This window comes from Nothobranchius furzeri, unplaced genomic scaffold (genome assembly GCF_043380555.1).
Source record: "Nothobranchius furzeri strain GRZ-AD unplaced genomic scaffold, NfurGRZ-RIMD1 Scf031, whole genome shotgun sequence".
NCBI classification, from domain to species: Eukaryota; Metazoa; Chordata; class Actinopteri; order Cyprinodontiformes; family Nothobranchiidae; genus Nothobranchius; species Nothobranchius furzeri.
Window position 1 is genome coordinate 725,787 of NW_027223048.1, and position 71,733 is coordinate 797,519.

General features: G+C 47.4%; 2 protein-coding genes and 1 long non-coding RNA gene across 3 annotated transcripts; 1 reads left to right on the top strand and 2 right to left on the bottom strand.

The window, feature by feature from the left end:
• Nucleotides 1–10,521: 10,521 nt before the first annotated feature.
• LOC129156172 (uncharacterized) lies at nucleotides 10,522–13,356 on the bottom strand. The gene is made up of 3 exons (XM_070547811.1): nucleotides 13,111–13,356; nucleotides 10,814–11,687; nucleotides 10,522–10,712 (listed from the first exon to the last, which is right to left on the bottom strand). The coding sequence occupies exons 1-3, from the start codon at nucleotides 13,157–13,159 to the stop codon at nucleotides 10,685–10,687; spliced, it is 951 nt and encodes a 316-aa protein (XP_070403912.1). The 5' UTR covers nucleotides 13,160–13,356; the 3' UTR covers nucleotides 10,522–10,684.
• Nucleotides 13,357–17,155: 3,799 nt separating this feature from the next.
• Nucleotides 17,156–60,124, top strand: LOC139064489 (uncharacterized). Its single transcript, XM_070547813.1, has 2 exons — nucleotides 17,156–17,803; nucleotides 59,678–60,124. The coding sequence occupies exons 1-2, from the start codon at nucleotides 17,372–17,374 to the stop codon at nucleotides 59,909–59,911; spliced, it is 666 nt and encodes a 221-aa protein (XP_070403914.1). The 5' UTR covers nucleotides 17,156–17,371; the 3' UTR covers nucleotides 59,912–60,124.
• Nucleotides 23,820–27,124, bottom strand: LOC139064490 (uncharacterized). The gene is made up of 2 exons (XR_011517497.1): nucleotides 26,985–27,124; nucleotides 23,820–24,022 (listed from the first exon to the last, which is right to left on the bottom strand). It is a non-coding gene; the product is annotated as an uncharacterized lncRNA (long non-coding RNA).
• Nucleotides 60,125–71,733: the final 11,609 nt, after the last annotated feature.

Consider the following 71,733-nt stretch of genomic DNA (forward strand, 5'->3'; position numbering starts at 1 on the left):
CGCGTAACAGATTTAGGTGTTACACCTCTGAGCCAGAATCTTCTCCAGAACAGAGTGAATGCTGCCCAGAAACAAGCTGTTTCCTCTCTTACTGAAATGCACTCTGTCTGGGAGAAAAAGGGTGTTGTTGAAGAACCTGAGCTCAGGATGCTCGATGACCAGGCCCCCAAAGCTCCTAACGGCCTTCCTCAGTAATGAATTAACCTGTTTTCTGTTGCTGTTAATTCTTCCTGGTCGCCCGTATCGCCACGACTGCCGTTCGTTGATGGCAGAAAAGGCTATTCTCATTTCCGGAAAGTCCTTATGGAGGTGGGACAAATCCTTTTGGATCTGAGAAGCCAGTTCCACCGGGGAAACGAGACCCAGATCGTTTCCTCCGGCGTGGACGACCAGAATATCTGGAGGACCGTGTGTGGGAGCCTCGGAGTAAAACCTGGGAAGGACACCGCCCCAGCGCATGCCTCCTTTGCCAAACCATTGGACCTTAGCTCTGAGTCCAAAGTTTGTCCCAAACTGCCGCTGAGCCGCCTCTTCACCCCGTCTGATGTAACTGGATCCAATAATCCAGATTAATGGAGTTCGAGGCTGCTCAGACTTGATGGTAGATGCAGTTTTTGGGGGTTCGGAGACATTTTTGGGTCCTGAATCCGTCCCTTTCCTACGACCTTTGAGACGGATCATAGTGGGACGTTTCTGCTGAGGTGTGCCTTCTGACAGCCGCAGCCTTTTAGCAGCGCTGGGGAAGTCAGAGTTCTCGTGACCTCCGTCACTCAAACGCTTTCTTTTCCCCAACAGCTGAATGCGAGGAGTATCCTGGAGTTGGACAGAGGACGTCTGTCTTTTCTCCACTAAGGAAATTCCTCGGTACCTTGCCAGCGTTTTATATCTTTGGTCTTGTCGATTAGCCCGTAAAACAGAGGAGTTTTTGCTGGAGATGGATGTTAAACCTCCACTGGTGTCCACAGACGCGGCTGTCTTGAAAAAGACACTTGGTTCCTCAAAGGGCTGAATCTGACGAGACTTGTCAGGTTTTGATGCAGACAGACACAGGTTTTGTGTTTCTGCAAAGCTAGTTCCTCTGTAGCTAGCCAGAAGTTCATATCTGCGTCGTTTGTGAAGCGACTGTAGCTCAGAGGACCTTAGCCCTGACTGGAAAGCTGGTTGGCTGTTTGACAGAACAAAGACCATTTTGCACTCTAGGATTTCCGAGCAGTGAATAATTTAGCTATAAATATTCACCAAATGCACCAGATTTCTCTGAAGGAAGCTGTTAAAAGATGTTGTTTACACAAAACCAACAAGTTTTCTGAGAGCAACAATCCGTCCAACCTCCTTCTTCAAAGCAAGTCTGATACTGACTGACCACTGACTGCAGACCTTTATGTATATGTCCATGCTGCCAGCGTCAGTCATAAAGGCTTTGTGACGTCATCACGCCACCTGCGCTTCCGTGCGTGCAGACGATTACAATCGTACTGCTGCGCATGCGTGAACGCTGTGGCCGTCTTGTGTGTCGGGTTTCTGTCTCCAGAGGGTCCGGTCCGGTCCAGTTGGGACAGAAAGAACGTTTAGCTGCTTCTGCAGGTTCTAATGAAACACTTTTAAACACTAAAGACTAGAAATGTCAGTCCTACCTGTAAATACGAGCTCAATGAAGCACGTAAAAGTAAATACGTGAACTTTGCGCACATGCAGCAAAAACAGTAGAGGGAGAACAGCAGTTAACGTAGCACACGGCAGGTCTCCATGGCAACAAGGGCTCGCTTCCACGTTACGTAAAAGGGGTGGACAATGGTTTCTGGCGCTGAATCCAGGAAGTAGAGAAAACAAGACTGACCAAACAGAAAAACTGTCATTAGAAAATATCAGGAACATGAAATCAGGCAGATGAAGTCAGTTGTCTTAACCACGGTGTTTCAGGTAAATGTAAACCGTCTGTTGGACCAATGTCGCCCTCCTGTGCCTGTTTGCTGGTACTGCACCTAAAATATTGACATTATTCTAATGGTTCTGAAAGAAAATGAAACAACTGTAATAAAACCAGAAAATACACCCATGCACCTAACATCTTCATCACGCTGTTGTAAAAACCATCTCTGACATTTCCTCTCCCTGGCTCGCACTGGTCAGCGAGGCGCTGTCTGCATTTTCACTGCTCATTAATGGCGCCCAGTCAGACGCAAGCACGTGCAGCATGGAACAAGACATGTGTGTTAAAATGTATTTGTACAGGATTTAAAAAGCTGACATTGCTTCACAATAAATCTTAAGGCGCCATATATTAAATTGAGGACATAAATGCAAAAATAAAATAGATAAAACAAAAAGTCATACAGCCAAAATCTAGTTAAAACCATGATACATAAATCAGCTGCTGTTAAAAACAACATAGAGATGATTTTATTACCGGATGTAGTATGTTTGTGTCCCTGCTGCATAGTTCTGGATACCCAGTTTTGTTATCGGTTGTTTTTAGTGGTTGAAGGTTACTATAATAGCTTACTGCCTTTGTGTGTTTACCTCTAATCTTATTAATTTTCCTTTTTCTTTTCTGTAAGTGTTTGTGCTGCTCTAGCAAATGAATTTCCCCACTGACATTACTGTTCTATTCTATTCATCCACCTGGGACCAGTGCTCTAAAACATCTCCTGTTGTGTGAAAAACGGGTGTGGGAGTTTCTACACCAGCCCACGACTAGAAGATCTTAGACTGTCCCCGTGTCCCCGTGATGGACTGACTGATGGAGTTCTGTAGCAGCTCCCTGAGACCACACTGAGAAATAAGCATGGGAGAGAGATAGTGGGTGGGTGGGGCTTATTTTGATTGAATTTATTATTTATTCATTTTATTTATTTATTTACTTACTTTTTAATCTTCTGAGTCTTCTGAGTGACGTCAGCGTGACGCGTAACTTCATGTTTTGCTGCACATCTCGACATGTCATGGCAACATAATTGGGGTGGCTCGCTCTTGGTCTCTCAGTCTAAGTTGAATTACTGAAAAAGATGGACTTTTACACAATATTTACATTTTTCCAGTTTCACTTGCATGTCCTCCATCAGATTTCTAGATGACCTGGTGTGACTTTTCCAAAGTGATGATTTGTGCTGGTTATTGTTATAAAATTTAACCTCACGGTTATTGTGACCAAAATTATCACGGTTTTCGGTATTATCGCGGTATTTTTTTAAACGTGTTACATTTTCAGACAACTAAATAATCCCTGTATACCAGGAATTTATTGTCCTCAGTTTGTGTCTAAGTTTTGCCTAAAGTTTGTCATTTTGTAATTATGTTGTTTATTCCTTTACATTTTCCCCCTTTAGACTTTAAAATACCAATATTTGCCCATAACTTCTTAATGTTTGTCTGTTTGATGTCATCATTTTAAAAATATTAGATCAGATGATACTCAGGCCCTGTCCACACGTAGCCGGGGATCTGCCAAAACGTAGATATTTTTCTACGTTTTGGCCTGTCATCCACACGAAAACGGATCTTTTTAAAAACTCCGGCCAAAGTGAAGATCTGCGTTTTCTCCGTTTTCTCCGTGCGTGTGGACAGACAAAACCGGAGTTTTAAGGTCCGCAACGTCACTTTCCGTGACAAAAAAATGCTGACATCACGTGTGCGACCTGTGTTTACACTAGCCGACAGCATGGATGCCCTCAGAGCTGCGCTCGCTTTATCAATCGTCCAAGCGCTTTTTGCTTGTTTGTTTTTGCAAGCAGAATTACTGCTGCTTGCGGAAGACCACAGACGAAGGACGAGGTTAAGAACGGGGGAAGTACTGCCGCCTACATGTCTGGCATGTCCTTAACAACGTATTTATCCGGGTACGTGTGGACAGAGTTATTTTTAAAACGAGGTGGTGTGGACGCAAGTTTTTGGAGGGGCGGATATTCGTTTTAAAAAGACCCGGCTACGTGTGGACTAGGCCTCAGTACGCCTTCTAATCAGATACCTTTTTACCCTTACTGTCATGAGCTGGGGTGAGTACTCTCTTCCTCTTAACCATCTGTGAGTCTCTTGCCAGGAGAGGGAGTGGCCCAGCTGTTCCTGATCAGCGGGGTGTTTTCCTATTTAAGGTGGATGGAGGACACAATTCGACGCCGGAAGATTGCCTCAGTGTGGTAGTAGCCAGCCACTCGAGTTATCTCTAGTATTTCTTGGATTAATGTTATTCGTAGTGTTTAGCTCTAGTATTTTTGGATGTTGACCTTTCTTGCTTCGCCTGGAACTGATTTGGATTTTTACCCTTCGTCAGGATTTCTGTCGGGCTCTTTAGATACTTACCTCTACTCCAGGATTTGGATTTTCAGCACGCGGACCATATCACCAACCTCCATAACCCACCTCTCATCTCAACCCAGTGCCCCATCCACCAGGACGCCCCGCTTCTCTCCACCTATGCTCCCTCTCCTGCGCTTCCCCCCGGCTCTCTACCTCTCCCTCCTCCAGCCAACATCTACACGCCCCACAGGATGTTCTGCTGAACACCTCTGCCTAGACCCCTGCACGGACCTAAAATCTGAGCCCCAGCCCGACCCGGCCCGAAAAGGTTTTCAGGATTCTCTGGCCCGACCCGAGCCTGACTTTTTTTAACCAACTAAATGAAAACAAAGTGCGTCAATCCTGACCAATGTGTTAAAAGACGAGCAGGATCCGATCAATTTGTTTTTCCCTCGTTTACCGTCACGGAGATAACGGCGCACTGGCTCTGGTGGTAATCAAGTTAAATTTGATCTCTTTCCAACAATTTTCACAAGCAAACAAAACAGTCTAAAGCAGGGCTTGTGTCGACCGGATAGTTACCGTGTTTGGCCGTTTATTTTGACAGAGAAAGAATAGAAAGAATTATCCCGACGCATGCAGACAAACTGACATTTTATTCGTTACACACATCGCAGATGTAGCTAAATCACCCAAGAAAAGATTCCCATCTGAACATCTGAGCTGCTCAGCGCATACGTGCACAGCGAGCTGAAGTTGTGGAGAGGGGCTTGGAGCGCATCGCAGAACCAGAGCGCATGCGGGAAGGTTCCTCCCACTGAAGCGAGTGTTTTCCAAACCCTGTCTCTCAGAGAGACTTGTCCCTTAGAAAATGTTCCCTGATTATGAAACTTTGGCTGAATAGTGCTTGTTCCTGTCTCCAATGTGCGACACATCCAGGAGGAGAATCCCAGAATCTCTTCAGCCCAGGAAGCGCCTATGATTACGCACAAGCGTGACCCGTCAACCCGGTCTCGCAGTAAGACCGGGTTGGACCTGTTCAGGTTTACGCAGACAATCTTTACATAGAATTGACTTACAGATATAAAATTAATTCAGTAAAATATAAAACATTTTATTTAAATATCCATTCATTATTTTACAAGCACAGAGAGCCGCATCAGAAGGATGGGAGAGCCGCGGGTTGTGACATGTTTTCTCCAGGACCAGAGAGGACGCAAACTCAATACATCTCTTTTATTGTGAGGTAATAGGAGCGATTTGTGGCAGCGGCAGCACGAGTGGCACTTGCAGTGGCAGCTCTGACTCTTCCGGGTGGTGCCACGGCTTTTAGTGGCACCTGCCACTGCTGCCATGGCCGCTGCCACTGCTGCCACAGCTGCCACGGCCCATGCCACTGCTGCCAAGACACTTCCAGGTGGTGCCACGACTTTTAGTGGCACCTGCCACTGCTGCCACGGTACCTGCGGCTGCCACAGGCTGTAGTGACCTCAGTAATTGCAGCACTTATTGCATCATCGGCCTCATCATGCCAACGTTTTTATTTTTTACTTTATTAACAAAATCAAAACAAACAAGGCTGTCACCGAAAATATTTGAAATATTTCAAGCGGTTTACAAATGCATTTCCCAGTCACTCCAGGCATATACAGTGTAATGCAATCAGAAGCGTTAATGCATTTATTTTTTCCATCATTTTTATTGCTCCCCCAGACAAATCTGTGACAGCTCTAGTGGAAGATCCACAGACACTTCCGGGTTGAGGACCGGCGAGTCACCGGCCTCCGGTACGGAGTCAGGAAGCAGGGGATTACCAGAGGCAGATGGAGAGCGCCAGAGCAGTTCTCAATTTCTGAAATAATTTATGACAACTGCTACCAATGCGGATTGTGGAATAAAAAGAGATAAACTGTTAGTTTTCTCAATATTGTCATTGCAATCGCAGCAGATAACGCCATCTGCCGGCTTAAAATGGTTATTGCAGTACATTTTAAACAACTTTTTTGTAACTATTTCAATCTTCGTTTTCACATACATTCAGTTTAAAATGTAACCTACATTCAACGTACTGAAGAATAAAGCAAATACAAATGACCTCAGATGAGGAACATGAAAATTACATTTAGAACTTGCAACAATTACCACATGACACTACACCATAAAATAAATTATGATGCAAAATAATAATAAAATAAAAATAAAATATCATCAACAAACAAAAAATGTTCAGAGGTTGATATTTCAGCATTATATTTCAAACATGTTTGATTCATTGGACTGTAATTTAAAGAACAAGAAACTCAGACATTGTTTCGTACAACTCAGTTATAGATTGGTTATTTTCTGATACTACTTTTAGAGATGTTGTAAATTGTTTTATTTCATTTTTAAAATGGTTAATGTTAGGCTTGCTGTTTTTCCATTTAGTTTTATGTATATGGTATTTTCCCATGATGAAAATAATATTCACCATTTTGGATATCTTTTTTGGCAGAGCATCCATGTAGATCAACACTTTAGATTTGTTAAGCCATACATCATTTCTCTCAATATTTAATAATCGATAAACATCCTCCCAAAAACCAGTTGTTACTGAACACGAGAAGAAAAGGTGCTCAATAGTTTCACATTCTGTCATACAAAAGACACACCGGTTCACTTCAAAATTAAATCTTTTTCTTAATGTTTCGGCAGCTGGATTGATATTATGTATTATTTTGAATTGAATTTCGTTCAACTTGGGTGCAATTGGCCATTTAAGATAGCTGCATGGCTGTAGTTTCCTTTCCTGTGATTTTTATTTTCTTTGATTTGTCAATATCATAGAATAACTATTTTTAACATACTTCCAAGTACTTTGTTTTTACATTTTTGTTCACCTTACTTAAATTTGCCAATTTTCAACTCAGGAAGTTTAATCACCACATTTGAATTAAGCAAGGTATTTTAAATCATGAATTTAAGGGAAGTGGAATAGCTCTACTGATTTGATTAAACTCTCTAACAGAGCATTTAAAATTAAATTTTTCGACAAAACATTCAAATTGTAACAAATTGCCATTTTTATCCATCAAATCTGTCACATATAAAATCTGTTTGTCATACCATTCTTCTTTGAATTTAGTCTTCCTATGAATTACAATGGCTCTATTATTCCACAAGGTGGAGCTATGCGGTGTAAAGTTGTGGCTGAATATCATTTTCCAGTAGAGCAGAATTTGTTTATGGAAGTCAGATAGTTTGATTGGTAATTTATATATTTCAAAGTCACATTTTAACAGGAATTCTAATCCTCCAACCTTTTGGAAAATATATTTTGGTTTGTGGAACCATATAGAATACCATATAGAATGTGTCTGTGAAGGTTCTCAGTCATCCAGGTCATTGTAGTCTAAGGAGCTTTGAAAGAAAAGCGTCTGGACTTAAAGCACCGTCCCTGTTACTCTCTAAATATGTACAGTAAATACAAATACAAATTTATACAATATTACTAAAAGAAGAATTACTAAACAGAGATTTATTCTACAGGATAAGGTGTAAATTGGCCATGGTAAAATTTATAAATAATGTGTTATTGACAAGAACGTACATTGGAAGTTTTCAATGATACATTCAATGATACATTAATGAAATATTGGCCATTAAAAACAGTTGTAAGGACCAGTTCCTCTCCAAGAATGTTAAGTGTTTCCAGTGTTTTCTAGGACATCATTAAATTCAGATGTTAGGAATTCAGCCAAAAGCTATTGCTGTTGAAAGCAAATGCCATTTTTATTCAGATAAGTTTAACCATATGAAAAAAGATATTATTTGCCAGTGCAAATGTAAACAGAAGCAGAAAGCTTAAAATTAACGGCTTTCGTTTTACTTTATGCAAATAGAAATTAAAAGGTACATAACCTTAAACAACTGTTTCACAGTCTTGTGCAAAAACTTACACACTTCAAGTATCCAGAAACATTCAAATGCAGTTAATGTATCATTGAATGTCAATATTATCAATATACTGCACAACTATGCAGTCATGGAATTATGGTAACTGCAAAAATGTTTTTAAATTGATGACCTGAATTGAATCAATATCGGATCGGAATCGATCGGATTAGATATTGATAATCGATTTTGCTCCAGGAGCTACCTGCCATCATCTCCGCGGCTGCAGTCCGCAAGGGGCTAGCCGTGCCAGAACCGGCTCCGCCTGAAGCAGATGATTTGGCGGGAATTTTCGGGGCAACACAAACGCGCTGTCCAGACCCCATCTGGCCGCGCTTCCCCGCTGCCATGAGCTGCTGGTCCGCCGCATTCTCCGAACCTGCTAAGGTCAAAGTGCCAATTTCCACATATGCGCCCATTACCAAGGTCAAGTGCTTCTCCGACCAGGGCTGGCCATCCGTTCCTCCACTGGAGCCGGACTTGGCCTCGCTGTTTGGTGCCAAGAACTACCTCACTGGCCCGCGAGCAGTTCCCGCTTCTAAGCATGACCAGCTGCTGACGCAGCTCACTGATCGCGCACACCAGTGTGCCTTCCAGACCGGCGCTGCAGGAAATAACATTGCCCTTCTTGCCTTTGTCATTTCCAAAATGGTGGAAGAGCTTGACGTTCCTGACGAGTCGAAAACCATCATTACTAAAACTGCTGATTCCATTCTCAATCTGTGTGCTGCTGTACTCAGCGGTTCTGCTCACATTGCTGCCTGGCAGACCCTTATCCAGTGGGCCTTGTGTCTCACGGCCCTGCCCTCCATTCCTGAACACCTGCACAGAGAGATGCTGGAAGGCCCCATCAGCTCTGATGTTCTGTTTGGTCCCCATCTTAGGAGTGTCATCGAGAGGGCTCAGAAGACAGCTGAACTGTCAGCCACGGTGTGAGACCTGGTCCACCCTCGGTCCGCCTCTCACTCCGGCCGTTCCTCCAGAGGATTGGACGAATGGCGCGGAAACTTCAGACACCCAGCTGCTCCGCCCACCCCACCGAGCCGGCCTCCTGCTTAGGTTCCATCTCAGCGGGACCAGAGAGTTGGCAGCCAACAGTTTCGAAAGAGCCAGCAGATACCATCTTGGCCGTCACAGTCGCAAGAACCTCGCTGAAAGCAACCACGAAAATGACTCGTTGGGGGGGGAATGTGTGTGCTTCTGACTGTAATGTTAACTCTGTGAATGATTTTGGTTTTGAAAAAAAACCCAAAAAACGTCACATTGAGAGCACAATCCTACAGTCCTCTGCCGAATCCTCACACATGTTCCCCACACCAAGCACTGCGACACACCTGCATGTTCACGCAGTCAGTCATATTACACGAGCAGCTGTAAGGGTGCGCTCCATTTGCGCACTGGCCTTAGCTTCCAGCCAGGCCCAACACATACCGCTCCCCCCACAACGTAGGGTGGGACGGGATGTCATGGCGCTATCATGACCACACGCAGCGACACAGTGAGCGGCTCCATCTGCTGGCACTTTGTTGTCCCCATGCATGGGTCTGGCTCCCACTCGTCCTTTATCTTTGGAATCCACGCTCTACGGTCCGGTTTAGCCTCTTCCAGCTGTTTCACACTCGCCCTTTCGAGCGCAGCCCTTTGTGGGTCGCTCCCAGTTCTCTGGTGCGAGCGACGGCGATAAGGGCGCGAACCCAGTCCTCAGACGTTGTTCACGTGATTTCGAACACGCGTCCGCTGTCGGAACGCGCGCAAGAATGGCGCCGCTTTTGTCTCATGAGCAAATGGATATCGGACACCATTCAATGCAGTCACACACTCCATTTTCAGTCCGCTCCTCCTCCCTTCAACGGGATCGTGGAGACGACGTTCACATCACAGGAACAATCTCAGGCCCTGGAGCTGGAGCTACAGGATCTTCTGTCCATGAACGCCATTTCCCAAGTCCCTCGCGGACAAGAGCTCTCAGGCTTCTACTCCCGCTACTTTGTAGTACCGAAGAAGTCAGGAGGAATGAGACCAATTCTCGACCTTTCCCTGTTTCATAGCAGTGATGCATTTCCGCATGTTAACAATGAGGCAAGTCCTAGAATACGTGCGCTCCGGGGACTGGTTCAAGTCGATTGACCTGAAAGACCCATACTTTCACGTCCCAGTAATACCCAAACACCGGAAGTTCCAGTGCTTTTCAATCAAGGGAGTTCAATACCAGTTCAATCGTCTCCCTTTCGGCTACTCGCTAGCCCCGCGCACCTTCTCCAAATGTCTGGAGACCGCTCTGCAGCCATTGCGCACGGCGGGAATGAGGGTTTTATTTTACCTGGACGATCTGCTCCTATGCGCCCGGTCCAAGGACAAGGCGTCAGAGCAAACCAGGAAGTTAATAGAGCATCTGTCAACCCTGGGGTTTTCCATAAACTGGGAAAAGAGCTCCATCCTTCCATCCCAGTCGATTGTGTTTCTTGGGGTGGAGCCTCCCTAATGAGAGCACGTTTGTCTCCGACGAGAGCAGCAGATCTCACCACGGTGATCTCCCGCGTGCAACCCTGCAAGATTGGGAGAGCCCTGTTAGTCATGAAACTTCTGGGCATGATGGCTGCAGCCCACGCTGTGGTGCCGTTAGGTTTACTACACACGAGACACCTACAGCGTTGGTTCATCTGCCTCCGGGTACACCCGATACGTCAGAAGACACAGATGTTGAGGGTTCCCCAACTTCCTGTCCCTAATTACCTTCTTTTTTAAAGGGGCAACATCATCTAATGCCACACGTAAAGAGGAATTCACATGATGAACTAAGGCATCAATTTGTGAGGGGCTAGAACTGAAAATATTGCCCTCTGCTACATGCCTCTGAGATGCTGAGGACAGTAAAGATGGAACAGTTGATTTAAAAGACGCAACTGCGTTGTCAGACTGAGACCGACTATAATGAAATTTACTTTCATGTCTCGAGAACTCAGTTATAAAAAACTCAAAGGTTATCAGAAAGTGGTCCGAGAGGACTGGATTATGTGGAAAGATTGTTATTTCCTCACACTCAATGCCATAAGTCAGAACAAGATCCAATGTATGATGGCAGGAGTGGGTGGAGCTATGTATTCTTTGAGTAAAACCAATTGAGTCTAAGATATTACTAAAGGCTACATTGAGGCAATCATTTTCGATGTCCACATGAATGTTGAAATCCCCCACTACAATGACTTTATCAGTATTTAGCACCAAATCAGATAAAAAATCAGAGATCTGATCCAAAAACTCAGAGTAAGGGCCTGGTGGACGATATAAAACTACAAACAAGAGTGGTTTTACAGTTTTGCAATCTGGATTAGGAAAACTAAGAATAAGATGTTCAAACGAACTGTAGCTATTAATCTGTAAGGGACTGATTAATAAGTCCGAATGAAAAATGGTTGCCACTCCTCCTCCTCGCCCTGTACTTCGAGCAATGTGATGATTTAAATAATTTGAAGGAGTCGACTCGTTTAAGCTAACATAGTCCTCTTGCTGCAGCCAGGATTCTGTGAGAGAGAGCAAAGAGATCTGATTATCATAAATCAACTCATTAACTAACAAAGTCTTAGAAAAAATGGATCTAATGTTCAACAACCCACATTTAATTTTTCTAGTTTTCTGCTCAGTTGAATTTGTTCTAATATTTATGAGATTTCCATGATTTGCTTTATTAAGCCTGATATTTAATCTGTGTGATTTTGGCCGTGGGCAGGACACTGTCTCTATGGGGTAGTGGGTGGGTAACAGTACAGAAGCTGCAGAGGGGTGGGTTAAACTACGACTCTGCTTCCTGGTCTGGACCCTGGGTTGTCATGGAGATCTGATAAAACTGGCTATATTCCTAGAAAGAAGAGCTGCACCATCCAAAGAGGGATGGATGCCGTCTCTCCGCATCAGACCAGGTTTTCCCCAAAAAGTTTTCCAATTATCAATATAGCCCACGTTGTTTTCAGGACACCACCTAGACAACCAGCGGTTGAAGGACAGCATGCGGCTAAACATGTCGTCACTGGTCCGATCAGGCAGGGGGCCAGAGAAAATTATGGAGTCTGACATTGTTTTGGCAAACTTACACACCGAAGCAAATTTAATTTTAGTGACCTCCGATTGGCGTAACCGGGTGTCGTTACCGCCAGCGTGAATAACAATCTTACTGTATTTACGCTTATGCTTAGCCAGCAGTTTCAGATAAGATTTAATGTCGCCCGCTCTGGCCCCAGGTAAACATTTAACTATGGTTGCTGGAGTCTCTAATGCCACGTTTCTGACTATGGAGCTGCCAATGATCAGAGTCGGCTTGTCAGTGGGTGCGTCACTGAGCGGGGAAAATCTATTAGAAACGTGGACGGGTTGGTGGTGGCCCACGGGCTGGGTTCTATGCTTCCTGCGTACCGTCACCCAGCCGGCCTGAGGTCCCGGCTGCTCGGGTTCCACTGGAGGGTCGCTACGGGGTTGTTCTGAGCTAGTTAGCCCCGCGCTAGCTAAGTAACTACGGCTGTTTACAGGTTTTTCAACAGCGCGGAGCCGGGACTCCAATTCTGACACCCTCGCCTCCAAAGCTACAAAAATGCTACATTTATTACACGTACCATTATCACTAAAGGAGGCAGAGGAGTAACTAAACATCTGACACAGAGAGCAAGAGATAGGAGACGGAGAAGCAGAGACAGAAGTAGCCATAGCCGTGCTGAGGCTAAGCTAACTGGACGAGCAGCAAACTGTTCAGTACCAAATAAACTGTGTGCAGACTCAAATGGTTCCCTAAAAGCTAGGTGGAACAACAGAAAATGTGCGTTTTAGCGTGCTTTTGTGCTACAATAACTCAGAGATATCCAAGTACAGAGAAATTAAATCAGCTTTAGCGAGCCCCAAACACCAAACAGCTACACAGAGTGCAACACTGAAAACAGGAAACAGGAAACGCCTTACCGCCAGGTGCAGCCTGTAATCCCAACGAATGAGGTGTCCCAGCAGCCATGCCGGAACCACAGTCGTCCAAGGCCAACGAGCCGGAGCACCACCCAGGAGTAGTCGATGCAGATGACGAGTCACGGATCCACCCCCAGGAAGCAGGATCCACACAAGCTCAGCAGAGGAGAGAGAGCACAGTGTAGGCACTTCAATGTAGACACGACAAAAGTGCATTTCATGTCATCAAAGAAATAAAAAATAATAAAAACCTAACTCTATGAGTGCCTTTTGTACTATGTGTTAGTTTTATGTGTAATTTCCCATGAAGTGAAGAAATGGATGCAGCCCTGCCTGTGTATGATGCAAAAAGGAATGATGCGAGAAGCAGAAAAATGAAAGAAACCCTAACTGGTATCAGTGAATCCTCACTGTAAATACTTGTGTCAGGACAGGGGCAAAATTGGTTATAGCCCCGTAGGATAAATCAAAGAATTGATAATCACAAACATAATTTTCACTGTAAAAATCAACTGGTCAAAGGTACTATAAAAAAACAGAAATGTAAATCAGTACTAAAATGTAAATCAGTGGTTAGTAATCATGTTCATGTTAATGTACCCTTAAGGAATTGTGATTAGTAAAGATTAAAAAAAAAAAAAAATTTGGACAACAGTACTATGTGACCTAACCCACTCACTGTTACCTGGCCTTCTACCTGACTCCAGGAGCCCACAGCACGTCCGTCTCAACACACCTTAAGTCTGCACGTGACGTATAACAGGAAAGACAACCATGTACACTCACAAACAAACAAATTTGTGTAACCAGAGATAGAAATCTGTGGAACCAACGGGACGTATTTATCACCCCCCTTTTGAAGTCGGTGGATTGTTGTTGTTGGTATCGGCCAAATCTGTGGGACCCTTGTGCAGTTTGATATGGTCCCTGTGTACCCATTTGTAGACGGGCGCCTTGTTTTTGTCGGCGATCTTGATCTGATACACGACCGGAGAGATCTTATCTGTAATCAGGTATGGACCCGACCATCTGGGCAAAAGTTTCTTAGCCAGCTTCCCCGAGGTCGCATTGTTGTTACCCGTTTTGGGAGCGAAAATGTAGTACCAGGCCTGGTCACCTACATCGAGTTCGGAATGTGAGGCTTTCTTATCGTAATAAGTTTTTCTGCCTACAGATGACTTTTCCAGAGATGCCTGTGCGAACGAGAATGCTGCAAGCAGGGGAGTTTGCAGGTTCTGGTCGTAGAAGTGATGGTTTAGAAGAGTCTGAGGGGGCCTGGCTGGCGGGACTGACGCGATGGCGTCGTCCGAGCAATGTTGGCACGAAGCCAAACCCATGCCAAGAGGGCTACGTCGGTTCTGGGCGTAGCGCACCTCGATATCGAAGCTTTGAAGAGCCAGCAGCCACGAAGCAATTCGCGAATTGGTCACCACACCATCTCTGATGCGCTGACTGTTAAGGAAGGTCACCGGCTGGTGCTGTGTCTCAATGATGATTTTCTGTCCGCCAATGTAGTTCGCAAAGTACTTAACGGCCCACATGGTGGAAAGCAAAGCCTTTTCACAGTCCGAGTATTTCAACTCAGGTCCAGTCAAGAGCTTACTAGCATAGGCCACGACACGCCTGTCGCAGTCATGAATCTGGTAGAGACCAGCACTCAAACAGTGAGCTGAGAAACCAACCTCAAGATGGAACTCCTTGTCACAGTCGGGGAGCGCCAAGCACGGAGCCGAGCACATGGCGGCCTTCAGGTCATCCATGGCCTGCTGGTGCTGCTCCGCCCACTCGAACGCCACATCCTTCTTCAACAGATTAGTCAGAGGTCGTGCCAACTCAGCGTAATGTTCCACGAACTGACGCGAGTAGTTGCAGACCCCCAAGAAGCTGCGAAGTTCGGAGACGTTTGTCGGAGGTGTGATGGTGGCAACACCCTGAATCCTGCCAAGCTGAGGCTGCACTCCCTGTGGTCCCACAAGGAGGCCAACGTACTGAACTTGTGACCTGCACCACTGTCCCTTGGCGAGAGAGATCTTAGCACCCGCCGCCGCGAGCTGACCCATGACATGGTCCAGTTCGGCCAGGTGGTCATCCAACTTACGCCGACGAATAAGAATGTCGTCGACATAGATGAGTGTCCCACGCTCTCGAGCATCGGGGCAGGCCTTGTTCAAGAAGATGTTGAACTCAGCTGGCGAGTTGGAATAACCAAAAGGACACCGGGTGAAGGTGTACTGCCGGTTGGCGAAGGAGAAAGCAAGTTTGTGTTGGTCCGATTCGTGGAGGGGAATCGTCCAGAATCCAGACGCAATGTCAAGGGTGGAAAAGTACTTAACATCTTTCACTTTTGGAAGCTCCTGCTCCAGGCGTGCCATAGGCCACCTAGATAAGGGGACCTGTTTGTTGAGTTGCCGGTAGTCAATGGTAAGTCGCCACTTACCATTAGGCTTCAGTACCGGCCACAACGGAGCCGAGTAGGTGCTGTTGCAGGGTCGAATGACCCCGTTAGCCAAGAGGCTGTCTAGTCTTGGCCCTTAAGCTAGCTGCTATTGGAAGGATGATCTCAGCATCAGCCAATCATGAAGAGCTTAAATGTACGCCCACCAATGGTGGGCACCCCTTGTGGGTATATAAGTGGAGCAACTCCACTGGTAGCCTCCGTTATCTCTTCAAGCCAAGCTTAAGAGCTTTCTTTAAAGAGCAAATTATCTAGAAACAACATTCAACTCACCAGCCATGTCCAGCAATGCAAGGACCTGCCCGGCCTGCCAGACGGGCTCCATCTCCAGCGGCGACCTGCACGTCAAATGTGAGGTCTGTCTCGGGCTCATCACGCTGGCCTGGCCTTGACCCCCCAGGCCTCGTGCCCGTTTTGTGCTGCTCTGCCCATGGCTGAAAAGATCCGCCGGGTCGAGTACTTCACCCCCGCCGCTGACGAGGAATTTATGGTGGCTAACACATACTCGCTGGATAAGGCCTTACAGTTCTTCAATGTCGGCCAGGAGCCGGCTGGCTCCTGCCGACAAAACGATGTCATCGACAGTGAGGAGTACGGCGAGGTTGGCTGCCATAGCCCCTCTTCCCTCCTGGACAACACAGAGGTTGATGAGCTTCCCTCAGCGGGCTCCTCTGCTCCAGTTCCTTCTCGCTCCTCCCTGCCAGCAGTTAGAGCACTGCTCCAGGAGCTACCTGCCATCATTTTTGCGGCTGCAGTCCGCAAGGGGCTAGCCGTGGCAGAACCGTCTATGCCTGAAGCAGATGATTTGGCGGGAATTTTCGGGGCAACACAAATGCGCTGTCCAGACCACATCTGGCCCCGCTTCCCCGCTGCCATGAGCTGCTGGTCCGCCGCCTTCTCCGAATCTGCTAAGGTCAAAGCGCCAATTTCCACATATGCGCCCATTACCAAGGTCAAGTGCTTCTCCGACCAGGGCTGGCCATCCATTCCTCCACTGGAGCCCTTCTTGCCTTTGGCATTTCCAAAATGGTGGAAGAGCTTGACGTTCCTGACGAGTCGAAAACCATCATTACTAAAACTGCTGATGCCATTCTCAATCTGTGCGCTGCTGTGCTCACCGATTCTGCTCACATTGCTGCCTGGCAGACCCTTATCCAGCGGGCCTTGTGGCTCAAGGCCCTGCCCTCCATTCCTGAACACCTGCATGGAGAGATGCAGGAAGGCCCCATCACCTCTGACGTTCTGTTTGACCCCATCTTAGGAGCGTCATCGAGAGGGCTCAGAAGACAGCTGAACTGTCAGCCACGGTGCGAGACCTGGGCCACCCTCGATCCGCCTCTCACTCTGGCCATTCCTCCAGAGGATGGGACGAACGGTGTTGAAACTTCAGACGCCCAGCTTCTCCGCCCGCCCCACAGAGCCGGCCTCCCTCTGAGGTGGAACCGAAGCAGACACCGTCTTGGCCGTCACAGTCGCAAGAACCTCGCCGAAAGCAACCACGAAAATGACTCGTTGGGGGGAATGTGTGTGCTTCTGACTGTAATGTTAACTCTGTGAATGATTTTGGTTTTGAAATAAAACCCAAAAAACGTCACATTGAGAGCACAATCCTACAGTCCTCTGCAGAATCCTCTGCCGAATCCTCACACATGTTCCCCACACCAAGCACTGCGACACACCTGCATGTTCACACAGTCAGTCATATTACACGAGCAGCTGTAAGGGTGCGCTCCATTTGCGCACCGGCCTTAGCTTCCAGCCAGGCCCAACACATCCCGCTCCCCCCACAACGTAGGGTGGGACGGGATGTCATGGCGCTATCACGACCACACGCGGCGACACAGTGAGCGGCTCCATCTGCTGGCACTTTGTCGTTCCCATGCGCGGGTCTGGCTCCCACTCATCCTTTATCTTTGGACTCCACGCTCTGCGGTGCGGATCGGCCTCTTCCAGCTGTTTCACACTCGCCCTTTCGACCGCAGCCCTCCGTGGGTCGCTCCCAGTTCTCTGGTGCGAGCGACGGCGGTAATGGCGCGAACCCAGTCCTCAGACGTTGTTCACGTGACCTCGAACACGCGTCCGCTGTCGGAACGCGCGCAAGAATGGTGCCGCTTTTGTCTCATGAGCAAATGGATATCGGACACCATTCAATGCGGTCACACACTCCATTTTCAGTCCGCTCCTCCTCCCTTCAACGGGATCGTGGAGACAACGTTCACGTCACAGGAACAGTCTCAGGCCCTGGAGCTGGAGCTACAGGAACTTCTGTCCATGGACGCCATTTCCCAAGTCCCTCGCGGACAAGAGCTCTCAGGCTTCTACTCCCACTACTTTGTAGTACCAAAGAAGTCAGGAGGAATGAGACCAATTCTCGACTGTTACGACCCCAACCTGTTCTAGAATCCAGGGAGGTCTGACACAGAAATGTGAGAATAAAAAGAAAATGATCTGACACCAAGTCACAACCAAAGAAGAAGTTTTATTAACAAAAATTCACTTATATTCAATTCAAGTTTATTTATAAAGCGCCAAATCACGACAAGAGTCGTCTCAAGGCACTTCACATAATAAACATTCCAATACAGGAAAGTTCATTAAGCCAATCAGAAATAATGTTTCCTATATAAGGAACCCAGCAAATTGCATCAAGTCACTGACTGGTGTCAGTGACTATACAGCAAAGAAGCAGGACTTAAGGGGAAAATGTTTGACGACACATCTTTATCATCTTAATTCGTTTCCGGAAGAGTAGAAGAGGGTGATTTAACGGGACTAGAAATGTCACTCTGAGAACCAAATAAACTGGAGATATCCAAAACCTCATGTGTTCTCTTAGCTTGAGATCGTGTACACACACACAAGTGGGGAGCACTCCTGCGGGAGCCTCCTCACATTCTCCAGATGAGATGCCCTCATTGTTCACCACTGGGGGAGGAATGACCGCACCTCCAGCCAAGTCATTCCCTAAAAGAAGAGCTACACCTTCCACAGGAAAGGAAGGGCAGACTGCTACTTCACATGATGCAGTAAAAAGTCCACTCCGTGAGTAAAGTCCCGAGAAGGGGCAGCCAGAAACTCCTTCAAATTAAACATTCTCACGTTAACCCACAAAACCAGAAACAAAACACGGGTTCTCAAAGTAACACCACTAAACAAAATTAACCTGGACGAGCCCCCAATATGTTACGACCCCAACCTGGTCTAGGATCCAGGGAGGTCTAACACAGAAACGTGAGAATAAAAAGAAAATGATCTGACACCAAGTCACAACCAAAGAAGAAGTTTTATTAACAAAACGCGTCCCTAAGGGAGAAGCCCTGGTTAATAAACGAAGGGGAGTTTAACGTATGCTGCAGAGACTTAAAACTGAGGATTTAAGAAACTTAAAGAGCACTAAAATGAGAACTAAAACTCACTGGTTCCAAAAGTGAAACCAGGAACAACAGAAGCTTGCCCGGCGGCCTTACCAAAAAGTCCACTGGTGACTAACTCACCCACACAACCGACAGCTCTGTTAAGAGCAAAAGGAAAACGAATATCAGCCAGAATGTTTTCCCAAGCAGGTGGAAATTAACCATCCGGGGGCAACTATGACTTCTACAAGTTCTCAAACACAAGTCTCTTTAATCCTCTCCTCTCCAGTCCTCTCAAACTGTCCTTCTCCTTCCTCTCCCTGTCTCAAACTGTCCTTCTCCTTCCTCTCCCTGTCTCAATCTGCCACTCTGTCTGTCTGTCTGTCTGTCTGTCTGTCTGTCTGTCTGTCTGTCTGTCACTCTGTCTGTCTGTCACTCTGTCTGTCTGTCACTCTGTCTGTCTGTCACTCTGTCTCTCTCTCTCTCTCTCTCTCTCTCTCTCTCTCTCTCTCTCTCTCTCTCTCTCTCTCTCTCTCTCTCTCTCTCCCCCCTTTCCTCTCAAACTGTCCTTCTCCGTCCTCTCCGTGTCTCAATCTCTCCCTGTCTCAATCTGTCTCTCTCTCTCAGTCCTCTCTCTGTTCTCTCCTTCAGTCCTTCAGTGCAGCGCTGATTTTAGCTGCTCCAGCCGGGGATTTCCTGATGCGCATCAGCTGCGTGAGTGTGGCTGGGCGCTCTCCAGGGTGCTGACCATGGTGCTGCAACAGAGCGGAGTAGAAGCCGGGCGCTGGGGAACTCAGGGATCGTAACATCGACCTTTCCCTGTTCAACTGCTCCATAGCAGTGATGCATTTCCGTATGTTAACAATGAGGCAAGTTCTAGAATACGTGCGCTCCAGGGACTGGTTCACGTCAATAGACCTGAAAGATGCATACATTCACACCCCAGTAATTCCCAAACACCGGAAGTTCCTGCGCTTTTCATTCAAGGGAGTTCAATACCAGTTCAATCGTCTCCCTTTCGGCTACTCACTAGCCCCGCGCACCTTCTCCAAATGTCTGGAGACCGCTCTGCAGCCATTGCGCACGGCGGGAATGAGGGTTTTATTTTACCTAGACGATCTGCTCCTATGCGCCCGGTCCAAGGACGAGGTGTCAGAGCAAACCAGGAAGTTAACAGAGCATCTGTCAACCCTGGGGTTTTCCATAAACTGGGAAAAGAGCTCCATCCTTCCATCCCAGTCAATTGTGTTTCTTGGGGTGGAGCTGAACGCCTCCCTAATGAGAGCACGTTTGTCTCCGGCAAGAGCAGCAGATCTCACCACGGTGATCTCCCGCTTGCAACCCCGCAAGATCGGGAGAGCCCTGTTAGTCATGAAACTTCTGGGCATGATGGCTGCAGCCCATGCTGTGGTGCCATTAGGTTTACTGCACACGAGACACCTACAGCGTTGGTTCATCTGCCTCCGGGTACACCCGATACGTCAGAAGAGACGTATGAGGGTTCCCCCCTTCAGTGGGCAGAGACCTCGCTCACTGAGGGAATCCCTGCATCCTCTCACACGGGGTCCCCATCGGACGTCCTACGTCACACGTATCTGTTTTTACGGATGCGTCACTGTTGGGATGGGGGGGGGGGGCACGTGCTTGTCCCATATGGTGGCAGATCGCTGGCCCTCCCACATGCACGAACACATAAATGTGTTGGAGCTTATGACAGTGAGAAATGTGATCAGACACTTCGCTGCCCTTCTCGAGGGCCGTCATGTCGAAGTTCACACAGACAACCGGGTGGCGGCAGCCTACATAAATCTCCAAGGGGGAATTCGATCCCTCCCACTATTGCTCGTAGCCACAGATTTACTGTGTTGGACACATGTCCACCTGTTGTCCATCAAAGCCACCTACATTCCAGGGGTCCTGAATGTGGCAGGAGATATCCTGTCGAGAGGGGGACCCCGCGACTCCGACTGGCGTCTTAATCCCGCACTGATATCACAGATTTGGATCAAGTTCGGGGAACCCTCTGTGGATCTGTTCGCGGCTCGCGAAAATGCTCAGTGTCGCCTGTAGTTTTCCCTGAGTCCCCGGGACCAGCCCCTGCTTAGATCGGACGCCTTCTCACGCCAGCCCTGGCCTCAGACGCTCCTGTATGCGTTTCCTCCGGTCCCACTGATTCCCCGTCTCCTGGACCGAGTTCGGTCGGAACAGCTCTCGGTAATTCTGGTAGCTCCCAGACGCTTGTCCGCGTCATGGTTTCCGGACCTGCAAGCGCTAGTGTCCGGCTCCCCGTGGAGGCCCCCATGGAGGGCGGACACCCTTCTCCAGGCGGATGGGATAATCAAACATCCTCCAGAAATAGGCCAACGGCTGTGGGTCTGGCCGCTGAGCGGTCACTCTTAGAGGCTTCTGGGCTGCCGCATGATGTGGTCGCCACGATTCAGAGTGCGCGGGCGCCCTCTACCATCGCATCCTATGCTGCTAAATGGGCAGCTTTCCAAAAATGGTGTACAGAGCGGAATGTTCAAGCGCTTTCCTGCCAGCTGGTGGATGTCCTATCGTTTCTGCAGATACTGGTGGACAGGGGCCTCGCATTCAGCACTATTAAAACATATGCTGCAGCTATCTCATCCTGTCACCAAGGTTTTGGAGATCAATCAATCAATCAATCAATCAATCAAAGTTTTATTTATAAAGCGCCTTCCGCAACCCTGTCAGGAAGCCCAAAGCGCTAAACATGGTACAGTTGTATGTAAATATATTGAATAAATCAACAATAAAAGAAATTCAAATTACAAAATACAAATTACAAAATACAAAATGGAAATTACAAGATAGATGAAACATTCTGGTAAAGGACAAATGTGTCCTGGAAGTGGTGCCACGACTTTTAGTGGCACCTGCCACTGCTGCCACGGTACCTGCGGCTGCCATAGGCTGTAGTGACCTCAGTAATTGCAGCACTTATTGCATCATCGGCCTCATCATGCCAACGTTTTTATTTTTTACTTTATTAACAAAATCAAAACAAACAAGGCTGTCACCGAAAATATTTGAAATATTTCAAGCGGTTTACAAATGCATTTCCCAGTCACTCCAGGCATATACAGTGTAATGCAATCAGAAGCATTAATGCATTTATTTTTTCCATCATTTTTATTGCTCCCACAGACGAATCTGTGACAGCTCTAGTGGAAGATCCACAGACACTTCCGGGTTGAGGACCGGCGAGTCACCGGCCTCCGGTACGGAGTCAGGAAGCAGGGGATTACCAGAGGCAGATGGAGAGCGCCAGAGCAGTTCTCAATTTCTGAAATAATTTATGACAACTGCTACCAATGTGGATTGTGGAATAAAAAGAGATAAACTGTTAGTTTTCTCAATATTGTCATTGCAATCGCAGCAGATAACGCCATCTGCCGGCTTAAAATGGTTCTACAGGATAAGGTGTAAATTGGCCATGGTAAAATTTATAAATAATGTGTTATTGACAAGAACGTACATTGGAAGTTATACAGAACTAAAGAATTTAATGACTTTCTCTCCAACCTCCCAATTAATTTTATAATTTTATTGTTCATTTATTATATTTATTACTTCCTGTTCCAGACTGAAACAATCATCCAGCGTTTGGAAAGAGTCCTGTCACTTTCAGGAACTACATCTGTGGATCCTCATTTCATAACAGATGTTATTCTGCCCGAGGTATGTTTATATGACACTTATAAATATAAAAAAACACAACTTACTAGTATTTGTAATGTTTTGTAACACAAGCAGGAAGAAGTTGGATGCTAAAATTACATTTTCACCAACAGAAAATAGTGCCTTCACAATAATAATGTGGTCAAAGATCTGCATAATGTAGATTCTAACTTTTTCCAAATTAATTTGATGTAAAATTGTTTTATAGGCTCTGATTCAGTGGGTGCAGACTACAAATGTCATCTGCCGTTTTCAAGCAGAAGACTTGCTTATGAAGACCAAGCCATTCATTGACAATGAAGGGTATAGTAACATTTGGGTGCTGACTCCTGTTAGGAGCATGTATAATAAGCTGAAATTTTGAAACGCCATGATTTCTCTGACCTCACAGAAAAGCAGAACTGGCCATTAATGATGACACTCCAAAGGTAAAGCACACATAACAAGTATAGTATATAGTACATATGTATATATTTACAGTGAGGGCGGAGGGTGTTTGATGTCCCGGGAATTTTGCAACTTCTACTTCGAAATCAAAGAGGGGTTTTCAGCATACATGCATAAACATTGCATGTATATATATAAATATGTGTGTGTGTGTGTGTGTGTGTGTGTGTGTGTGTGTCCGTCATTTTCACAGGAAAGCAGTATTTTGGCAGACACGCTGGCAGCAGCCGAGTGGGTAAAGGGAACACTGTTCGAGGGAATGGTTAAAGTGCCATCCGTTCTGTCCATGGATGAGGAAGAACAGCAGGAAGTCCTTGAGGCAGTTCAAAGCTGGAACGAGGAACATGATTATGACTCTCCAGCAGAACATTTGACTTTTGCTTTTGAAAATAAAAATGACTATGACAAGTTCTGTTCCTTTATCATAGATGAGAAGAACCTCAAAGTTTTCTCCAGATTTGAGGTACAAGACTAAACAGCATAGGTCTTGGTTTTAATAAAGTTTTATTGTGTTCTAAGTCTTCTTTATTGGAGTCCCTTCACATTACAGAGAGTGATAAATCTATATACACAATACAAAACTTTATTGTTGTAAAATCACAATATCTATTAACAATAAACTACATTCCCAAATCTGTTGTAGTGACAAACAGCCTTTTCACTTCCAAGTTGTTTAAAATGTACTGCAATAACCATTTTAAGCCGGCAGATGGCGTTATCTGCTGCGATTGCAATGACAGTATTGAGAAAACTAACAGTTTATCTCTTTTTATTCCACAATCCACATTGGTAGCAGTTGTCATAAATTATTTCAGAAATTGAGAACTGCTCTGGAAGCTCTTCATCTGCCTCTGGTGCTCCCCTGCTTCCTGACTCCGTACCGGAGGCCGCTGACCCGCCGGTCTTCAACCCGGAAGTGTCTGTGGATCTTCCACTAGAGCTGTCACGGATTCGTCTGTGGGAGCAATAAAAATGATGGAAAAAATAAATGCATTAACGCTTCTGATTGCATTACACTGTATATGCATGGAGTGACTGGGAAATGCATTTGTAAACCGCTTGAAATATTTCAAATATTTTTGGTGACAGCCTTGTTTGTTTTGATTTTGTTAATAAAGTAAAAAATAAAAACGTTGGCATGATGAGGCCGATGATGCAATAAGTGCTGCAATTACTGAGGTCACTACAGCCTGTGGCAGCTGCAGGTACTGTGGCAGCAGTGGCAGGTGCCACTAAAAGTCGTGGCACCACCACTTCCGGGTGGTGCCACGACTTTTAGAGGCAGGGGGCGTGGCTAGTGCCACTAAAAGCCGTGGCACCACCCGGAAGTGTCTTGGCAGCAGTGGCATGGGCTGTGGCAGCAGTGACAGCGGCCATGGCAGCAGTGGCAGGTGCCACTAAAAGCCGTGGCACCACCCGGAAGTGTCTTGGCAGCAGTGGCATGGGCCGTGGCAGCTGTGGCAGCAGTGACAGCGGCCATGGCAGCAGTGGCAGGTGCCACTAAAAGCCGTGGCACCACCCGGAAGAGTCAGAGCTGCCAACGCAAGTGCCACTCGCGCTGCCGCTGCCACAAATTGCGCTCGGTCCAGCTGCGTAATTTCTCCGAGTTTTGCGGTTGCGGGCGGGAGTAGATATGCACACTACGGGTGCGGGCGGGAGTAGATATGCACACTACGGGTGCGGGCGGGAGTAGATATGCACACTACGGGTGCGGGCGGGAGTAGATATGCACACTACGGGTGCAGGCGGGAGTAGATATGCACACCACGGGTGCGGGCGGGAGTAGATATGCACACTACGGGTGCGGGCGTGAGTAGATATGCACACTACGGGTGCGGGCGGGAGTAGATATGCACACTACGGGTGCGGGCGGGAGTAGATATGCACACTACGGGTGTGGGCGGGAGTTTAATGCAGGGGCGGCATTAGGCCTGGCTACTTGGGCTGAAGCCCCGGATCTAAATCGCATAAGTAACATGCAGTACCAAAGTCCAACAGAGAGGGAGCAGCTGGCAGTAGTTTGTATACAGCCTGCCTGAGCCTCCACCACTGAAGAAGAAGCCCTTCAGCAGCCGGCTTCTTCTGCACTCTCTGCCTGAAACGCATGAGTGAAGATGGACATAAGGACGTTTTTTAGACCAAAAGTACGGCGACAGAACCCCAGCTTTGATGAGACTAGTGTTGACTCAGGTTTGTGAGTCTTATTTGAAAATATTTGTTGTGCTGCTGGTTTGCCTAAAGCTAGCTTACTATCAGGTAAATTTGTTGGAGAAAGAAAGGGAATATTTACTATCATCTCACACTAAACACTAACAGGAACAATACTCTGACCTGAAAATGCTTAATATGTAGCTTCAGATTAAAAATTATGTGGTACAAGACAAATATGATGTTGACCAGTGCGTGTCACGTGTGTGTGTGTGTGTGTGTGTGTGTGTGTGAGCGTGTGTGTGTGCGTGTGTTAAGCCCCGGATGTTCTTCAGTCCTTTATCCGCCCCTGGTTTAACGCTGCAGTTGCAGGCGTTAATGGTCAGAAATTCAGCGGGAGCGGGATGAAGAAAACAGTCCTGCGCAGGGCTCTACTATGTTGCGTTTGTGTTTCGTTTTTTTAATGAATTCGATTAAAAATAAAGGCGCCCGGCCCGACAGCCCTCGGGCCGGGCCGACACGAGGGCCTAGGGCTTCAGTGCAGGGCTCTACCTCTGCCTACATTGGACTTCTGAATCAGAACCTATGCTCACCTGTGTTCTCCCTCCTCCAGACGCTGAGCTGTCGTAGCAGTTCCAACCACAGACTTATCTGTGCATCCTAAGTCCCTCCTTTATAAATAAATCATTTTACCATCCGTTTTTGGTCTGTGTTGCATTCTGCATGTCGTGGGTTAGGTACCTTCCTCCAAACATGACACTTACTTGAGTAATAAACCCTATATCAGGAAAATATTGTCCTCGGTTTGTGTCCTTCCAGTGAGCTTTGCAGATGTGGGAAAATGTCATCAGGCAGTAATCATTGTTAAATTCATAATTATTCTCGGAGAGAGACCAACTCTTATCTGCCCCTGGGAGCCCCGTAATGCATAGTGTTGGGGTTATTAGGAGCGAACAATTAGTAAGCTTCAACTTACTTTTGGATTCTTCAATAAATTCTGTAAATATGGGAATATTTACTGATTTATTAATTAATTAAGATATTCTTAGATATACGGGGCACCATTCCCCTTTAACCGGGGAAAAATTGAATCCAAAACTCTTATCAGTCTTTCTTGAAGTTCGTAGAATCCTTGGAGCAGAGACTTCTCTTCGACACAACAAAGCTACTGGAGACGAAAATCTGAATTTTATAACGTTTAATTAACAATTTGTCAAATGAATAAACAGTGGCATAAATGAATAATAACCATGTGATAAAATAAAAGGATGTATATTCAAAATAATGTTCAAGGTGTTTGTGTGGTGTGTGTGAGTGAGTGTGTGTGTGTGTGTGAGATGAATGGGTCTTTGTTTCCCCAGAGTAGGTGGGGGGGAGTGAGCTGTGAGTGTGTGTGGGGCTCTTCCCCTCCCCTCGCATTCAACAGGAGACCTGGATGTGTAAAGTTTTCTACTTTCCCGAACACTTAGTGGCTTAGAATCACAGTAAAACTTAATTCAAACACTTCAAAAGTTAACAAACAACAAAAGGGTCACTTGTAAATTATTTAATCTAAAAGGAGTCGGCAGCCTGGCCAGAGCTGACGACTAAAGATATTAGCGATGATCAATAAGCAGTTTATTCTTTCAAAATGACCCGAAGGACAAATTGGGAGCGAAAGAGGAAAACACGAAGCTACTTTTTAAGCAATAGCGCGGTTTTATTGCTTATTCTGGACTATAGAGGAAACGGGAGAAGAAAAGGAGAGAGAAAATGAGTTTTCTGATCACCAGATGAGCAGCAAGGCGTCCCCGCTGTTATGATTTGACGGTTCTCCGTTTTTCTCCGCAGTTTTCAGCGTCATCCGTCGGTTTGATGCTTTCTCCGTTGTTTGGCTCCACGTGTGTTTCTCCACGAGCTGGACACAAAGAGGACGAAGTTTCTTTTGTGCTGAGTTTGACAACTTACAGCGTCTCTGAGAGCTGAATGGAGCTCCGCTCGTTCCCAGTCAGGTCCCGATGGAGTTAAGAGTGGTTTCCAGCGGTTGCGTGGCTCAACTTGGCACTTAGAGCTTCCGCGTGCTCAAGTTGTCGGAGCGTTCGACAAGCGTGTCCTTACCGCCAGGTATCCTGGGCAAAAGAACGAGGTTTCTTTGTCTCTGCTGAAGATTTATGGTCTTAGTTCGCGGGAAAAGCTCCACGGCTTCCCGCACATGCGCAGAACGTGTTTCTGGTACTAGGCAGTGACATCACCCAATGCTTCCGTGTGCAAAGCATCATGGGAAATGAAGTTTCTTGGCGCTGATGTGATTATTTGCTTTTCAGAGCAATTTAAGCACAGTCATTTTGGAGAAAATCACTGCATAGTAATTTCCTCATGAGGTCAGACCCTCAACAATAGCGTCATTTCAACATGGGGGTGTCTGCGACACGGTTTATATGCAGGTAGCGGCGCTGCGGCTGCTTTATATAGCGACTCGTTGCTTTCTCCCTCAACCCAAATCCTCGGATCACGCATTTTAGCTAAAACGCTAACGTTAGCTTGCCTTGCGTTGACTGTAGAGTTGTGGGTGATGGTCACGCAGATGTGTCATGAGATTTGAAGCGTTGCTGCCTTTCACAGACACTTTTTCTGCACGTGCTGCAAACAGGATAGCCGTCTTCTATCAACTGTCCCTCGGCATTCTTCAAATATCAAAAAAAAATGCCCGTACTTCCCACTTTGTCTTCTTTGAGGGATAATAAATGTCCTGAGCGCTGCTGTCTCCTCCTTTGGTCATTATTTCAGCTTTAGCCTCAAGAAAGTTTTGGTCGTAAACAAAGCGCACATGTGCCGCCGGCAACTTCAGCAGATGATACGGTGGCTGGTAAGGGTCACCGCGCCTACACCGCAGCCACGGTAACCCACCAAGATAATATATATATTTTAAAACAAGACGGTTATTATTTTTGTCAACTTTTTTACCGGGGTTTACCGCTACACCGGTTACCGTGACAACCCTAATCAGAACCCAAATCTACATTTCATCAAGACTGATCTTTTGCTTTCTGATAATTTGCTGCTCATGTTTACACACACACACACACACACACACACACACACACACACACACACACACACACACACACACACCTACCTGCAGTATCTATCACTTACAGTTCAAGCACTTTGTTTAAATTTCAAACACTTGAAACCTTGAAAACATGAAGAATAAAGATATTCATCAACATGAATTGGAATATATTGCTGTAAACAGTAGCAGTTTTAGACCTGGACAATGGGGGCGGCAAAATGGGTATTAGGTATTGAAAAATCCTTTTTATTTTCGGTAGTGCTGTGTGTCTTTTGGAGAACATATGTTACAGCGGCGACGGCTACTTGCTTTTTTGCTCTTGCCTTCTTTATGCCTTGGGGTATAAATGCATCACATATTGTAATAAGTTGGTCAAGTAAATCACGCATAAGGAAGTGTGATCGCCCAGGGCACCAAACGAGCTAGGACTGCCCCTGGTTGTAGATCTTAGCTCATGTATTGTTTTCTTTTGACATTTATATACTTTTAACATCTTAATACTTATAATTATTTTACAGTGTCTGTTTCGTACCTTGCTTCTAACCTTTTTTTCCGTTGGTTTGGCATGGACCTTGTTCATTTCGTTCAGAATTGCCATCAGCACCATGAGCGTTTTTAGCCTATGTTGGGGAGTGCTGAAGCACCCCTAAATCATCTCCCAGCACCCCTAAAATGTGAGAATTTAAAATGTTTATTTTTACTAAATGTTTTAATCACACTTGTAAAATGTAAAAAGCATACAGTGCTTGGTTGAAACGTCTTATTTCAGTAGCAAAAATGCAGCAAAGCTCTCCCTCCTCAAAAGTAGTTTGATCCTGTTCACCTTTGCCAGAGTCCAGCTCCGAGCCTCCGTAGGCCAGCAGCCTCCATAGCTGAGTGGCTGCTGTAGTAAAGGGAGACCAGAATTACCCGCAAATTGAAACTCTGTCCCACGTTGCTGAAGGGTTTCCGTTTCATGTTTAAATCTTAAATTAAACTGTTTGTGAAGAGAAAGCAGTGGCTGTTAATCCAGCAAGGACGCGGGATTTTATGCAGGAGCGCGCTCCGCGCATGAACCACACCAACAAAAGGAAAGACAGAGCGTGCGGAGGTAAGACTGTCATGACCCTGCCATGCCCTGACCTGCATGCACCATCATTCATCTCATCAGCCTTCATTCATCACACCTGGTCCCCTCATCAAGTGCTGTAAGCAAACTCCAGGGGCAGCATGTTGATATGTGACATTACCAGGGGGGCTGCCAGAGATTTTGGGCCCCATGAAAAAACATCAAGTTGGGCCCCCTGGGGGCTTGTCCATAGCTGGAGCTGGGGTTCCACCCTCCCAGATTTCAAAGGGAGAAAAAAATATAATATATATACTTCATATTAGTGTTTCAGTTTTGCTTAATTATGTAGGTCTACATGCATTCTTACTTATTTACATATCATTTTCACCAGCTGTCTCTCATTAAACAGTGAATTTCCTTCAACAGAATTAGCAATATCACTGCTGAAAAAAGCAGGAAATGCTGAAAGGTGTTAATCTCCTTTTCCCTATTACTCCCTTAAAATGTGTTTATTCTAAAATGTTATTTGATGATCAAATTCAAATTTGGATATCTAATTAAATGTCCATGTTGTGTCAAAGCTTTACATAACTACATTTTCAGCTGTCTTCTGTCACGACGTGCTGGTGAGTGGAGCGGATGTAAGGATCCAAACGCTGGGAAGCAATCAGGCAGAAAGACAACCTGGGACAGGTAAAGTCTTTTAATGATAAACACGCGCAGGACATGGGAACAACGAACCAACCAGAGACACAGAACTGGAGGGGTTTAAATACAAGCGGGGTGGGAGCTTGGGTGATTGGAAAACGAGAGGCAGGTGGGAGCAATTAACAGAGACGCAGGTTGAACACAATGGGGAGACAGGACAGGGTGTGACATCTTTCCTCTTGAAATCAAGTATTTCTGTATGACTGACAAAAATTAAGGATTCACTGCTCACAAGATGACTTCTTTATTAAGTCTCGATGCCTTCATCACAGACACAAAATGAATAAGCACACAGTTCAAGCCGAAGTCAGTTAGGGTTACATAAAATTTTAAAGTTGGTTAACTTTGCATGAATTTGTTTATAAGTCTCTAGAAACCCCATTTTTCTCAACAACAAAAAAACAGCTAAAAATATATTCAGCCTGATTGTACACAGCAAGATTTATTATTTACAGTGATATAATTAATAATGCTCCTGAGAGACATACTTAGTGACGGACTAAATAACAATGCTTCAACCTGCCAGTGTTGCCAACTGTTTTTGACTGAAAGTAGCTGAAGTTCCCCCCAAAAGTCACTAGATGTCGCCAGATGATGTCACGTGCTAATTTACATATTGATGACATCATCACGCCACATTAGCGTTCGTTTTCCCCATAGCATCTAATATATATATATAGGACTAAAAGGGAGGAAAATAAAAACTATGTTATATGTTAAAGTTATTAATTAGTATGATTAAAATGGGCCCAAATTGCTTTGAAATGTACAATAAATTCCAAAACTACCAATAAAGGGGCATTAAGACAGATATGGTGTGGTGATCCAAACAGTTCTGTTGTAGGATATAACTCAGACCTCCTGCTCTCCTCATTCTCACAGACATTTTCCTAAAAAGCTGTTTTTTACACCTCATAGGTTCTCAACTTCTCTGTTGTGCATTCTCTCCATCGTGATAATAACGGTGCACCGAGCAAAAGGGAGCGGGTGTCTCATAGTATAACCATCCCTGTGTCACTGAAGGAAATTCAGATGAGCCACAGAGCTGCGTGTGTAAACGGGACGGTAGTTGAAACTCCCGATGACTTCATTTGCCAAATGCAGGAAAAGCCAAAGTGTCTGACGGCTGCAGAACCAGAGATGGCCCCCGCGCCGTCTCTAGTAGAAGCGTGAGCCTGCAGTAATATGAAAGCAGCAGACGTAAATCGGCGGTCTCCAGCTCTGCAGCTGTACTCTGTCTTCAGCGAATCAGACCGGCCGAAAACGGTTTATGATTGGTCAGTCCTCGTGCACATGTGCAGAGTATCGTTCTCTTTCCTTACTCCCGGAAGAACGGTTCAGAGTGCAAATGGTTTCTTTGTTGCTAATCTGTGGGGAATATCTACATGAAAGTTCTACAGAAAGTAGCAACGGGTCCTGAGAAATGTCGCTAACTTTGTCGCTAGGCGCTTTTTGGAAAAAAAGTCGTTGAGGGGGGTCAAAAAGTTGTTAGGAACAGTGACAAAGTCGCTGAGTTGGCAACACTGCAACCTGCCCAGCATCCAAAACAATCTATACATTTTTACTGATTTTTATATATAATTATCATTATGTGGAAAAACAATGTGTTTATCACCAAAAATAGCCTTTTTATATTCCTTTGTAATATAACTGATAGAGAAGAGAGCCTTAAGTGATTCCCAGAGAACCCCTTAAATGAGGCTGCTAGCTAACATGCAACATTGCTCACCTTCTTGAGGTTCATTGGGTTGTGAGGGGACACCTGCTGACATATCATCAGCTGCTGATTCTGGTAGGGACTAGGACAACAACCCATTTACCATAATTAGATGAAACACAGTTCTATTTCATCTAGTCTTAGCCCTTAAGCTAGCTGCTATTGGAAGGATGATCTCAGTATCAGCCAATCATAAAGAGCTTAAATGTATGCCCACCAATGGTGGGCACCCCTTGTGGGTATATAAGTGGAGCAACTCCACTGTTCGCCTCCGTTATCTCTTCAAGCCAAGCTTAAGAGCTTTCTTTAAAGAGCAAATTATCTAGAAACAACATTCAACTCACCAGTCATGTCCAGCAACGCAAGGACCTGCCCGGCCTGCCAGACGGGCTCCATCTCCAGTGGCGACCTGCACATCAAATGTGAGGTCTGTCTCGGGGCTCATCACGTTGGCCTGGCCTTGACCCCCCAGGCCTCGTGCCCATTTTGTGCTGCTCTGCCCGTGGCTGAAAAGATCGCTGCCCTTCTCGAGGGCCGTCATGTCGAAGTTCACACAGACAACCAGGTGGCGGCAGCCTACATAAATCGCCATGGGGGAGTTCAATCGGTAGCCACAGATTTACTGTGTTGGGCACATGTCCACCTGCTGTCCATCAAAGCCACCTACATTCCTGGGTTCCTGAATGTGGCAGCAGACATCCTGTCGAGAGGGGGACCCCGCGACTCCGACTGGCGTCTGCATCCCGCACTGATATCACAGATCTGGATCAAGTTCGGGGAACCCTCTGTGGATCTGTTCGCAGCTCGCGAAAACGCTCAGTGTCGCCTGTGGTTTTCCCTGAGTCCCCGGGACCACCCCCCGCTTGGAGCGGACACCTTCTCACGCCAGCCCTGGCCTCAGACGCTCCTGTATGCGTTTCCGCCGGTCCCACTGATTCCCCGTCTCCTGGACCGAGTTCGGTCTGAACAGCTCTCGGTAATTCTGGTAGCTCCCAGACGCTTGTCCGCGTCATGGTTTCCGGACCTGCAAGCGCTAGTGTCCGACTCCCCGTGGAGGCTCCCGTGGAGGGCGGACGCCCTTCTCCAGGCGGATGGGATAATCAAACATCCTCCAGAAATAGGCCAATGGCTGTGGGTCTGGCCGCTGAGCGGTCACGCTTAGAGGCTTCTGGGCTGCCGCATGATGTGGTCGCCACGATTCGGAGTGCGCAGGCGCCTTCTACCGTCGCATCCTATGCTGCTAAATGGGCAGCTTTCCAAAAATGGTGCACAGAGCGGAATGTTAAAGCGCTCTCCTGCCAGCTGGCGGATGTCCTATCATTTCTGCAGATACTGGTGGACAGGGGCCTCGCATTCAGCACTATTAAAACATATGCTGCAGCTATCTCATCCTGTCACCAAGGTTTTGGAGATAGATCTGTTTTCAATCATCCCCTGACAAAACGTTTTCTAAAAGAAGAAGAAGAAGAAAATATAATTTCTATAGCGCCTCTCAAGATAAAAATCATGAGGCGTTTCACAAAAACAAAGAATATAAAAATTGTAAAAATAGAAAAAAGCATTTTGAAAATGTTTAAAAATATATTTAAAATGAGCAATAAGCAATTGCGATTTAAAAGAAAAAATGTTAAGGAAGAGAGAGAGTGAATAGGAAAGAGGGAAATCAGTGGATCCTGAGGAAGGTGGAATAGGTGGGGAGAGTCGAATAAAGAGAGAGTGGTGAAGAAGGTCATACAAAAGCCAGCTTGAACAAGTGAGTCTTCAGCTGCTTTTTGAAGGAGACCACTGAGTCCACTGATCTCAGGCTCAGGGGGAGAGAGGTCCAGAGTCTGGGAGCCACAGCAGCAAATGATCTGTCACCTTTGGTCTTTAGCCTGGTGCGCTGCACAACCAGTAGGCTTTGATCACTGGACCTCAGGGACCTGCTGGGGGTGTAGGGACTAAGAAGATCACCAATGTAAGATGGTGCTTGTCCATGTAAGGCCCTATAGACCAGAACCAGGATCTTGAAATGAACCCTGAAGTTCACTGGCAGCCAGTGAAGCTGGAGGAGAAGCGGGGTGATGTGGGTGTGTTAGGAGGACTTGGTCAGAAGCCGAGCACAGGCGTTCTGAACCACCTGTAGACGGTTCAGGGAGGTTCTGCTCAGACACGTGAAAAGAGAGTTACAGTAGTCTAAGCGTGAGGAGATGAAGGTGCAGAGAACAGTCTCAAGTTCAGAGCGAGACAGAATGGGACTCAGCTTAGCAATGTTCCTGAGATGGAAGAAGGAAGAGCCAACAAGAGAACTGACATGAGAATCCAGGGTGAGAGCTGGGTCAAAGGTCACGCCAGGATTCCTGACGGAAGGTTTGGTGTGAGAAGCAAGCTAACCAAGAGAGTCTCTAAAAGGTGTCAGAAGGTACAGACTTGTGTCCCGCCCGCTATTTCCAATGTGGGACCTAACGGTGGTTCTGCGCGGCTTATCTGAAGCCTCATTTGAACCCTTGGACCAGGCCTCACTCAAGTTTCTGTCACTCAAAACTGCCTTGCTGCTGGCGCTGGCATCAGTCAAGAGAGTGAACGACCTAACTGCCCTCTCAGTGGCTCCCGCATGCCTCAGGATCCGGGAAGATGGCGGGTCTGCTGTTTTCTGCCCCAACCCAGCCTTTGTGCCCAAAAACATTAATACTTCCTTCAAATCCAGGTCAATTTCATTGGCTGGACTTTTTCCTCCTCCCCATAATTCTGATGAGGAGGCGGCTTCCCATCTTCTCTGCCCGGTGCACGCGCTCACACGATATGTGTCACGCACTTCAGGGATTTGCCGCTCACAAAGCCTGTTTGTGCACTACAGAGACTCTTCCCTTGGACAAGCGCTGTCAACCCAGCATCTTTCACACTGGCTGTGTGACGCCATTTCACTCGCTTACACATCATCAGGGCGGGATCCTCCTGAGACACTCCGGGCTCACTCAGCCAGAGGGATTTCCTTTTCTATGGCGCTCCACAGTGGTGTGTCGATGGAAGACATTTTTCAGGCTGCTTCATGGGCTTCCCCATGTCCCTTTACTCGTTATTATTTATGAGATGTGTCTTCAGGTTCCATCAATCGTTCAGTGCTTGGACCTCAGGCAGGCTGAGTGAAAGCATTATGGCACCACATCAGCCCTACTTGAATGAATTTCATCCTCTTGTGGATGATGATTTTAGTGGGGGCCCCACTCTTATCTCTGGCTGCCTCATCCTTTTAAGCCCTCGGCTGAGGCTGAGCGGCCCTCTCTAAAATGAGACATGTTGGGTGTGTCCATTTGGTTGACCTAACCAGTGTGGCGTAAACCCATCCAGCTGCGCATTATTCCAATAGCAGTTAGCTTAAGGGCTAAGACTATACGACATAGAACGTTGGTTACGTATTGTAACCCCAGATTCTATGAGTCTAATCGCAGCCCTTAAGCAAATGGCCCCACTGGTTCTGTTAGGACCAAGAGCCATTGGAGGCAAACAGTGGAGTCGCTCTACTTATATACCCACAAGGGGTGCCCACCATTGGTGGGCGTACATTTAAGCTCTTCATGATTGGCTGATGCTGAGATCATCCTTCCAATAGCAGCTAGCTTAAGGGTTGCGACTAGACTCATAAAATCTGGGGTTACAATACGTAACCAACATTCCTCTCACTATGGATATCAAAGCCAACAAACAGGTTGAATTTAACCACTCACTAACTAAACCCACTTTTCTTTGAGAAAAACTGTGTGACATACTGACGCCCTCTCTTCTGCCTGTCCTCTTTCTCCTTTCTTTCTTTCCTTTTCCGTGACTCAGACATATTTTTACTGCAGCCTCTGCTGTCTGACTGCTGCGTGAAGCTGGCCTCGCCTGCTACGCGACCCTCGGCCAGGTGAACTGTACCATTTTATGCCGTTGGGGGGGGGGGGGGGGGTCAAATTAATTAGTCAAAATAAAGTAGGGACCTCTGAACAAATTTACATTTCATAAAGACTAAAAGATTGTTTGTTTAATGTCTTAAATGAGCAAAAATACTGCAAAGTAAAGTACTTGTGATTTTTAAATTGTATTTATTTTTTATTCAACTTTGAAACTTTTTTTGGCCCCTGATGTCAGACTGGTCGGCTGGATACGGGAGTTGAGCTTGTGGAGAGCATTGTCTCACAGACGCGGAAGTGATAGCGTCCGTGAAATGCCGGCTCTCGGTTTAATCTAAGAATCTCAGAGCGTTCGAGCGTCAATGAAGTGATGCGGAAATGCTGGGTTTTCCCGAAGTAAGTAAGAACACTTACTGTGAGCTGAGAGTTCGTACGATGGATCGGTTGCTTGGAAACTCTGATCATAGATCCGAAGAAACGATGACTGTGGTGAGCTGGGGAGGCGACTTCCGTATATAGTCACAGTTCGTGACGTAGGTGCGACGTGGAGGGAATCCCCGCGAGGGGCATGCTGGGAGTTGTGGTCCATGGTGGAGGCCGGCTAGCTGGGAGAGGCTGGTTTGGGGACTTGGGTTCTGACAGGACCCCCCCCACCCCCCACCCACCCCGTCGAGGGACTGCTCCTGAAGTCCCAGGGTGGCCCCGGCGGTTCTAGAAGTCAGAGATCAGGTCAGGGTCCAGGATGGAGTGGGCCGGTTCCCAGGAGCGTTCCTCTGGGCCGTAGTCCGCCCAGTCCACGAGGTACTGACATCCCTGACCCCTGCGACGGGCGTCCAGGATGCATCGGATGGTGTAGATGGGCTCACCGTCGAGGAAGCGGGCAGGCGGAGGCGCCGGAGCCAGAAGCAGGGAGGATTCCACATGGGGCTTGAGTCGGGAGATGTGGAAGGTGGGATGAATGCGGAGAGTCGCCGGTAACCGCAGCCGGTACGAGACTGGGTTGATGACCTTCTGTATTGTGTAAGGCCTGAGGAACCAGGGAGCAAGCTTTTTGGACCCTGCACGGAAGCGGAGGTCCGCAGTGGACACCCAGACCTTATCCCCAGGGACATAAGAGGGACAAGGACAAGACGGCGGAGATGTTGGCGAGCGTAATGGCCATTGGCTCGGGTGATGGAAGCTCGTGCCTTGATCCAGGCATTCTTGCAGTACCTCACTAGGGATTGTGCGGCAGGTACAGCAACTTTGGGCTGCTGGTGGGCGAAGACCGGGGGTTGGTAGCCATAGCAGACCTCGAAAGGGGACAAATGAGTCGTTGAAGAGGTGTGAAGGTTGTGGGACAGCTCTGCCCACAGGAGGTATTTAGGCCATTGCGAGGGTTGGGCCGAGACAAAGCACCGGAGGTACCGACCCAGCTGTTGGTTAGCCCGCTCCGTCTGACCATTGGTCTGCGGGTGATAGCCTGAGGATAGGCTGACTGATGCTCCCATTAGGTGGCAAAAGGCTTTCCAGAATTGGGCCGTAAACTGGGGACCCCGGCCGGAGACCACATCAACAGGGAAGCCGTGCAGGCGCACCACGTTCTCCAGGAATATTTCCGCCGTGCGTCGGGCCAAAGGGAGACCCGGAAGGGCGATGAAGTGGACCGCCTTAGAAAACCAGTCAGTGACTGTGAGGACCGTGTTGAGGTTGTTGACCGGGGGGAGTCCTGTCACGAAATCCAGACCCACGTGGGACCACGGACGGCAGGGCACTGGAAGAGGTCTGAGGACACCAACAGGGGCCTGGCTGGGTGCTTTGGAGCAGGCGCAGATGTCACAGGCGGTAGTGTATTCCTTAACATCTCTTGCCATGCAAGGCCACCAGAGTGCTCGCTGGAGGAACCTCAGAGTTCGAGAGAACCCCGCGTGGCCAGACAGGCGTGAGGAGTGGGTCCAGGAGAGCGCCTCACTGCGACATGATGTAGGCGCATAGAGACGAACCGCGGGGGTCTCTGGAGGTGCGGGGTCGTTCCGGAGGGCGTTCTGGATAGCCTCCTCCAACGGCCACCTTAGGTGGGCCAGGAAACGGTGCTCTGGGAGAATTGGTGCAGGCTCGGACGTGGGCGTGGAGTGTGTGAACTGGCAGGAGAGGGCATCAGCCTTCTGGTTCTTAGTCCCAGGGCGGTAGGCAAGATGGAACTCATAGGGCTCGAAGAAGAGGGCCCAGCGGGCCTGGCGAGGATTGAGCTGCTTGACTGATCGGATGTGAGTCAGGTTCTGGTGGACCGTCCAGATAGTGAAAGGCTGGGTGGTGCCTAGAAGCCACTGTCTCCACTCCTCCAGCACCCATTTTATGGCCAGCAGTTCCCGATCACCCATGCTATACTTCTGCTGGGTGGCGGAAAACTTCCTAGCGAAGTAGGTGCAGGGATGGAGTCTGTCATCGGGATGGCACCGGCACCGACGTCCGAGGCATCGACTTCGACCACGAAGGGCTCCGTAGTCTCTGGATGGCGGAGGATAGGGGCCGACGTGAACCGGGTGACCAGGTGGCGGAAGCCCGAATGACGTCTGGTGTCAGACGGAACGGTTGGCCGGGAGGGCTTGGTCGGGGGAGGAAGGTGAGTGGTGCCACAATGGTGCTGAAGTTCTTAATAAAACGGTGGTAAAAATAGCAGAAGCACAGAAAACTCTATAGCTGTTTTAGGCTCGTAGGAAGGGGCCAGTCAGCGTATGCCTGGACCTTCTGAGGGTCCATGGTTATGACCTGGTCCGAGATCATGAAGCCCAGGAATGAGATAGCCCGCTGGTGGAAAGAGCATTTCTCGGGCTTGCAGTATAGGTTGTTGCTCAGAAGCCGGGTCAGGACGGCACGAACATGGTGGAGGTGTTCGGCCTCGGACTTGGAGTAAATCAAGATGTCATCCAGGTAGGCAAACACCCACCGGCCCAGCATGTAGCGGAGAACATCGTTAATGAGGCGTTGGAATACGGCGGGGCTATTGCACAACCCGAAGGGCGTGACCTGGTACTCCCAATGACCGGTGGGGGTGATGAATGTGGTCTTCCACTCATCCCCAGCTTTGATGCGGACCAGATTGTAGGCGCTCCGGAGGTCCAATTTTGTGAACATCCACGCCTAGGAGATGGAGTCCAGAGCAGTCGTGAGGAGTGGCAGGGGATGGCGGCCCCGATAGTGATTTTGTTTAGACCCCGGTAGTCTATACAGGGACGAAGGTCGCCTTCCTTTTTCTTCACAAAGAAGAAGCCTGCAGCACCCAGGGAAGAGGAGTGAAACCCTGCTGGAGGGCCTGGTTGATATACTCCTCCATAGCTCTGGTTTCGGAGGGAGAGAGAGAGAAAAGGCGCCCACGGGGAGGACTGGTACCTGGTTGTAGCCTGATCTCCATGTCATATGGGCGGTGAGGCGGCAGTGTGGTGGCGCATCGCTTATCGAAGACTGCAGCCAGGTCTCGATAGGGTAGTGGCGGATTGGGCGGTAGAGGACCAAGACCACCAGCCGGGCGGTCTGCCATGGATGGAGGAGGAGAGAGGTGGGCCTGACACTGGGTCCCCCAGCCTAAAAGGTGGTTCTGGGACCAGGAAATCTGGGGGTCGTGGAGACTGAGCCAGGGGAACCCCAAGATGGTGGTCGTGGAGACGGAGCCAGGGGAACCCCAAGATTAGAGGAGAGGAGGGAGCAGAGATGATGAGAAAGTGGAGCGTTTCCCAGTGGCCTTGGAGGACCATCTGGAGTGACTGGGTTCGTTCTTGGACAGGATAGGGCTGGAGAGGTCTGCCGTTCACCGAGGTCACCAAAACAACTCATTCCAGGGGAGTCAGGGGGATCCGTAGGCATTTAGCCAGATCCACATCCATGAAGTTGTCGGCGGCCCCTGAGTCCATCAGAGCATGCACCTGATGTGAGGTCTCATCGTGTAGGAGGGTGACAGGAAGGAGGAGTCAGTGGGAAGAGGTAGAGGCAGAGGGTGACCCAGGCTGAGCTACCCCGATACTCAGTGGGTTCCTCCTTTTCCCGGCCGTAATGGGCAGTCCAGGCTCCGGTGGTCGGGAGAGCCACAATAGGCACAGAGACCCTCGCGCCACCGTCGCTGTCTCTCCTCCGGGGAAAGGTGGCCTAGCTGCCTAGGCTCCTCAGTAGAAGTGGGTCTGGAAGCTGGCGTTGGTGAACAAGGAAGAGGTCCGGGCGCTCTGAGTGGGCGAGTGGATTATCTGGGTCGAACCAGAACCTGCTGGTCGATGCGCAACGCCAGGTCGGCAACCTCATCCAGGGTCTGGGGTAGTTCTCTTCCCGCCATCTCGTCTCGGATGTAGGGCGCCAACCCCTCCAAAAAAACAGCTCGAAGGGCAGAGTCATCCCACTGTAGTTTGGCCGCGATGGTGCAAAACTCTGACGCATAGGCGCACACAGAGCATTCACGTTGGCGGAGCTTTAAGAGACGTGCTTCAGCCCCCACTTCGCTACTGGGTGGAACGAAGGTCTTCCTGAGGGTGGCCACAAAAGCAGCATAGTCATTGCAGGTAGGGGATTTAGAATTATAAAGAGCAGCGGCCCACTCCTGAGCGCGTCCAGAAAGCAGGGAGGTGAGGTGCGCAACCCGAGAGCGGGCAGTGGGGAAGCGTCCCGGTTGGCACTCGAATTGCATATCGAGGGAGGCGAGCAGACCATCTGGGCTCCCAACCTCTCCATTCCACCTCTCCGGTAGGCTGAACTGCAGCTCCTCCTTAGGTGGAGCGAGGGCTTGCTGCCGGAGAGCATTGAGGGATGTGGTCAACTGAAGGGTGAGGTCGGTCAGGGAGTTCACCTTGGTTTTGAGCCGATCAACCAAGGCGTGGAACTGAACTATCTCCTTCTTCATTTGCTCAAACTCCGCTGGGTTAACGGACTTAGTCATCCTGTCAGACTGGTCGGCTGGATACAGGAGTTGAGCTTTTAGAGAGCGTTGTCTCACAGACGCGGAAGCGATAGCGTCGGTGAAACGCCGGCTCTCGGTTTAATCTAGGAATCCCCGAGCGTTCGAGCGTCAATGAAGTGACACGGAAATGCTGGGTTTTCCCGAAGTAAATAAGAACACTTACTGTGAGCTGAGAGTTCGTACGATGGATCGGTTGCTTGGAAACTCTGATCATAGATCCGAAGAAACGATGACTGAGTGGTGAGCTGGGGAGGCGACTTCCGTATATAGTCGCGGTTCGTGACGTAGGTGCGACGTGGAGGGAATCCCCGCGAGGGGCATGCTGGGAGTTGTGGTCCATGGTGGAGGCCGGCTAGCTGGGAGAGGCTGGTTTGGGGACTTGGGTTCTGACACCTGACAGCTGTGGGCCCTTAGAATCTTCCTAATCTTTCACCGCTTTACGGCGCCCCTGGACGTTACTATTGTCTAACATCATTTTTTTGAAAAATAACCGTGTGACCAACACAGAAGGAAGACACTGAGAGAAAAGCTGTGTTGTGACCACAGGTAAACATCTGTTGAATGTCAGCAAAAACAAGCCCTGAAGTCCTATGAATCCGTGATAACAGACATGCACGTTACTCAAACTTTGTTGTGGCCTTATATGATGCTTGGAAGTGTTCTTTTTGTTTTTAAGGGATAGTGAAAATGATGTTGAAAAAATCAAAAAGTTAATTATTGTGCATTTAATGGAGGTGTAAGAAACCCTAGTCCTGGAGAGCTGCTACCCAGCATGTTTAGAGACTACACAGCATTAACACACCTGATGATAATCAGCAGGTGATTAACATGCCTCTGTAGAGCCTCATGAGCTGCTGAACATGGAATCAAATGTGTTGAAGCAAGGAAACCTCTAAAATGTGCTAGATAGTGGCTCTCCAGGACCAGGGTTCCCTACCCCTGCTTTTATGTGTGAGTGACTGGATGAGTGACCAGCGGTTCACAACTTTTTCCCACAAGCACCCTCTTGTTTGTTTCCAACATGAGCCAAGCACCTTACAACCACAATCCCTACGCACACACGCACATCAAAAGTGAATGATTCTACATTTTATATATCCATAAGGGTTGTAACTCTAATACACAGTGTTAATTGTACAATTGTTTGTGTCCTGAGCAGTTTATAAATTTAATTTTGAAAAATATCATCTTTAGAACCTCACAACTTCATCACAGACACAAGTGTGTGGACCCCCTGCAATCTTGTGGACAACCCATTAGGGTGCCAGGTACCCAGGATTGGGAAACACTGCTATATATGGTTTAATGAAAATAGAAGCCGTTTACTGTTTGCCCCTCTACTCATTTATTTGGTAGTACCTATGTAAAAAAAGATCCATTCCATCGGTATGTGACATGAAAAGATCTAAACACGTGTACTGATAATACCAATAATGTAGATTTTAACTGATCATTTGTAGTAAAGATTAACAGTTATGGCATGAAATTGATCACAAATATTGATCAAACAGCAGCATGTAAACAACATGTAGGTGTTTGGTTGGAAGTGTGAACATGGAGTTGTACTGGACAAGACAGCACAGCTTCAAATTTATGAGCCGAGGACTTGATTGTCCTTTGTTTACATAAGAATGATGATGCACATTAAGGAAAGCAGCACAAACTTTTCTTTCATATGCAAAGTACTTGTATTTTGGAATGGATAATTTATTATTTACAATTAGTGTCATTGTTCTCTATGTCACTTTTTTTACTCATATCTGTCAAGTACTTGTATGTGTGTGAGGGAGGCCTATATGCGGGTCTTTGTTTTGTAAGTCTTAACACTGAGGTGTACTCTACTCCACAGCATGACTGAAATGTTGTGAGACTATTACTTTACTCTGTCTACATCATCTGTTTACATAAGCATGATGATGGATATACTGACTGTCCCACAAACTAGGTACAGGTCTAGAGGTGATCGGGCTTTCTCGGTCTTGGCTCCTTCTCTCTGGAATGAGCTTCCACTTGATATTAAACTGTCACCGTTGCTGCATGTTTTTAAGAGTCGTTCGAAAACTCATTTTTATCGTTTAGCTTTTATGTGACTTGTATGCTTTTATGCTCCCTGTTTACATTTTGTATGGTGCTTTTATGTCTGTATGTTGTTTTTATCTCTTTTTTATTCTATCTGTGTTTTTATTGTATTTTATGTTCAGCGCCTTGGACTCCTGCAAAGGCAGTGGAAGGTGTTGTACAAATAAAGATTGATTGATGATGCACATTATGGAAAACAGTTTTCACTTTTGATTCATAAGCAACGTATTACTATTTTGGGAGAGTTGAGTTTGTATTTTAAATCTTTTTCATTGTTCAGTCAACTATTTGTGTGTGTGTGTGTGTGTGTGTGTGTGTAGTACATTTTAGTGTATGGTGCCTTTTCAGTTGACATATTTGATTTGTGATTTGTTTTTGGAGAAGCAGAGATGAGCAGGTGCATTGTTTTGATCAAATTATTTAACCTCGTAAAAACGTTCATATGCAAATGACCAAGTGTTAATGATCCAAAAATAAAAACTTTGACTGTTAAATTTTGAAAGTATTGATAAAGAGTACTAGGAAATTGGTTATCAGCAGGGGCCATTTGTGTGTCACTACAGTTTACAGTAAAATAAATGAAAAATCAGAGATGTATTTTTTTCACAAACGTGCTTGTTGGAGTATGTAGAGCCGGTTACTGTTGACCAGCAGGCATGATTTTGTGACAACAACTTTTACAGTGTAGGAGCTACAAACATTTCAATGATTTAAAAATTCAACAAAAATCAGACAAGTATGTTTTCTAAAAAGTAAATGCTGTAAATGCACAGTTAGAGATTATTTTTTAAATATTCTGCTGAAAAAATACCGAGGTCCAGACCTCAATGTCCTCAATGGTAGATACGGCCATGGTGGTGTCTAGTAGTGGGTAAATGTTTTGTTTTTACTCACGCAGCTCTACACAGATTTCCATGGGATCAGAAATCAAACCTGCAACACTCCTTTTCTTGACTGGACCTGTAGGGTACAGGGTAGGGTACAGGGTCCTAACAGCCCTTACCCTCTGGGGGTACTTCAGGAGTATGGGGTACCAGGCCCTCTGATACGGGCTGTTAGGACCCTGTACGACTGGTGTCAGAGCTCGGTCCGCATTGCCGGCAGTTAGTCGAGCTCATTTCTGGTGAGAGTTGGCTGCCCTGATGCCACTGGGTTTGTACTAGGGATGTGACAAAATATCGTTTGGCCAAAACTCGCGATACAAAATGTGACGAAATGCATCGAGGTAAAAAAATATGGACCACGAAATTAGGCTAGTCGGCACTGCTGCATGATTTGTGTAGTAGTAGGGCAGGCCCACAGTCTATGGTGACAGGCTGATAGCACCATCTCTGCTGATAAAGCAGGGTAAAACTAAACAAAATAAAATAAATTAAAAAAACATCCGGGGAACGGTGCAGTGCGTCATGACGTTAAGTCACAGCGCATGTTGTAACAACAACACTGCAGGCTACAGCGAGCAAACAAATATTAGCATTAGCACCAAGTTGGTGCCACCAACTGCCTTGCCCCGAAAGAGCAGAACAATGGAGTCAAATGAGGTCAAAATTGAGGATGCTCCTCCTGGATACAGGTCATCTGTCTGGCAGTATTTTGGCTTTCCGGTTAAAAAAGACAATAACGGCAACAGAGTAACGGAAAAGACCAAGGCTGTGTGTAAGCTATGCTATGCTGTCATTCCGTACACCACCTCCAACACAACAAACATGAACCACCACCTTCAACGTTACCATAAAAATGTGAAGACGGCCTTGGCGAAAACAAGCCTACCGAAAGGACAGCTGACCATGAAACAAGCACTGACACCAACTCTACCTCCGTCAAGTCCACGTGCAAAACAGATAACCCGGCTCATTGGTGAGTTCATAGCGGACTACATGGCTCCATTTAACATAGTAGCGAACAGAAAATTCATCCAAATGTTCAAGGTGCTGGAGCCCAAGTTTAAGATGCCATGCCGGGGACATTTTTCAGAGAAGGTAATCCCGGGAATTTACAATGAAACGAAACAAAGCGTGAAAGAGTGTCTAAAACATGCCGACCGCGTCGCTCTGACCACCGACAGCTGGACCTCGCGTGCAACACAGAGTTATGTCACCATTACGGCACAAGTCATCATCGAAAAATGGGAGAGTAAAAGCTTTGTGTTGCAAACTCGTGAGCTAAGTGAAAGTCATACTGGTGTTAACATAGCTCAAGTGTTGAGAAATTCACTGAGTGAGTGGGAGCTAACAAGGCGACACACAACCATTGCTTGTGTCACAGACAACGCGAGCAACATGGACATTGCTGTGAGAGAGAGCGGTCTCCACCCTCACATCAAGTGCTTGGCGCATGTTGTGAATCTGGCCAGTAAGAGAGGCTTGGCTGTATCCCGCGTTGCGCGCCTTCTTGGTCGTGTGCGAAGAATAACTACATTTTTTCACAAGAGCACCACGGCCACCGCAGTCCTGTGTCATGTTCTGCGGGTGGAGGTGGCAGACCATGTGTGGTGGTGGGTTCCGGAGGCAGATGAGCAGGCAGACGGATGTAAAAAATAAAAAGATGTTTATTGTAGGACAGGAGCACAGGACGAACGAACATGGACAACGACAATGAACCGACAAAGACAACAACCAGGAGGGAGGTATAAATACACAAGGGAATCAGGAACACATGGGCAGAGTAATCAGGGGCAGGAGAGAACAATTAGGCTAATCAGGGCAGGAGAGACACATTCAGGGAGGCTGGGGCAGATCATGACAGTACCGCCCCCCTCAAGGGGCGGATACCAGACGCCCACAAGCCACAAAACACAGGAGACACGAACGAAGAACAGACCAGGGCACACATGACAAGGGAACACAGAAGACGAGACCAGGGAACAAGGAACACCATCCAGGCTGCGGAGCAGAGGCCTCTTGGTTCAGGCGGCACTCCGTCTTACGACCACTCAGACATGTCCAAGAACTCAGTCCAGGGAAACTCGGACTCGTAGACTTGGGCACAGGGGACTCGTAGACTTGGGCACAGGGGACACGTAGACTTGACTAGACTGGACACGTAGACTTGACTAGACTGGACACGTAGACTTGACTAGACTGGACACGTAGACTTGACTAGACTGGACACGATGGCTTGACTAGACTGGACACGATGACTTGACTAGACTGGACACGATGACTTGACTAGACTGGACACGATGACTTGACTAGACTGGACACGATGACTTGACTAGACTGGACACGATGACTTGACTAGACTGGACACGATGACTTGACTAGACTGGACACGATGACTTGACTTGACACGATGACTTGACTGGAACACTTGACTCCAGGAACACAGGACACCAGGAACACAGAGACGAACTGCAGCAGCAGGCATGGGACCCAGCAGGAACTGCAGCAGCAGGCATAGGCCCCAGCAGGAACTGCTGCGTGGAGAACCTGCAGGCGTGGACCAGGAAGTGGTTGAGTAGCGGGAGCGACGCGTGGAAGCCCAGCTCGGCGGCAGGTACTCGACATCCCAATCAGAGCAGGTGCACATCCGATCTGCTGGGTCCATCAGCGGAGGCTCGGGTGAAGGGAAGCCGGAGAAGAGCGGGGAGACCAGCCCTACCACACCGGAGAATAATGGCGTGCGTAGGCGGTGTAGCTCCCTTGAGGCTCCAGGATCCGCGGCTTCAGGAGACGAATGGGACGGGGCTAAAACAGCTGGAGGAGAACGACCCTGGCCACCCCGAAGATAAATAGGATGCGCCAGGATCTCCCAGAGGAACTTCGACCACCCCGAGAACAGGTAGGATGCGCCGAACACAAACTCCAGGCCAGAAATCTCCCACAACTGAAAGGGACAAAAAGAAAAAATAATCCTCCAGGAACAGGTGTGTTAGCTCACCACAGGTCCAGGTTTGGTCGGTTCATTCTGTCATGTTCTGCGGGTGGAGGTGGCAGACCATGTGTGGTGGTGGGTTCCAGAGGCAGATGAGCAGGCAGACGGATGTAAAAAATAAAAAGATGTTTATTGTAGGACAGGAGCACAGGACGAACGAACATGGACAACGACAATGAACCGACAAAGACAACAACCAGGAGGGAGGTATAAATACACAAGGGAATCAGGAACACATGGGCAGAGTAATCAGGGGCAGGAGAGAACAATTTGGCTAATCAGGGCAGGAGAGACACATTCAGGGAGGCTGGGGCAGATCATGACATCCTGACCAACAAGCAAACCCAGTTGTAACTGCCTCGGCATAAACTCATCACCGATGTCCAGACCAGGTGGAACAGCACGTAGGAAATGCTGGCGCGCTACCTGGAGCAGCAAGCAGCTGTCTCAGCAGCGTTGAGCTGCCCAGAAATCCGAAGGAATGCGAGAGAAATCGACACTCTGGATCACACTGATATATCAGATGTAGAAGACATAGTGAAACTGCTTAAGCCACTGAAGACAGCCACAACTGTTGTCTGTGATGAAAAAGAGCCCACTGTTTCACTGATAATGCCACTGAAGTACATGATCGAGCAAAGCATGTCACCAAACGAAAATGACACACAGACCATCGCCAACATGAAATCTTACTCGACATCTCGGACCGATGCACCGGGGACTGTAATGACGTGCTGCAGGAGTGCACAGCGCTTGACCCACGATTCAGAAGCCTGTCCCATCTGAATGATGAACAACGTGAGTCCATCTATGCCAGAATATGTGAAAAAGCTTCAGCACTTCATGAGCAGCGCAACCAGGTAGGCTAACTTTTATTGGGGGAAAAGAGGTTTCCTGCTGCATGTGTGTAACTGTATGTATGTGCAGGCCAGAGTCTGAAAACTTATTTCTCATGTTTTTTTATTAGTCCATCAGAGAGAGAGTGAATGAGAGTGAAGGACAGAAATGTTTAACTAGTTTTTCTATTTTATTTATTTTCAGACCAGTTACACTGATGAAAGAACCACTAGGGCCAGTGCTTCAACATCAGAGGCAGCAGCAGAGCAGGCCAGGGTCATGGTTGAGGCAGCACAGGGAGCAGAGCAGAGCCAGGAAGAGCCAGTAGAAGGAGAAAGGCAGATGCAGGATGCAACACAGCCTCCCCCACCAAAGAAGACAGCGTTGGAAGATCTCCTTGGGAGCTCCTACACTACTGTTGAGACAGTGCAGACCAGCAGAGGGATTGAAATGGAGATACTCTCCTACAGGAGTGGGATTCCCGTCCCACTCAACAGAAGTCCACTTGAGTGGTGGAAAGTTAATGCTTATGCTTACCCCATACTTGCCTCCCTTGCCAAAGCCTACCTTTGCATTCCTGCTACATCAGTGCCCAGTGAGCGTCTTTTCCACAGCAGGAGACATTGTGTCTGCTCAGAGATCACTGATTACACCAGAACATGTTGATATGTTAGTTTTTTTGAAGAAGAACCAGTCCTGAGATAAGATAACCAAGGCCTATAGCAGCACTAGGGATGGGTACCTTTGACATTTGAATCGATCCGGTACTAATTCCCGGTACCTACGAGTCGATACCGGTACTTAACGGTACCAATTTTCGATACTTTTGAGTGTTTATTATTTTAATTCTCTTTTATAATTAAATATATATTTTTCTCAATATATAACCATATTTGATAAATATCATGATAAATAACATACAAGTTTGTATTTTAACTTCGTCCTTGTAGTTTTATAAGCTGATAATTAAACTGAAGCAAACATCTTTACTGTGAACTAAATTTACTGTGTATCTTCATTCCTTTTGCCGTCCTTTTTCATATGATTTTTCCTACTGGGAAGTTAGAATTTCCGAGGAGAAAGCGAACGCACCATTAGCTGATAACGGTGGCAATGGAAGCTAAAATATCAAGCTAACGTTATCTTTAACAGTTTATTTAGCTGCTGGAGCAGATTAAAACGATGATGGATCAAACTTAGATCGTTGTCGCTGGTTTTACCTTCACCCATTCACCCGTCGCATTTAGTAAAGTAAAGCCAAACTTTAGAGCGCGTTCATGTTCTTCTAGTCGGAAATTCGGAGTTCCGAGGAGAAAGCGAACGCACCATTAGCGAAACGGAAGCTAACAAATCAAGGTAACGTTATCTTAAACATTTTATTTACCTACTGGAGCAGATTAAGATGAGGATGTCTCACTTAGATCGTTGTCTGTCGCTAGTTTCATCACCCAGTTACCCATCACATTTAGTGAAGTGGACCCAAGCTTTAGCGTGCGTTCTTCTTTCTACCATGCTTGCTCTGTTTACAACTGGCTCGCAGGGACCGGCGACATAATGCTCTTGCGCATGCGCACCTGTCTTGGCAGTACCGAAACGTGGCACCGTTTGAAATGACGTGAATCGGTGTTCGGTCGGTACTGTGGAATTCGGTCGGTACCTTAAAAAGTACCGAATTCGGTACTCATCCCTAAGCAGCACTAAGGGTGTTCCTGTTTGTGTTTGGCCTGTTAGGCCTTGTGTTTCCCTGTGTGCAACTGGAAAAAAAATAAACAAGTTGTTATTATACAGTAATATTTTTTTTCTTTTTTTTCTTATCTGATATCGTATCGTGACGTATCGTTTCGTGCCTCAGACATATCGAGGTGCATCGTATCGTGAGTTTAGGTAGATCATCCCATTCCTAGTTTGTACTGTATTGTATAATAAATAGTTTTATATTTGACGTGTTTGATTAGAAACTATAAATGTTTACTAAATATATTTGTATATGTCATAACCTGCCTTCATTTTATTTCTTAAGAGTAAAATCCCTCTACTGTGGATTTAGTTCTGTGTTATAATCCAACCCCTCCTCTTTAATCCGGGCTTGGGACCGGCAGAAGTGACCCAAAAGGGAAACTCTGGCAGAGTTAGTTGGATTTTTTTTTTTTTATTTTTTTTTTTGGTGCTGGACGAGAAGCTCGTCCATTTGCCCTTTTCTGTCAGCTGTTATCTTTTTAAGGCGTAACACATTCAGGTGTTACACCTCTGAGCCAGAATCTTCTCCAGAACAGAGTGAATGCTGCCCAGAAACAAGCTGTTTCCTCTCTTACTGAAATGCACTCTGTCTGGGAGAAAAAGGGTGTTGTTGAAGAACCTGAGCTCAGGATGCTCGATGACCAGGCCCCCAAAGCTCCTAACGGCCCTCCTCAGTAAAGAATTAACCTGTTTTCTGTTGCTGTTAATTCTTCCTGGTCGCCCGTATCGCCACGACTGCCGTTCGTTGATGGCGGAAAAGGCTATTCTCATTTCCGGAAAGTCCTTATGGAGGTGGGACAAATCCTTTTGGATCTGAGAAGCCAGTTCCACCGGGGAAACGAGACCCAGATCGTTTCCTCCGGCGTGGATGACCAGAATATCTGGAGGACCGTGTGTGGGAGCCTCGGAGTAAAACCTGGGAAGGACACCGCCCCAGCGCATGCCTCCTTTGCCAAACCATTGGACCTTAGCTCTGAGTCCAAAGTTTGTCCCAAACTGCCGCTGAGCCGCCTCTTCACCCCGTCTGATGTAACTGGATCCAATAATCCAGATTACTGGAGTTCGAGGCTGCTCAGACTTGATGGTAGATGCAGTTTTTGGGGGTTCGGAGACACTTTTGGGTCCTGAATCCGTCCCTTTCCTACGACCTTTGAGGCGGATCATAGTGGGACGTTTCTGCTGAGGTGTGCCTTCTGACAGCCGCAGCCTTTTAGCAGCGCTGGGGAAGTCAGAGTTCTCGTGACCTCCGTCACTCAAACGCTTTCTTTTCCCCAACAGCTGAAAGTGAGGAGTATCCTGGAGTTGGACAGAGGACGTCTGTCTTTTCTCCACTACGGAAATTCCTCGGTACCTTGCCAGCATTTTATATCTTTGGTCTTGTCGATTAGCCCGTAAAACAGAGGAGTTTTTGCTGGAGATGGATGTTAAACCTCCACTGGTGTCCACAGACACGACTGTCTTGAAAAAGACACTTGGTTCCTCAAAGGGCTGAATCTGACGAGACTTGTCAGGTTTTGATGCAGACAGACACAGGTTTTGTGTTTCTGCGAAGCTAGTTCCTCTGTAGCTAGCCAGAAGTTCATATCTGCGTCGTTTGTGAAGCGACTGTAGCTCAGAGGACCTTAGCCCTGACTGGAAAGCTGGTTGGCTGTTTGACAGAACAAAGACCATTTTGCACTCTAGGATTTCCGAGCAGTGAATAATTTAGCTATAAATATTCACCAAATGCACCAGATTTCTCTGAAGGAAGCTGTTAAAAGATGTATTTTACACAAAACCAACAAGTTTTCTGAGAGCAACAATCCGTCCAACCTCCTTCTTCAAAGCAAGTCTGATACTGACTGACCACTGACTGCAGACCTTTATGTATATGTCCATGCTGCCAGCGTCAGTCATAAAGGCTTTGTGACGTCATCACGCCACCTGCGCTTCCGTGCGTGCAGACCATTACAATTGTACTGCTGCGCATGCGTGAACGCTGTGGCCGTCTTGTGTGTCGGGTTTCTGTCTCCAGAGGGTCCGGTCCGGTCCAGTTGGGACAGAAAGAACGTTTAGCTGCTTCTGCAGGTTCTAATGAAACACTTTTAAACACTAAAGACTAGAAATGTCAGTCCTACCTGTAAATACGAGCTCAATGAAGCACGTAAAAGTAAATACGTGAACTTTGCGCACATGCAGCAAAAACAGTAGAGGGAGAACAGCAGTTAACGTAGCACACGGCAGGTCTCCATGGCAACAAGGGCTTGCTTCCACGTTACGTAAAAGGGGTGGACAATGGTTTCTGGCGCTGAATCCAGGAAGTAGAGAAAACAAGACTGACCAAACAGAAAAACTGTCATTAGAAAATATCAGGAACATGAAATCAGGCAGATGAAGTCAGTTGTCTTAACCACGGTGTTTCAGGTAAATGTAAACCGTCTGTTGGACCAATGTCGCCCTCCTGTGCCTGTTTGCTGGTACTGCACCTAAAATATTGACATTATTCTAATGGTTCTGAAAGAAAATGAAACAACTGTAATAAAACCAGAAAATACACCCATGCACCTAACATCTTCATCACGCTGTTGTAAAAACCATCTCTGACATTTCCTCTCCCTGGCTCGCACTGGTCAGCGAGGCGCTGTCTGTATTTTCACTGCTCATTAATGGCGCCCAGTCAGACGCAAGCACGTGCAGCATGGAACAAGACATGTGTGTTAAAATGTATTTGTACAGGATTTAAAAAGCTGACATTGCTTCACAATAAATCTTAAGGCGCCATATATTAAATTGAGGACATAAAAGCAAAAATAAAATAGATAAAACAAAAAGTCATACAGCCAAAATCTAGTTAAAACCATGATACATAAATCAGCTGCTGTTAAAAACAACATAGAGATTATTTCATTACCGGATGTAGTATGTTTGTGTCCCTGCTGCATAGTTCTGGATACCCAGTTTTGTTATTGGTTGTTTTTAGTGGTTGAAGGTTACTATAATAGCTTACTGCCTTTGTGTGTTTACCTCTAATCTTATTAATTTTCCTTTTTCTTTTCTGTAAGTGTTTGTGCTGCTCTAGCAAATGAATTTCCCCACTGACATTACTGTTCTATTCTATTCATCCACCTGGGACCAGTGCTCTAAAACATCTCCTGTTGTGTGAAAAACGGGTGTGGGAGTTTCTACACCAGCCCACGACTAGAAGATCTTAGACTGTCCCCGTGTCCCCGTGATGGACTGACTGATGGAGTTCTGTAGCAGCTCCCTGAGACCACACTGAGAAATAAGCATGGGAGAGAGATAGTGGGTGGGTGGGGCTTATTTTGATTGAATTTATTATTTATTCATTTTATTTATTTATTTACTTACTTTTTAATCTTCTGAGTCTTCTGAGTGACGTCAGCGTGACGCGTAACTTCATGTTTTGCTGCACATCTCGACATGTCATGGCAACATAATTGGGGTGGCTCGCTCTTGGTCTCTCAGTCTAAGTTGAATTACTGAAAAAGATGGACTTTTACACAATATTTACATTTTTCCAGTTTCACTTGCATGTCCTCCATCAGATTTCTAGATGACCTGGTGTGACTTTTCCAAAGTGATGATTTGTGCTGGTTATTGTTATAAAATTTAACCTCACGGTTATTGTGACCAAAATTATCACGGTTTTCGGTATTATCGCGGTATTTTTTTAAACGTGTTACATTTTCAGACAACTAAATAATCCCTGTATACCAGGAATTTATTGTCCTCAGTTTGTGTCTAAGTTTTGCCTAAAGTTTTTCATTTTGTAATTATGTTGTTTATTCCTTTACATTTTCCCCCTTTAGACTTTAAAATACAAATATTTGCCCATAACTTCTTAATGTTTGTCTGTTTGATGTCATCATTTTAAAAATATTAGATCAGATGATACTCAGGCCCTGTCCACACGTAGCCGGGGATCTGCCAAAACGTAGATATTTTTCTACGTTTTGGCCTGTCATCCACACGAAAACGGATCTTTTTAAAAACTCCGGCCAAAGTGAAGATCTGCGTTTTCTCCGTTTTGGGTGTCTGCGTGTGGACAGACAAAACCGGAGTTTTAAGGTCCGCAACGTCACTTTCCATGACAAAAAAATGCTGACATCACGTGTGCGACCTGTGTTTACACTAGCCGACAGCATGGATGCCCTCAGAGCTGCGCTCGCTTTCTCAATCGTCCAAGCGCTTTTTGCTTGTTTGTTTTTGCAAGCGGAATTACTGCTGCTTGCGGAAGACCACAGACGAAGGACGAGGTTAAGAACGGGGGAAGTACTGCCGCCTACAGGTCTGGCATGTCCTTAACAACGTATTTATCCGGGTACGTGTGGACAGAGTTTTTTTAAAACGAGGTGGTGTGGACGCAAGTTTTTGGAGGGGCGGATATTCGTTTTAAAAAGACCCGGCTACGTGTGGACTAGGCCTCAGTACGCCTTCTACTCAGATACCTTTTTACCCTTACTGTCATGAGCTGGGGTGAGTACTCTCTTCCTCTTAACCATCTGTGAGTCTCTTGCCAGGAGAGGGAGTGGCCCAGCTGTTCCTGATCAGCGGGGTGTTTTCCTATTTAAGGTGGATGGAGGACACAATTCGACGCCGGAAGATTGCCTCAGTGTGGTAGTAGCCAGCCACTCGAGTTATCTCTAGTATTTCTTGGATTAATGTTATTCGTAGTGTTTAGCTCTAGTATTTTTGGATGTTGACCTTTCTTGCTTCGCCTGGAACTGATTTGGATTTTTACCCTTCGTCAGGATTTCTGTCGGCCTCTTTAGATACTTACCTCTACTGCAGGATTTGGATTTTCAGCACGCGGACCATATCACCAACCTCCATAACCCACCTCTCATCTCAACCCAGTGCCCCATCCACCAGGACGCCCCGCTTCTCTCCACCTATGCTCCCTCTCCTGCGCTTCCCCCCGGCTCTCTACCTCTCCCTCCTCCAGCCAACATCTACACGCCCCACAGGATGTTCTGCTGAACACCTCTGCCTAGACCCCTGCACGGACCTAAAATCTGAGCCCCAGCCCGACCCGGCCCGAAAAGGTTTTCAGGATTCTCTGGCCCGACCCGAGCCTGACTTTTTTTAACCAACTAAATGAAAACAAAGTGCGTCAATCCTGACCAATGTGTTAAAAGACGAGCAGGATCCGATCAATTTGTTTTTCCCTCGTTTACCGTCACGGAGATAACGGCGCACTGGCTCTGGTGGTAATCAAGTTAAATTTGATCTCTTTCCAACAATTTTCACAAGCAAACAAAACAGTCTAAAGCAGGGCTTGTGTCGACCGGATAGTTACCGTGTTTGGCCGTTTATTTTGACAGAGAAAGAATAGAAAGAATTATCCCGACGCATGCAGACAAACTGACAATTTATTCGTTACACACATCGCAGATGTAGCTAAATCACCCAAGAAAAGATTCCCATCTGAACATCTGAGCTGCTCAGCGCATATGTGCACAGCGAGCTGAAGTTGTGGAGAGGGGCTTGGAGCGCATCGCAGAACCAGAGCGCATGCGGGAAGGTTCCTCCCACTGAAGCGAGTGTTTTCCAAACCCTGTCTCTCAGAGAGACTTGTCCCTTAGAAAATGTTCCCTGATTATGAAACTTTGGCTGAATAGTGCTTGTTCCTGTCTCCAATGTGCGACACATCCAGGAGGAGAATCCCAGAATCTCTTCAGCCCAGGAAGCGCCTATGATTACGCACAAGGGTGACCCGTCAACCCGGTCTCACAGTAAGACCGGGTTGGACCTGTTCAGGTTTACGCAGACAATCTTTACATAGAATTGACTTACAGATATAAAATTAATTCAGTAAAATATAAAACATTTTATTTAAATATCCATTCATTATTTTACAAGCACAGAGAGCCGCATCAGAAGGATGGGAGAGCCGCGGGTTGTGACATGTTTTCTCCAGGACCAGAGAGGACGCAAAGTCAATACATCTCTTTTATTGTGAGGTAATAGGAGCGATTTGTGGCAGCGGCAGCACGAGTGGCACTTGCAGTGGCAGCTCTGACTCTTCCGGGTGGTGCCACGGCTTTTAGTGGCACCTGCCACTGCTGCCATGGCCGCTGCCACTGCTGCCACAGCTGCCACGGCCCATGCCACTGCTGCCAAGACACTTCCAGGTGGTGCCACGGCTTTTAGTGGCACTAGCCACGCCCCCTGCCTCTAAAAGTCGTGGCACCACCCGGAACTGGTGGTGCCACGACTTTTAGTGGCACCTGCCACTGCTGCCACGGTACCTGCGGCTGCCACAGGCTGTAGTGACCTCAGTAATTGCAGCACTTATTGCATCATCGGCCTCATCATGCCAACGTTTTTATTTTTTACTTTATTAACAAAATCAAAACAAACAAGGCTGTCACCGAAAATATTTGAAATATTTCAAGCGGTTTACAAATGCATTTCCCAGTCACTCCAGGCATATACAGTGTAATGCAATCAGAAGCGTTAATGCATTTATTTTTTCCATCATTTTTATTGCTCCCCCAGACAAATCTGTGACAGCTCTAGTGGAAGATCCACAGACACTTCCGGGTTGAGGACCGGCGGGTCACCGGCCTCCGGTACGGAGTCAGGAAGCAGGGGATTACCAGAGGCAGATGGAGAGCGCCAGAGCAGTTCTCAATTTCTGAAATAATTTATGACAACTGCTACCAATGTGGATTGTGGAATAAAAAGAGATAATCTGTTAGTTTTCTCAATATTGTCATTGCAATCGCAGCAGATAACGCCATCTGCCGGCTTAAAATGGTTATTGCAGTACATTTTAAACAACTTTTTTGTAACTATTTCAATCTTTGTTTTCACATACATTCAGTTTAAAATGTAACCTACATTCAACGTACTGAAGAATAAAGCAAATACAAATGACCTCAGATGAGGAACATGAAAATTACATTTAGAACTTGCAACAATTACCACATGACACTACACCGTAAAATAAATTATGATGCAAAATAATAATAAAATAAAAATAAAATATCATCAACAAACAAAAAATGTTCAGAGGTTGATATTTCAGCATTATATTTCAAACATGTTTGATTCATTGGACTGTAATTTAAAGAACAAGAAACTCAGACATTGTTTCGTACAACTCAGTTATAGATTGGTTATTTTCTGATACTACTTTTAGAGATGTTGTAAATTGTTTTATTTCATTTTTAAAATGGTTAATGTTAGGCTTGCTGTTTTTCCATTTAGTTTTATGTATATGGTATTTTCCCATGATGAAAATAATATTCACCATTTTGGATATCTTTTTTGGCAGAGCATCCATGTAGATCAACACTTTAGATTTGTTAAGCCATACATCATTTCTCTCAATATTTAATAATCGATAAACATCCTCCCAAAAACCAGTTGTTACTGAACACGAGAAGAAAAGGTGCTCAATGGTTTCACATTCTGTCATACAAAAGACACACCGGTTCACTTCAAAATTAAATCTTTTTCTTAATGTTTCGGCAGCTGGATTGATATTATGTATTATTTTGAATTGAATTTCTTTCAACTTGGGTGCAATTGGCCATTTAAGATAGCTGCATGGCTGTAGTTTCCTTTCCTGTGATTTTTATTTTCTTTGATTTGTCAATATCATAGAATAACTATTTTTAACATACTTCCAAGTACTTTGTTTTTACATTTTTGTTCACCTTATTTAAATTTGCCAATTTTCAACTCAGGAAGTTTAATCACCACATTTGAATTAAGCAAGGTATTTTTAATCATGAATTTAAGGGAAGTGGAATAGCTCTACTGATTTGATTAAACTCTCTAACAGAGCATTTAAAATTAAATTTTTCGACAAAACATTCAAATTGTAACAAATTGCCATTTTTATCCATCAAATCTGTCACATATAAAATCTGTTTGTCATACCATTCTTCTTTGAATTTAGTCTTCCTATTAATTACAATGGCTCTATTATTCCACAAGGTGGAGCTATGCAGTGTAAAGTTGTGGCTGAATATCATTTTCCAGTAGAGCAGAATTTGTTTATGGAAGTCAGATAGTTTGATTGGTAATTTATATATTTCAAAGTCACATTTTAACAGGAATTCTAATCCTCCAACCTTTTGGAAAATATATTTTGGTTTGTGGAACCATATAGAATACCATATAGAATGTGTCTGTGAAGGTTCTCAGTCATCCAGGTCATTGTAGTCTAAGGAGCTTTGAAAGAAAAGCGTCTGGACTTAAAGCACCGTCCCTGTTACTCTCTAAATATGTACAGTAAATACAAATACAAATTTATACAATATTACTAAAAGAAGAATTACTAAACAGAGATTTATTCTACAGGATAAGGTGTAAATTGGCCATGGTAAAATTTATAAATAATGTGTTATTGACAAGAACGTACATTGGAAGTTTTCAATGATACATTCAATGATACATTAATGAAATATTGGCCATTAAAAACAGTTGTAAGGACCAGTTCCTCTCCAAGAATGTTAAGTGTTTCCAGTGTTTTCTAGGACATCATTAAATTCAGATGTTAGGAATTCAGCCAAAAGCTATTGCTGTTGAAAGCAAATGCCATTTTTATTCAGATAAGTTTAACCATATGAAAAAAGATATTATTTGCCAGTGCAAATGTAAACAGAAGCAGAAAGCTTAAAATTAACGGCTTTCGTTTTACTTTATGCAAATAGAAATTAAAAGGTACAGAACCTTAAACAACTGTTTCACAGTCTTGTGCAAAAACTTACACACTTCAAGTATCCAGAAACATTCAAATGCAGTTAATGTATCATTGAATGTCAATATTATCAATATACTGCACAACTATGCAGTCATGGAATTATGGTAACTGCAAAAATGTTTTTAAATTGATGACCTGAATTGAATCAATATCGGATCGGAATCGATCGGATTAGATATTGATAATCGATTTTGCTCCAGGAGCTACCTGCCATCATCTCCGCGGCTGCAGTCCGCAAGGGGCTAGCCGTGCCAGAACCGGCTCCGCCTGAAGCAGATGATTTGGCGGGAATTTTCGGGGCAACACAAACGCGCTGTCCAGACCCCATCTGGCCGCGCTTCCCCGCTGCCATGAGCTGCTGGTCCGCCGCATTCTCCGAACCTGCTAAGGTCAAAGTGCCAATTTCCACATATGCGCCCATTACCAAGGTCAAGTGCTTCTCCGACCAGGGCTGGCCATCCGTTCCTCCACTGGAGCCGGACTTGGCCTCGCTGTTTGGTGCCAAGAACTACCTCACTGGCCCGCGAGCAGTTCCCGCTTCTAAGCATGACCAGCTGCTGACGCGGCTCACCGATCGCGCACACCAGTGTGCCTTCCAGACCGGCGCTGCAGGAAATAATATTGCCCTTCTTGCCTTTGTCATTTCCAAAATGGTGGAAGAGCTTGACGTTCCTGACGAGTCGAAAACCATCATTACTAAAACTGCTGATTCCATTCTCAATCTGTGTGCTGCTGTACTCAGCGGTTCTGCTCACATTGCTGCCTGGCAGACCCTTATCCAGTGGGCCTTGTGTCTCACGGCCCTGCCCTCCATTCCTGAACACCTGCACAGAGAGATGCTGGAAGGCCCCATCAGCTCTGATGTTCTGTTTGGTCCCCATCTTAGGAGTGTCATAGAGAGGGCTCAGAAGACAGCTGAACTGTCAGCCACGGTGTGAGACCTGGTCCACCCTCGGTCCGCCTCTCACTCCGGCCGTTCCTCCAGAGGATTGGACGAATGGCGCGGAAACTTCAGACACCCAGCTGCTCCGCCCACCCCACCGAGCCGGCCTCCCGCTTAGGTTCCATCTCAGCGGGACCAGAGAGTTGGCAGCCAACAGTTTCGAAAGAGCCAGCAGATACCATCTTGGCCGTCACAGTCGCAAGAACCTCGCTGAAAGCAACCACGAAAATGACTCGTTGGGGGGGGAATGTGTGTGCTTCCGACTGTAATGTTAACTCTGTGAATGATTTTGGTTTTGAAAAAAAAAACCAAAAAACGTCACATTGAGAGCACAATCCTACAGTCCTCTGCAGAATCCTCTGCCGAATCCTCACACATGTTCCCCACACCAAGCACTGCGACACACCTGCATGTTCACGCAGTCAGTCATATTACACGAGCAGCTGTAAGGGTGCGCTCCATTTGCGCACCGGCCTTAGCTTCCAGCCAGGCCCAACACATCCCGCTCCCCCCACAACGTAGGGTGGGACGGGATGTCATGGCGCTATCATGACCACACGCAGCGACACAGTGAGCGGCTCCATCTGCTGGCACTTTGTCGTCCCCATGCACGGGTCTGGCTCCCACTCGTCCTTTATCTTTGGACTCCACGCTCTACGGTGCGGTTTAGCCTCTTCCAGCTGTTTCACACTCGCCCTTTCGAGCGCAGCCCTTTGTGGGTCGCTCCCAGTTCTCTGGTGCGAGCGACGGCGATAAGGGCGCGAACCCAGTCCTCAGACGTTCACGTGACTTCGAACACGCGTCCGCTGTCGGAACGCGCGCAAGAATGGCGCCGCTTTTGTCTCATGAGCAAATGGATATCGGACACCATTCAATGCAGTCACACACTCCATTTTCAGTCCGCTCCTCCTCCCTTCAACGGGATCGTGGAGACGACGTTCACATCACAGGAACATTCTCAGGCCCTGGAGCTGGAGCTACAGGAACTTCTGTCCATGAACGCCATTTCCCAAGTCCCTCGCGGACAAGAGCTCTCAGGCTTCTACTCCCGCTACTTTGTAGTACCGAAGAAGTCAGGAGGAATGAGACCAATTCTCGACCTTTCCCTGTTTCATAGCAGTGATGCATTTCCGCATGTTAACAATGAGGCAAGTCCTAGAATACGTGCGCTCCGGGGACTGGTTCACGTCGATTGACCTGAAAGACCCATACTTTCACGCCCCAGTAATTCCCAAACACCGGAAGTTCCAGTGCTTTTCAATCAAGGGAGTTCAATACCAGTTCAATCGTCTCCCTTTCGGCTACTCGCTAGCCCCGCGCACCTTCTCCAAATGTCTGGAGACCGCTCTGCAGCCATTGCGCACGGCGGGAATGAGGGTTTTATTTTACCTGGACGATCTGCTCCTATGCGCCCGGTCCAAGGACAAGGCGTCAGAGCAAACCAGGAAGTTAATAGAGCATCTGTCAACCCTGGGGTTTTCCATAAACTGGGAAAAGAGCTCCATCCTTCCATCCCAGTCGATTGTGTTTCTTGGGGTGGAGCCTCCCTAATGAGAGCACGTTTGTCTCCGACGAGAGCAGCAGATCTCACCACGGTGATCTCCCGCGTGCAACCCTGCAAGATTGGGAGAGCCCTGTTAGTCATGAAACTTCTGGGCATGATGGCTGCAGCCCACGCTGTGGTGCCGTTAGGTTTACTACACACGAGACACCTACAGCGTTGGTTCATCTGCCTCCGGGTACACCCGATACGTCAGAAGACACAGATGTTGAGGGTTCCCCCTTCAGTGGGCAGGGACCTCGCTCATTGGGGGAATCCCTGCATCCTCTCACACGGGGTCCCCATCGGATGTTCTACGTCACACGTATCTGTTTTTCTGGATGCGTCACTGTTGGGATGGGGGGGGGGCACGTGCTTGTCCCATATGGTGGCAGATCGCTGGCCCTCCCACACGCACGAGCACATAAATGTGTTGGAGCTTATGACAGTGAGAAATGTGATCAAACACTTCGCTGCCCTTCTCGAGGGCCGTCATGTCGAAGTTCACACAGACAACCAGGTGGCGGCATCCTACATAAATCGCCATGGGGGAGTTCGATCCCTCCCACTATTGCTCGTAGCCACAGATTTACTGTGTTGGGCACATGTCCACCTGCTGTCCATCAAAGCCACCTACATTCCAGGGGTCCTGAATGTGGCAGCAGACATCCTGTCGAGAGGGGGACCCCGCGACTCCGACTGGCATCTGCATCCCGCACTGATATCACAGATCTAGATCAAATTTGGGGAACCCTCTGTGGATCTGTTCGCGGCTCGCGAAAACGCTCAGTGTCGCCTGTGGTTTTCCCTGAGTCCCCGGGACCACCCCCCACTTGGAGCGGACGCCTTCTTACGCCAGCCCTGGCCTCAGACGCTCCTGTATGTGTTTCCGCCGGTCCCACTGATTCCCCGTCTCCTGGACCGAGTTCGATCAGAACAGCTCTCGGTAATTCTGGTAGCTCCCAGACGCTTGTCCACGTCATGGTTTCCGGACCTGCAAGCGCTAGTGTCTGGCTCCCCGTGGAGGGCGGACGCCCTTCTCCAGGTGGATGGGATAATCAAACATCCTCCAGAAATAGGCCAACGGCTGTGGGTCTGGCCGCTGAGCGGTCACTCTTAGAGGCTTCTGGGCTGCCGCATGATGTGGTCGCCACGATTCAGAGTGCGCGGGCGCCCTCTACCATCGCATCCTATGCTGCTAAATGGTCAGCTTTCCAAAAATGGTGCACAGAGCGGAATGTTCAAGCACTTTCCTGCCAGCTGGCGGATGTCCTATCGTTTCTGCAGATACTGGTGGACAGGGGCCTCGCATTCAGCACTATTAAAACATATGCTGCAGCTATCTCATCCTGTCACCAAGGTTTTGGAGATCAATCAATCAATCAATCAATCAATCAAAGTTTTATCTATAAAGCGCCTTCCGCAACCCTGTCAGGAAGCCCAAAGCGCTGAACATGGTACAGTTGTATGTAAATATATTGAATAAATCAACAATAAAAGAAATTCAAATTACAAAATACAAATTACAAAATACAAAATGGAAATTACAAGATAGATGAAACATTCTGGTAAAGGACAAATGTGTGAAACACATTTGGATTGAGTGGATGGATTGAGTGTACCAATGAAAACTGTGGAATGGATTCAACATAAAAGAGGGCCAAAATCATACATGTTCTGGAAACGCCAAGCGGAGGAGGTGTGTTTTTAGGTGATTCTTAAAGACTGGCAGAGATGGGGACAGCCTAACTGAGGGTGGCAACTGGTTCCAGAGTAGATCTGTTTTCAATCATCCCCTCACAAAACGTTTTCTAAAAGGTGTCAGAAGGAACAGACCTGTGTCCCGCCCGCTATTTCCAATGTGGGACCTAACGGTGGTTCTGCGCGGCTTATCTGAAGCCTCATTTGAACCCTTGGACCAGGTCTCACTCAAGTTCCAGTCACTCAAAACTGCCTTGCTGCTGGCGCTAGCATCAGTCAAGAGAGGGAGCGACCTAACCGCCCTCTCAGTGGCTCCCGCATGCCTCAGGATCCGGGAAGATGGCGGAGCTGCTGTTTTATGCCCCAACCCAGCCTTTGTGCCCAAAAACATTAATACTTCTTTCAAATCCAGGTCAATTTCATTGGCTGGACTTTTTCCTCCTCCCCATAATTCTGATGAGGGGGCGGCTTCCCACCTTCTGTGCCCGGTGCGTGAGTGAAAGCATTATGGCACCACATCAGCCCTACTTGAATGAAATTCATCCTCTTGTGGATGATAATTTTAGTGGGGGCCCCACTCTTCTCTCTGGCTGCCTCAGCCTTTTAAGCCCTGGGCTGAGGCTGAGCGGCCCCGCTAAAAGGAGACATGTTGGGTGTGTCCATTTGGTTGACCAGTGTGGCGTAAACCCATCCAGCTGTGCATTATTCCAATAGCAGTTAGCTTAAGGGCTAAGACTAGACAAAATAGAACATTGGTTACGTATTGTAACCCCAGATTCTATGAGTCTAGTCGCAGCCCTTAAGCCAATGGCCCCACTGGTTCTGTTAGGACCAAGAGCCATCGGAGGCGAACAGTGGAGTCGCTCCACTTATATACCCACAAGGGGTGCCCTCCATTGGTGGGCGTACATTTAAGCTCTTCATGATTGACTGATGCTGAGATCATCCTTCCAATAGCAGCTAGCTTAAGGGTTGCGACTAGACTCATAGAATCTGGGGTTACAATACGTAACCAACGTTCCTCTCACTATGGATATCAAAGCTAACAGGTTGAATTTAACCACTCACTAACTAAACCCACCTTTCTCTGAGAAAAACTGTGTGACATACTGACACCCTCTCTTCTGCCTGTCCTCTTTCTCCTTTCTTTCTTTCCTTTTCCGTGACTCAGACATATTTTTCCTGATGCCTCTGCTGTCTGACTGCTGCGTGAAATTAATTAGTCAAAATAAAGTAGGGACCTCTGAATAAATATACATTTCATTAAGATTAAAAGATTGTTTAATGTCTTAAATGAGCAAAAATACTGCAAAGTAAAGTACTTGTGATTTTTAAACTTTATTTATTTTTTATTCAACTTTGAAACTTTTTTGGGCCCCTTATGTCAGACTGGTCGGCTGGATACGGGAGTTGAGCTTGTAGAGAGCGTTGCCTCACAGACGCATAAGTGATAGCGTTGGTGAAACGCCGGCTCTCGGTTTAATCTAGGAATCCCCGAGCGTTCGAGCGTCAATAAAGTGACAAGGAAATGCTGGGTTTTCCCGAAGTAAGTAAGAACACTTACTGTGAGCTGAGAGTTCGTACGATGGATCGGTTGCTTGGAAACTCTGATCATACATCCAAAGAAACTATGACTGAGAGGTGAGCTGGGGAGGCAACTTCTGTATATAGTCGCGGTTCGTGACGTAGGTGCGACGTGGAGGGAATCACCGCAAGGGGTATACTGGGAGTTGTGGTCCATGGTGGAGGCTGGCTAGCTGGGAGAGGCTGGTTTGGGGACTTGGGTTCTGACAGGACCCCCCCCCCCCCCCCCATCCAGGGACGGCTTCTGAAGTCCCAGGGCAGCCCCGGCGGTTCCAGAAGTTAGAGATCAGGGCAGGGTCCAGGATGGAGTGGGCCGGTTCCCAGGAGCGTTCCTCTGGGCCGTAGTCCGCCCAGTCCACGAGGTACTGCCATCCCCGACCCCTGCAACAGGCGTCCAGGATGCGCCGGATGGTGTAGATGGACTCACCGTCGAGGAAGCGGGCAGGCGGAGGTGCCGGAGCCAGAGGTGGAAGCAGGGAGGATTCCACATAGGGCTTGAGTCGGGAGATGTGGAAGGTGGGATGAATGCAGAAAGTCGCCGGTAACCGCAGCCGGTACGAGACTGTGTTGATGACCTTCTGTATTGTGTAAGGCCCGAGGAACCAGGGAGCGAGCTTTTTGGACCCTGTACGGAAGCGGAGGTCTGCGGTGGACTCCCAGACCTTATCCCCAGGGACATAGGAGGGACGAGGACGATGTCGGCTGAGTTGGTGGCGAGCGCAACGGCCGTTGGCTCGGGTAATGGAAGCTCGTGCTTTGATCCAGGCATTCTTGCAGCACCTCACTAGGGATTGCGCGGCAGGTACAGCAACGTCGGTCTGCTGGTGGGCGAAGACCAGGGGTTGGTAGCCATAGCAGACCTCGAAAGGAGACATATGAGTGGTTGAAGAGGTGTGAAGGTTGTGGGACAGCTCTGCCCAGAGGACGTATTTAGGCCATTGCGAGGGTTGGGCCGAGACAAAGCACCGGAGGTACCGATCTAGCTGTTGGTTAGCCCGCTCCGTCTGACCATTGGTCTGCGGGTGATAGCCTGAGGATAGGCTGACCGATGCTCCCATTAGGTGGCAAAAGACTTTCCAGAATCGGGCCGTAAACTGGGGACCCCAGTCGGAGACCACATCAACAGGGAAGCCGTGCAGGCGCACCACGTTCTCCAGGAATATTTCCGCCATGCGTCAGGCCAAAGGGAGACCCGGAAGGGCGATGAAGTGGACCGCCTTAGAAAACCAGTCAGTGACTGTGAGGACTGTGTTGAGGTTGTTGACCGGGGGGGAGTCCTGTCACGAAATCCAGACCCACCTGGGACCACGGACGGCTGGGCACCGGAAGAGGTCTGAGGACACCAACAGGGGCCTGGCTGGGTGTTTTGGAGCAGGCGCAGATGTCACAGGCGCTAGTGTATTCCGTAACATCTCTTGCCATGCAAGGCCACCAGAGTGCTCGTTGGAGGAACCTCAGAGTTCGAGAGAACCCCGTGTGGCCAGACAGGCGTGACGAGTGGGTCCAGGAGAGCGCCTCGCTGCAACATGATGTAGGGACATAGAGATGACCCGCGGGGGTCTCTGGAGGTGCGGGGTCTTCCCGGAGGGCGTTCTGGATAGCCTCCTCCAACGGCCACCTTAGGTGGGCCAGGAAACGGTGCTCTGGGAGAATTGGTGCGGGCTCGGACGTGGGCGTGGAGTGTGTGAACTGGCAGGAGAGGGCATCAGCCTTCTGGTTCTTAGTCCCAGGGCGGTAGGCAAGATGGAACTCATAGGGCTCGAAGAAGAGGGCCCAGCGGGCCTGGCGAGGATTGAGCTGCTTGACTGATCGGATGTGAGTCAGGTTCTGGTGGACCGTCCAGATAGTGAAAAGCTGGGTGGTGCCTAGAAGCCACATTCTCCACTCCTCCAGCACCCATTTTCTGGCCAGCAGTTCCCGATCACCCATGCTATACTTCTGCTGGGTGGCGGAAAACTTCCTAGAGAAGTAGGTGCAGGGATGGAGTCTGTCATCAGGATGGCACCGGCACCGACGTCCGAGGCATCGACTTCGACCATGAAGGGCTCCGTAGTCTCTGGATGGCGGAGGATAGGGGCCGACGTGAACCGGGTGACCAGGTGGCGGAAGCCCGAATGACGTCTGGTGTCAGACGGAACGGTTGGCCGGGAGGGCTTGGTTGGTTGAGGAAGGTGAGCGGTGCCACAATGGTGCTGAAGTTCTTAATAAAACGGTGGTAAAAATTGCAGAAGCACAGAAAACTCTGTAGATGTTTTAGGCTCGTAGGAAGGGGCCAGTCAGCGACCGCCTGGACCTTCTGAGGGTCCATGGTTATGACCTGATCCGAGATCATGAAGCCCAGGAATGAGATAGCCCGCTGTTGGAAAGAGCATTTCTCGGGCTTGCAGTATAGGTTGTTGCTCAGAAGCCGGGTCAGGACGGCACGAACATGGTGGAGGTGTTCGGCCTCGGAGTAAATCAAGATGTCATCCAGGTAGGCAAACACCCACCGGCCCAGCATGTAGCGGAGAACATCGTTAATGACGCGTTGGAATACGGCGGGGCTATTGCACAACCCGAAGGGCGTGACCTGGTACTCCCAATGACCGGTGGGGGTGATGAATGTGGTCTTCCACTCATCCCCAGCTTTGATGCGGACCAGATTGTAGGCGCTCCGGAGGTCCAATTTTGTGAACATCCACGCCTAGGAGATGGAGTCCAGAGCAGTCGTGAGGAGTGGCAGGGGATGGCGGCCCCGATAGTGATTTTGTTTAGACCCCGGTAGTCTATACAGGGACGAAGGTCACCTTCCTTTTTCTTCACAAAGAAGAAGCCTGCAGCACCCAGGGAAGAGGAGTGAAACCCTGCTGGAGGGCCTGGTTTATATACTCCTCCATAGCTCTGGTTTCGGAGGGAGAGAGAGAGAAAAGGCGTCCATGGGGAGGACTGGTACCTGGTTGTAGCCTGATCTCCATGTCATATGGGCGGTGAGGCGGCAGTGTGGTGGCGCATCGCTTATCGAAGACTGCAGCCAGGTCTCGATAGGGTAGTGGCGGATTGGGCGGTAGAGGACCAAGACCACCAGCCGGGCGGTCTGCCATGGACGGAGGAGGAGAGAGGTGGGCCTGGCACTGGGTCCCCCAGCCTAAAAGGCGGTTCTGTGACCAGGAAATCTGGGGGTCGTGGAGACGGAGCCAGGGGAACCCCAAGATGGGGGTCGTGGAGACGGAGCCAGGGGAACCCCAAGATTAGAGGAGAGGAGGGAGCAGAGATGATGAGAAAGTGGAGGGTTTCCCAGTGGCCTTGGAGGACCATCTGGAGTGACTGGGTTCATTCTTGGACAGGATAGGGCTGGAGAGGTCTGCCGTTCACCGAGGTCACCAAAACAACTCATTCCAGGGGAGTCAGGGGGATCCGTAGGCGTTTAGCCAGATCCACATCCATGAAGTTGTCGGCGGCCCCTGAGTCCATGAGAGCATGCACCTGATGTGAGGTCTCATTGTGTAAGAGGGTGACAGGAAGGAGGAGTCAGTGGGAAGAGGTAGAGGCATAGGGTGACCCAGGCTGAGCTACCCCGATACTCAGTGGGTTCCTCCGTTTCCCGGCCGTAATGGGCAGTCCAGGCGCCGGTGGTCGGGAGAGCCACAATAGGCACAGAGACCCTCGCGCCACCGTCGCTGTCTCTCCTCCGGGGAAAGGTGGCCTAGCTGCCTAGGCTCCTCAGTAGAAGTGGGTCTGGAAGCTGGCGTTGGTGAACAAGGAAGAGGTCCGGGCGCTCTGAGTGGGCGAGTGGATGATCTGGGTCGAACCAGAACCTGCTGGTCGATGCGCAACGCCAGGTCGGCAACCTCATCCAGGGTCTGGGGTAGTTCTCTTCACGCCATCTCGTCACGGATGTAGGGCGCCAACCCCTCCAAAAAAAACAGCTCGAAGGGCAGAGTCATCCCACTGTAGTTTGGCCGCGATGGTGCAAAACTCTGACGCATAGGCGCACACAGAGCGTTCACGTTGGCGGAGCTTTAAGAGACGTGCTTCAGCCCCCACTTCGCTACTGGGTGGAACGAAGGTCTTCCTGAGGGCGGCCACAAAAGCAGCATAGTCATTGCAGGTAGGGTATTTTGAATTATAAAGAGCAGCGGCCCACTCCTGAGCGCGTCCAGAAAGCAGGGAGGTGAGGTGCGCAACCCGAGAGCGGGCAGTGGGGAAGCGTCCCGGTTGGCATTCGAATTGCATATCGAGGGAGGCGAGCAGACCATCTGGGCTCCCAACCTCTCCATTCCACCTCTCCGGTAGGCTGAACTGCGGCTCCTCCTTAGGTGGAGCGAGGGCTTGCTGCCGGAGAGCATTGAGGGATGTGGTCAACTGAAGGGTGAGGTCGGTCAGAGAGTTCACCTTGGTGTTGAGCCGATCGACCAAGGTGTGTAGCTGAACTATCTCCTTCTTCATTTGCTCAAACTCCGCTGGGTTAACGGACTTAGTCATCCTGTCAGACTGGTCGGCTGGATACGGGAGTTGAGCTTGTAGAGAGCGTTGTCTCACAGATGCGGAAGTGATAGCGTCTGTGAAACGCCGGCTCTCTGTTTAATCTAGGAATCCCCGAGCGTTCGAGCGTCAATGAAGTGACACGGAAATGCTGGGTTTTCCCGAAGTAAGTAAGAACACTTACTGTGAGCTGAGAGTTCGTACGATGGATCGGTTGCTTGGAAACTCTGATCATAGATCCGAAGAAACGATGACTGAGTGGTGAGCTGGCGAGGCGACTTCCGTATATAGTCGCGGTTCGTGACGTAGGTGCGACGTGGAGGGAATCCCCGCGAGGGGCATGCTGGGAGTTGTGGTCCATGGTGGAGGCCGGCTAGCTGGGAGAGGCTGGTTTGCGGACTTGGGTTCTGACACCTGACAGCTGTGGGCCCTTAGAATCTTCCTATTCTTTCACCGCTTTACGGCGCCCCGGACGTTACTATTGTCTAACATCATTTTTTTTGAAAAATAACCGTGTGACCAACACAGAAGGAAGACACTGAGATAAAAGCTGTGTTGTGACCACAGGTAAACATCTGTTGAATGTCAGCAAAAACAAGCCCTGAAGTCCTATGAATCCATGAAAACAGACATGCACGTTACTCATACTTTGTTGTGGCCTTATATGATGCTTGGAAGTGTTCTTTTTGTTTTTAAGGGATAGTGAAAATGATGTTGAAAAAATCAAAAAGTTAATTATTGTGCATTTAATGGAGGTGTAAGAAACTGTAAGGGAATAGAGTGATGTAACTATCTAGAGTTGTATTTTAATACACTGTAAGTAGATCACTTTTTATAATCAGAAGAATAGGCTATTTTTATCATCAGGGAGTTTAATTAAACACTCTGTATTGACTTTGAGACAAGAAAAGAGAGAGAGATGGGATCGTTTGAGAATCTTTAATTTCTTAATTATAAATTCTAAACAATCTACCAGGACTAACTCTGTGATGGATGAAAATGGATTTGGATGTTGTGTTGGTGCGTGTGTGTGTGTGGTTGGTTCAGACTCCTTAGGCTGACGTCATTGAATCTGGTAGTCTTTGTTATGACTAGATATCAGGAGGCTTATAAAGTGATGACATGAGCCGCTATTTTGCCGTGTACGTACCCAGAGGGGGCCTCCCAGGTAGATCCGGAAATGCCAGGTCTGGAGACCTCGGATGTGTACTGGAGCTGTCGGAGCAGCGGTCGCAGCACGTCAAAGCCCGTCTGAAGGGTCGACCCCGGTACCGATCGGCAGCGTCAGCAGGTGCTCTTATTTTGAAAGGATGTCGTCTGGTTGTTAAACGACGAAAATCTCCAACTTCACAGTTCTTAGTTTAAAGAAGAAAACACATCTGGCCAGGCTGTGCTTTTCTTTAGGATGACGGTGAATAGAACTGAAGTCAAAATGGAACTGAGCTTAAAATGGCGTTGCCTTGTTTTATATCTCTGAATTGTTTTAAGTTTCAGTAAACGGGATTGGACACTTTAAGTCAACAAGCTAGATTCTCCTGCGGCAGCCGAAAGCTCTGATTGGTTGGAACAATGTGTCATGCGTTTCTATGGAGATGAGGATCAGTCTGTCTGTGCAATAGTCCTGTTTTCATTAAACATAAATCATGACATATTTATTTCACAGATCATTCACTTGATTATTATTGATCAACATCTGTTTCGAATAGCTTTAATCACAAATTAAGTACTTTGATTATTGAAAAGCGTTCTTCTTCTCCTTCGGACTCTTCTCCTGGAATGTAAACAGTCTGAGGAAGACCCGACCTTGGCGTTTTCAACACGGGTGTTACTGTGTACAGGGGCAGCTGTGTGGAGCTGAAAATGATGAACTTCATAACCTTACATATCCCCCCTTTTCAAGGTCAATGTGGTCCTTCAAGAGACCACTTGGTCGTTGAACAAACCCAAGTTATGAAGAATCTTGACAACATAACCGGATGCGATCCCAAGGGAACAGCCATCTGTGGTGAGGTACGAACCCCACGCCGGAGAACAGTCTCGCATACTCCTCAGGAAGAACACAAGTCAGCAGGTTATTAATTATTCCCCATGGAAGCCATAAACGAAGCAACAGCAACTTCATATCCTCACGGGCAATAAAGCAAAGCAGGAGCATATCTTGTACGTATCCACGAACAGGGTAGTATTCCAATTAAAAATCGATTGTTGTATCCGCAGGCAGGGTAATATTCCAAATAAAAATTGAACTTTGAAAGAGTACTTATCGTAATCCACAAAAAGGGAAGAGCAGTTGACAGTAATCCCAACGAATGAGGTGTCCCAGCAGCCATGCCGGAACCACAGTCGTCCAAGGCCAACGAGCTGGTGCACCCTCAGGAGTAGTCGATGCAGAGAACGAGTCACGGATCCACCCCCAGGAAGCAGGATCCTCACAAGCTCAGCAGAGGAGAGAGAGCACAGTGTAGGCACTTCAATGTAGACACGACAAAAGTGCATTTCATGTCATCAAAGAAATAAAAAATAATAAAAACCTAACTCTATGAGTGCCTTTTGTACTATGTGTTAGTTTTAAGTGTAATTACCCATTAAGTGAAGAAATGGATGCAGCCCTGTCTGTGTTAGATGCAAAAAGGGATGATGCGAGAAGCAGAAAAATGAAAGAAACCCTAACCGGTATCAGTGAATCCTCACTGTAAATACACACTGTCAGGACAGGGGCAAAATTGGTTATAGCCCCGTAGGATAAATCAAAGAATTGATAATCACAAACATAATATTCACTGTAAAAATCAACTGGTCAAAGGTACTATAAAAAAACAGAAATGTAAATCAGTACTAAAATGTAAATCAGTGGTTAGTAATCATGTTCATGTTAATGTACCCCTAAGGAATTGTGATTAGTAAAGATAAAAAAAAAAAAAAATTTTGAACAACAGTACTATGTGGCCTAACCCACTCACTGTTACCTGGCCGTTTACCTGACTCCAGGAGCCCACAGCACGTCCGTCTCAACACACCTTAAGTCTGCACGTGACGTATAACATGGAAGACAACCATGCACTCTCACAAACAAACAAATTTGTGTAATCAGAGATATAAATCTGTGGAACCAACGGGACGTATTTATCACCCCCCTTTTGAAGTCGGTGGATTGTTGTTGTCGGTATCGGCCAAATCTGTGGGACCCTTGTATAGTTTGATATGGTCCCTGTGTAACCATTTGTAGACGGGCGCCTTGTTTTTGTCGGCGATCTTGATCTGATACACGACCGGAGAGATCTTATCTGTAATCAGGTATGGACCCGACCATTTGGGCAAAAGTTTCTTAGCCAGCTTCCCCGAGGTCGCATTATTGTTACCCGTTTTGGGAGCGAAAATGTAGTACCAGGCCTGATCACCTACATCGAGTTCGGAATGTGAGGCTTTCTTATCGTAATAAGTTTTTCTGCCTTCAGCTGACTTTTCCAGAGATGCCTGTGCGAACGAGAATGCTGCAAGCAGGTGAGTTCTCAGGTCCTGCAAGTATTGGCCGCTCGTACAAGCCGGGGCTGTGTCGGACCGAACCGGTCGTTGATACAGCAGGTGAAGCGGTAGAGTCATTTGTCTGCCCGTCATCATTTCAAACGGGGAGACTCCTGTAGACTCATGGGGGGTAGCCCGTATGGCCATAAGGACCAACGGAAGTTTCACATCCCAATCTCGGTGGTTAGCTTTCACGTACTTTTTTAACAT

Bases quoted from the DNA above. Each gene is read 5' to 3' on its own strand.
- LOC129156172 (XM_070547811.1), bottom strand. From the start codon at position 13,159: ATGGCTGCTGGGACACCTCATTCGTTGGGATTACAGGCTGCACCTGGC. The intron at 11,688-13,110 runs GTAAGGCGTTTC...TCTCTCTCACAG, and splicing joins ATTACAGGCTGCACCTGGCG to AATCCTGGCTGCAGCAAGAG. The intron at 10,713-10,813 runs GTAGGTGTCTCG...CCAATCTTGCAG, and splicing joins GAGGCAGATGAACCAACGCT to GGTTGCACGCGGGAGATCAC.
- LOC139064489 (XM_070547813.1), top strand. From the start codon at position 17,372: ATGTCATGGCGCTATCACGACCACACGCGGCGACACAGTGAGCGGCTC. The intron at 17,804-59,677 runs GCCCTGGAGCTG...GAACATTCTCAG, and splicing joins CGTCACAGGAACAGTCTCAG to GCCCTGGAGCTGGAGCTACA.